Below are 56,866 nucleotides of genomic sequence, written 5' to 3'. Positions count from 1 at the left end.
GTCAACACCAGGCGATTTATTGGCTTTAATAAGGCTATATATTATCATTCTTAAATTGTTTTCATCAAAAAATGGATGAAAGGCTGACTCCGAAACGCTAGAACGCAGAGTGCAAACTCCTGTACTGAAAGGCAAACTACCAGACACTCGTAAAAAGGGGTATTGAATTCATTAGCAATGCTTTCATCATTACTGGAAACATTAGAAGGGAAATGATTACTAGTGCCGCTGCGACTGCTACCTTTTCTAAAGTCATTAATCAAACGCCACGTTTTTCTGCTGTCTGAGCGTGCCTCGTCGATTTTTTTCCGAAAATGAACCCGCTCAGCCGAACGAATCATGACATTTACTCTGTTTCGAGATTCCTTAAACTTGGAACGCAAAAAGGCACTCGAAGGTGCTCGTCTGGACTGCGCCCAGATAATATCTTTCTCCTTTATTTCCGCAAAAATTGCCGAAGTCATCCATTTATTTTCTGAATTCCTCTACTTCTAACTTTGCGCGTAGCTGTCCCCTTAAAGCGATCAAGCACTGTAAGAAGATTATCATAGATTTCAGCTGGTGCCGTATTGACAAGAAATGTATCCCAGTCGTGCTGCGCAATTAAATTATCAAACATTTTGTAGTCAGTGATCGAAACTTCTTTGCTATGGTTTGTCTGCCCCTGCACAATCGGTGGAATAGTCAATGAACAACAAATTAATGGTCAGCGAATGATATAAAGGAGCGTACAAAATGATATGGACAGCTAAAACGCACTGAAACTTTCTCGCACTATACAGAAACAACCCTTCAATAAATCCCGGAATATATTCCTTGGTCTCAACATCTTTCAAATATGTGTGAGACCAATTGATATATCAAATTGGTTTTTGCTGACAAATATACTCGTACGAATCAGAAAAATTACACTGCGAGTTTTGACCACATACTCCGTTTAAAGGGGAGAGGCACTTTTCGATACGATTTCAACCATAACAGAGTAGGAAAAAGACTGAGAGAGATATCAAAACACAGTAAAACTATTCCCCCCGAAGGCTTGACACCTTTGTGACTTCATTTCTATGCTTCTGTAGAAGCTCAATCGTTAAAAAAGTCCTCATATGAGGTAGTAAACAGTCGTAAAGTGTTTTAAATAGTTCGATCTTGTTATCACAGGCTCGTAGGAATATCGACCGGTTTTCGTCGATATTGTTAACCGAACCAGAAAGCTTTTCTACAATACTTTCCACTAACAGTTACCTATTAGAGAGAAAGAGGGTTTGGGGTACATTAAGTGTTTTTACAGTAGCACATATTCTTTGTTGTAATGCTTTGACTGATAGTTGTCTATAAAACCTACTAAAATAAAACGACTCACGCGTACGTGCTCGTTTAGGCACAACAACGCAATTCAGTTCGTTTCAGCGTGGTTCTAATCGAACACTAGTTCCAGCCGCCTCCTAAATAATACGTCACCTGTAGTAGCCCGTGTGTTGACTGTGGGCAGGACATCCTTGCTGCGTACAACTCCATGGGAAACTCATTATTTCAACAAACGAATAACTCATTTGTGTTATATCCCGTGGTGTACTGGCACATCTGGGCATCACCGGTTGCTACAACTAGTACGTAATAAACTACCGGATTAACTTTAGTCTCATGAACCTACTACTCAGACGTGTGGTGCATTGGTGAAATCATGGCAAGACATTTTAAGAGGTGGCATACCTCTGAAAGCTGCTATAACCTTTTTTTAATGACGCAGAGCACACAAAAAATGGAACCCTTATAAAAATTCTACCTCAATTCCTTGCCAAAAACTCTATACCGCTCCTGCCTTACCTTCATCAAATTTTATATTTACTTCATCAATTGTAACAGCTGCTCAAACCATTCCATTAATATATTAAAAAAAACAACTTGTTCACACTTCCTACAATCATGAAGCTGAAACAGGCCGCACCAAAAAAGCCTCGAGCGCATCGGGTTCCTTGCTGCTTCGAAGCAAAGGTTAGGGCAGTGCTCGGAGATGATCTGGCTGCATGCAACGAAATCACAAAGAAGGCATTGACGATGGGGTGAATCAGTACAATATCCGCGGCCTGCATTTCGTTGCAGGTGAGGACTATGCGGCATCAAAGCATTTATCTCATGCCATGTCACATCCTTGAAACCTTACATATAGCTAGAAATTCTCGCTTTTTATTCCAGCCATTGTAATTGATGGATGAGGTAAGCCCGATCGGGCACTCAGCCTCAACCTAGGATACTTTGAGGGCCTGAGGTGAACACACTGTAAAGGGGTACCTGTCAGGTAATTGTGGGCTTTAAAGTATTTTTTCACCTTCCACTGTTCCCAAATGTCCAGGTGCGTTCTGTCAGCCGGCTCTGTTAATATTTTCTGCTTTGTTGACAGACAAAAAATAAACACGAGAAAATCATCCGTGAAAAGTTCGTCGCCCCAAGTCGACAGGTAGTCGCCACCCATGCCTGCCTGGCAGGTTCACCGCGGTGGCATTAGGGAGATCTCAAAGGGGCGGTGGGGGGAGCGAGTATTAGTAGGCACAGAATGGAATATTGTTCACTCAGTTTTAATTTACCTTCTACAGAGCAGGAATCAAACTGTGCCGTCCAAACTACTAACAACCTATACCACTGGTCACATGCTCAATCTTCAACGTGGCTGGTGCTGTCCTTTTCAGGAAGTTCCATGGAATACTGTCAAGCCGGACAATGTTCGCCCTGGCGACACTTCACTAAAACAACGTGGGCAAGGGTTTTCATACAAGGGTGCAACTTTTCCTGCAATGCTCAACTGCCTCTCGCATTCAGCATTCCTGCGGTACTGACCAGTTCAACTTCTACCCATGGCCGACCACGCCAGCTTTGGTGCAATGGGGCCAGACTTGAAGAAAGATTTGGCAAAACACGGGTGCATTTTTAGGAGATTCCGGTTTTTTTGGGATACAGTCCTACAAAACGATGGAAATTCAAGCCTCCCAGAGAATTGCGGAAACCTGGCAGGTATGCGCCGCCGTACCCAATTTTTAACACGTGCAAACCTCGGTATCATTCCACCTTTCCGTAATCACTGAGCTTCACTGGGAGATCAGATTGAGGATGGTCGTGTGTTCAACGCATCAGAACACTGTTGTCAGAGCACCTCACCACCTCTTACACTCCACAAGAAGTGCACAGCAGGCCTGGCTGGCCCAGTAACACCAGCGCATCGTCTCGCATGCCACCGTTAAATTAAAAATTGCTGCAGGCTCGGGCGAGGAAACTTTTGTAACACAAAAAGTAAAAAAATCAGCGGACAGGGATGACACCGAGCTAGCACAAATCAAACCACGTTATTAATATAGTCGGTTCCACCAAACAGGTTGAAACTCCGTGCGGTCGAGTGGCCACTGCGTACAACCCATGGCTAGGCACACACTTCCGATGCTGACTTTGCACAAAGAGGCGCTTTGATCACACTTCACAAGACTTGCAAGACCTGCACTGTTGGCGCAACCACTCTAGAAGTGTCGAATAAGTCGCCTAACTGGGTTGCAAGCGCCACCAAGTGCCACTTGAAACACGAGGGGCCTCGAATTAGGTCACTGCAAGACCTTTGGCTAATTCATGCAATAAAAAATGCAACACAGAACTTATACAGGCCTTGCTTACTTACTTCATAAATGAATCAACATCTATGTAGTCAAAGTTCAGCGTGCACTGAAAGCCATCTGGCTTGCCTTTATAACCCACGTTCTGCTTTAACATATTCAATTCCTACATTATCATCCCACTTGAGGGAGAGCTGACACAAGTGCAATGGACCTGGATGCCTCTCAAGAAGCTTCACTGTTTCGAGCACCAGGTTGTTCTATTTTTTTCACAGGACTGTCGCAGTATTGAAGCCTGCCTACACTTGCATTTTATGCAGTGATCAGCTAGTTAGCACAGACTCCTCGAAAATTAAATTAAAAAAAAAGAAACACAATCTAACTCAGAGATCTATAACCGGTATTTGCATTCGCGACGTCAGCGCTATGTAGCATCAGCTATTCCGTCCACAACCGTACATTTTTACAAATAGCTAGATTAGCCGTTGTAATTGCAATATTTCGCAGTATCTGCACAAATGTTTTGTGGTTCTAATCGAACGTTGCGTATTCCACCGTTATTTTTGCGGAAATTGAGAAAGTTCGCCGACACCTTAAACTCATGCGTCCATTCGCAGCAGTCCGACGTTGACTGCAAGGACGTCGGGCGCATTAACAATTATTTTTGAAAGCGCCATTGAAAGCATCGCTGCGGTATCACTAGTAAGGTCTGCGTAATCGTGACAGGCACGCTGTGGGTATTGATTCAAATACCTTTTGAGTAGTACAGAAAACAGGGGGGCGGGGGGAGGAAGGCGCTGAGAGAGAGTGTAAAACGCTTAATGAAGTTCAGCAGAAAAAACAAACCCCAAAAAGTGACTTGCATTTCCTGAGTACAGAAAGTCGTGCGCTGTTTCCGCGGCTCTCCAGCATGGCTTCATTCAGAGTTTCGAATTTAGGGGGCTGTCGAAATCTCCCTGGGTGTGCTGGGGGGCTGTTGGGGGTGTGTGCATAAATACCTGGGCGGGGTTCTCGTGACTGTGGAATCGTTTTGGGGGTGTTGGGCGTGTGTGTATAAATTTCTGCTGCTCTGGCCCGTGTGGTGAAATGTTCTTGAACTTCAGGCCGCCATCTGGCAAGTTCACACTGCAACTAGAAATGACAAATTTCTTGCGTACACGAACGTAGGTACTTACATTCCTATTCACCACCTACAGATCTGCCAGCTGTAGGTCGTGGTGCGGGACACATAGTAATATATCGCCCGCATTCAAACGCAGTTAAATGTTTCCCTCGGTCAACATTTGGGCGCCAGGAAACAAGAAAAAATAGCTGTTCAGGCCTGCTCGCAATGTTCCCACGGGTCCCAGCGCCGCGCCCCAAGCATTTCGCCGATCATAGCAGTCTATGCACACGAGTAAGTGAACTTTCAGGCGGCAGAGACAAAAGAAAAATTATTTACTCGCGCCAACAGCCACTGCCTTTACCGCCATCGCATGCCGCAAAAGAGTGAACTACTCATTTGGAGGAGAGGAGATAGCCTTTATTACATTAGGAAGACACTAGGTCAAGTGGGGGAAGTGGGAGTAGAGTGTGGGATATTCAAGGCTTGGGACATCTTGAAAATAAACCGTTCAAGTTGAAGCTGGTTGGCTCCTTACGAAGGCGGAAGAGGCCACGTGGGGTGAGGAGAGCAGGCTCACGGCTCTAAACTGCTCGCGCTAGACCGCTTTCTAGAGAGTAGGGCGCAATTAAAGTCAGCGTGGAGGGTTCCAGTGTTCGAGAGTCGATGTATGAGGAGGAGGCATTTGGAGGAGGCTTGAAGTTTCTGTAACGCGTAAATTTTGGACAGTGTCAAATTAGGTGCTGGAGATTGGCGGGTGTGAGGGAGGCGCAGAAGGGACATCGAGGCGGCAGGGATGAGGTGTACCATTTACGGAATGTCTCTGGGGTTAAGCTAGCATTTGCAAAATATTTGTTCATAAAAATTTCGGCTGATCTTGGGAGCGGGGGTAGAGCAGATAAAAAGCCGGTTGGAGTGAGTGTCTTGAGGCGGTCTTTTTTGTCTTTTTTGTACCGTAGAATCTGTATGGCTGGCGGTAATGACTCAGGAGGCGGAGGAGCCAAGTCGGGTAGCAGCGGAGGACTGGAGGTTATACACTCCCGTGCAGCCGAGTGAGCTGCCTGGTTCCCCGGTGAGGACTCCTCGTGTCCAGGCGACCAGTCGATGCGAAGATGGATGCCGCTAGATTTTAGGATGGAGATCTGATGCAGGATTTTGTTGGCAATGGGATTGGTCGATGTGGGACTTTGTAGTGTCTTTAGGGCTTCGAATGAGTCCGTCAGGATGGGTATTTGTGAAGGGACGGAGGAGTGAAAGTCGAACATGAGGAAGTCGATGGCTTGAATGATGGCATGGAGTTCCGCTTCCAGAATGGTAGCACATGGAATATTAAGGGTTCGTTTGCCTTGGATGGAGGGGAGATCAGGTGATGTCCATGCGATGCCAACTAGTGGATTAGCTATGCTTGCGTCGGTGTAAATGTCAATTTCTTAGGGGCGTTTACTGTTCCGGAGGGCGTTGATGCGGGCTGCGCGGACGGGGTGGGCGTTACGCGGGACGGGATGGGTGGCTGTAGAGTCCGTGACAGAAGGGCGGTTCCAGGGAGCCAAAGGCGGTGGGATGTCGTTGGGTTGTAACGGCTTCAGATTGTCCCAGGCGATGATGGAGACACCTTGATAAGTTAATGAGCGTTTATGAAGGGATTGATGTACTTGCTCTTGAATGATATTTTCCAAAGGGGGAAGAGCAACTGCAGCTTGCAGGTTCTCAAGGCGAGTATGTTTGGGTAGTCCACTGATGGTGCGAAGGGTGGCTCTGTGCAGATTTTGAAGTATTCTCATGTGCGTTTTGTTAAGCACGGTGCCACTCGGAATACCCAGTGGAAGTTCGCCAATGGGCATACCTTGTGGTGAATTTCAGTGTCCCTAGTGATAAGAGCGTTCCAAGGGCCACCACCAGAGGTGCTTAACCTAGTTTCAGTGTCTATAGTGTACCGACCAGTGGGTCTCAGCCTAGCGTCGGCGTTTCTAGTGCCTCTACCAGTGCGCTTGAGCCTAGTTCCAGCGTTTCTAGTGCCATTACCAGCGTATCTAGTACCTCCCAGGGCTGAAAAGTCACTGGTTGTTGCGATAGGGTAGCGCCTGAGATAGTGCTAGAGTTTCACAAAAATTGAGTTGTGTTTGAGATGATGATGAACCAAAGAGTGTTCTCACTTTTTTCCGATATTATAAATTTTAAATCGGGAGCAGATTGGCAGTTATGGGGTCAACGTGGACACTAAAAATAAATTCTTCTTTTGCATTCTCAGTTATTGTACCCGTGGAGAAATAATTTCTCTTTATTCGAAATAATACACACTCTACACACATTTGTGGGAAGTCGCTCTCACTAGAGTACACAGTGGGGAGCCGGGAGGTAGGGCTTCTCTCGCGCGTTGTATGCGCTTCAGGAACAAAATTATGCAACATGGTTTTAATGGTAATTGCAAGTGCATATAAAGGCCGACATATTCGGAGAATTTCAGAAAAATAAAAGAGGCGATTTTTTTTTATATTAGCGTCTCAACTTGGGGTTTTAGTTTAATTCTTCAAACTTGTCGCCCATTACATACTTACCAAATGCTATATAATTACAATATTGTTGTGTGTTTTTTTAAAACTGTAAGAAGCACACTTGACTAAAATTCTAAGCTTGAAACTTGAGTACATTTTGTAATATTCAGGCTCAGATTCGAGAAAATTGGGCTTTGAGTTGAATTTCACATATTATTACGAAACATTTATGATTTCGTGAGCGACAAACTTTTTCCACAGAAATGTACACCCGGCGTAAAGTGAGCGAAAAATGACGAATTGCCTGCATGAATAGTTTTGCTGAAGTTGGCCGAGTCGCTGGTTCAGGTAGCGGCGGGAGTCTTCCACGTCGCATTCGAAGACTTTTTTGATAACCGAATTTGAAGAGCAAAGCACTTTAACAAATCGTAAATTTTCGTGTCCGCCGTTAAAAATTTTAAGTAGTTGTCGTTCCTGTTCCTTTGTTTGTGGCACATACCCACTTGGGGGATTGGCCGCGATCGGGAGCTTTGTTACCAACTGGGAAGATTGACCGCGATTTGACAAAAAAAAAAAACTCCCGCGTTCCCCGCTATCGTGCCAACAGTTGCTGGGAACGAGAAACACAGGTCATAGGGTACGCCCCCCCCTCTCCCCCCCCCCCCCCCCCGAGAGCAGACGTCCAAAGAGAAGCCCACACTTAGAGCAACACTGATGGAGTAAAGGTCGTTGGGGTAGCAGCGACGAAGCAAATCGGCTGCAGTTGTGTCGCTTAAACCGTCGTGATAATCGTGAAGGCTGCGTGGAGCTTCACTACCTTCACGTCTTTTGCATTATTGTGAGCTTCATTCATTATTACCCAGGAAAAATACAGGTAAAGGCGCACATTGTGATCTTCAGAGATTGCGATAAAATAAACTTCAAATTAATTGAAAAGGTCGGCCAGCCCCCCGATTTTCTGTCTTAAATGAAAGCACCCTGCTAAGGGGTATTATCTCCTTTGCAGTGCGATTATCTAAAGGCGATCTGCGAAAAGCATCCCTCACTGATGGTGGTGCTCTATAGTGGTAGGGGTACGTACCGATGCCAGAGAGACTCTCGGCTTACTATGGTGCTTCCCGTTCGGACTTATGTATTAGCCTGCACTTAATTACCCCGCAATCTTCCCCTTCTCTACAAGGCCTTAAGCAATCTCACCCAAATAATTCTAATGCCAATACTCTACTAATTTATTTTCCAGTACTGCGGCGTGGCCCCCATATCGATACTGAGAATGCAGTGTTTGTTCTGTGATGTAGCAAAAGATGGCGCCGGGTTATTCAAGGAATGAAGCTCATTGAAAGCGAACTCGTGCCCCTCAATAAACTAGAGAAAGCATAAGCGACGAAAAGGACCCGGCAGAGTGACGTGCGCTGGCGAGATTCGGCGAATCGATTGTCACGGCGTTTCCTCCGTGCGCAATCATCTAAGTTGCTCCGGTTCCAGGAAACAACGATTTCGATCGTGAACATTTCTGATGGAGCAAAAACAGTACAGTACAGGGACCACAACGTTCCATTCAAAACAAGATAGCCAGTGCGGAGGCGGAACACTAACAGATCATAGGTGAACAAATCAAAAAGCCATGTTCGCGGATATATTTTCGCGATTGATACAGGTGGTAAATGTGTGAAGGACTAAAAGGTTGATGCTGGGCACAAGAAATAAATAAATGAAAATGTCCATGCTTCTTTACAGTGCTAGGCCCTACGGCTCAGTCCTGAACATTTCAGTAGTATTTTTTTTGTTCCATTCCGCTATGCATTTAACGCGCTCAAAGTATACTGGCTCGTGTTTAGATTCAGGTCCGGCCAAAATATGAGTTCTATTCCTGTTTGATAGTCTGCTTTCCGTGAATTGATCAGTAAAGTCATACGATGTTAGGAAAATCTGGTCACCACATGTTTGCTATAATCGATTCGATGGGCTTCGATTCGAGACCATCGAATCGAACTTAGACAGCTAACGTGTGATCAACAGCTTTTCGTAACAACTATTGACTTTACTGATCAATTGATGCAAAGCTGAGCTTCAAACTAAAATAGACCTGATATATTGGCCGGACCTGAACATGAAAACTAGCCAGTATATTTGGGCGCATTGAGTTCCATTCCGGTTTGATGCGCTGATTTCCATCGCAAGATCAGTAAACCCATACGATGTTACGAAAAGCTGGTCATCACATGTTCGCTGCCTACGTTCTATTCAATGGTCTCGAATCTAAGCACCATCAAATCGAATATAGCAAACATGTGCTGACCAGCTTTTCGTAACATCGTATGACTTTACTGATCAATTGATGCAAAGCCCCTCATCAAACCAAAACAGACCTGATATTTTGGCCGAACCTGAACGTGAACACGAGCCAGTATACTTTGGGCCGGTTTAATTGTATTCCGGTCGGTCCGCTTATTTTGATTAATTGATAAGTAAAGTCATACGATGTTACGAAAAGCTGGTCAGCACATGTTTGCTGTCTAGGTTGTATGCGTTACATGTACGCGGTACGCCGTACACCTACGCTCTAGTGGGGTTAATGTTTTCGAGAATTTAAAAAATTAGATATAAAGAGACCTAAGCGATAGCACCTATATTACAGCCGTTGCGATAGGACGAAAAGCAATTAACATACTCAGAATACCCAGACGCCAAATTAAGAACAGTGCACATAGAAAGATGACGTTATCTTCCCTTAGCCATGTTTATCCGATGAGTACATGTAAAACTAGCGTTAGTAACCGGCGATGCTCGGGTGGGCCAGTATACTAATTACACGGATGCGTGTGAAACTTGTTAAAGGGGTCCTGAAATGCCTTCCGGCGATGCATGGATGTACATGTAACCAAATAAAGCAATGTATTAGCAATCTCCTCCTGCAAGAATTTTGTTAAAGCGATGAGTATTAGCTGAGAAATCGTAAATCGAAAACCGCGCAATATCGTCGCGCCGTATTTCCTCCTCCTTTCAACTGTTTCTTCCCTGTTGGCCTCCCCTCCCATGATGCTTCGCTCCTCAGCGGTGACGTACTTCCGCTATTGCGCTCCCACAGACTGCCGTCTGCTACGGGCCAGCTCTTTCGGCGTTTTCATCTTTGTTGACACCATGGACACTCCTCTAAATGCTGGAAAAGCGATCGAAAGACCTGGCCGCATGTGTGCGGCCTTGCCTTGCCCTTTCGCGGTGTACGTAGCTGCAGTTGGTATAGGCGGCAAACTCGCAGCCGCGCAGGGAGAATCGTGCGCTCGTTCCCTTTGGTGCACCGCGCACTGTTTATCCAAAAAGCGCGGTCTCAGATGTGGACTCGCTGGTGCGGGGTCTTATTTTGCGGCGGTTGTAATTCCTACTACCAGCGGCATGTGAAAAAAAGACATTTTAAACCGACACAGAACCCGCGCACAAAACGCGCCGGATCGGATTGCTTTATCAGTGGCGATGAACGGGAAGGCGCAGAGCAAATCAACGCCGCACTCGAGAAGCGAGCATCCGTGTTCTGCCAAGCTGCACCCGTGTGTTGCATTCAATACTGATGGGAAAGCGTTGTTTGAACTTGTTTTGATAGTCGTAAAATGTTCAGGCACTCCGGCACTCCGCTAGCAGATCAGCCGCCGAGTCATTTCGGAAAACATTTAACAGATGGCGCCGTATGCATTAGCATGTCGCAACGCAAAACTGATGAGACGTTCTACTAAAACTCCCCTCGCGATGTTTACGTAGCGGGACGCAAAAATTTAGCGTTTAGCGTATGCAAAGGCACAAACGCTGTACTAAAACTCTCTATTAGCAGCAAAATAGCATGCGTACGTGAGGCTGCTTGCGTTTACAAAGCTGCACGCCGAGCGCTTACGTTTCAAACCTAGTGACATCGTTTAAATACACTCGCAAGCACAGTGTAACGTAGTCACATATCAACGGTATCCTCAGGCGACAAGCAAGAGCTTATTTTATGTTGGACGAAGATTGCGCATAAAGGCCCGTTCGCACTTGCGACGAAAGCGAGCGAAAGCGATGGGAATTTCGTCGCTTTGTCGCGCGACGATCGTGTTTGTCGAATTGTCGGGAGAAATTTTCGTCGCGCGGCAGAATTCCCGTCGCTTTCGCTCGCTTTCGTCGCAAGCGGGATTGGAAAGTTCTTCCCCTGCCGTCTGCTACGCAGCGCAGAGGCAACCGCGCGATCTGCTCGGGCCGGACGAACGCGCACACTCCCGCACGGCAGCGCCCCAAGCGGCAGCCGGCCGCGTACATCGCTCCCGGCGCCCGCCTGGGGCCCGCCCTCGGCACACTAGCAACACTAGCCAGTATATTTCAGGCACAATAATGGAGGAAAGATCTTTTGCTTCCGATGAACCAAGTTCTTTGCCCCTGTGTTTTTAAATACGTGAAGTGGTTAGCACGTCGCCCTCACGCAGCTCTGTATCGTCGTAGCATCGCTGACTGTCCGAACGAAGCTTGCCGCTAAGCCAATGCAGCGACCGAAGCTGTGTGTGTGTGTGCATCGCCTCCTGTGTGTAGCGTTCGTTTCGCGATGAAATGCGACGTTGTACTTCTGCGGGTGGATAGTGCTTCCCATGGTCTGGATTATCTTTCTCGAACGACGAACGACTCAACCTCGCATGGGGTATGTGTAGTGTGCCTGGCTAAAAGCCTTCTCGCTTGCGTGCCAGAGTTCAGCGACTTGCTGTTCGTCCCCGCAAATAAGGCGCGAGGTGAGTGCCGAATTTACGACGGGCAGGAGGAAGCAACCGATCGTCTGTCAATCGCGGTTCAGACTTGCAACGCATGTTGTGACGTCGTGTTCATTCGAAACGCATCTCTGGTTTGTTTTGAAGTTGAATAAAATGTATCCGTCAAACCCGGGCATTCGGCTCAGGGCGTTCTCTGCGATTGCACGAAAGAAGTGCCACGGGGCTTCAACGCTTTCATTAGGGAACGTACTCAGGTAAGAGAAATATCCATGTCGTGTTATGGCCGTGTTGCATTCAATACGAACGGTTAAGCGTTTGTTTACACTTGTTTCGTTTGTCGTAAAATGCCCAAGCACTCCACTCCGCTGGCAGATCAGCCGGCGAGCCGACGCTGAGCAGACGACTCATCTCTTTGCCGGAAGTGTGTAAAAAGCCGCCCAATAGCAGGATGTCTAGCTCATGACGAACATATGGGAATCGATGATGTAGACATGTGAAGATGGCGGCGTTCAAAAACACGAAGGGAAGGGTGAAAAAAAAACGACAAACTTTGCAACAAAAGTGTGAGCTTTCCGCTGCGCGTAAAAGAGTAATACTTGGCACAGCTGACGTTGACGACCCAATCTAACGATTGCGCTAGTTCATTTAGTATGCTCAAAATGCCTTTCAGGACCCCTTTAAGTTACTCTTACTTGTCATAATTAGGTATTTTACCATGGAGTTGTACACAATTAGGAACTCCTGCCTGCTTTCAATATATGGGCTCCTCCCGGAGGCCTGTGGCTATAGGAAACGGCGGGAACTCGTGCTTTATTCGAACTATACCTAAACAAAATTTTACCAAGATTGCTTGCACAAAAGACTATATACTTATTGATGGGAGGCATTATTTGGTAACTGTAAAGAATACCCATTAATCTCAGTTTGATAATATGTAACTTGAACTCCTACGGGAGGCGTGTGGTTGAAGAAATTCCAAACAGATGGCGACCGCTAATTTATGCAGGAAAATTGAACTGAATACCACTTCGAGATGATTGTAATTGTTAAAATACCGCTTGCTTGTTTCTACGATGCATTGAAAAATACCCTCAAGTTAGTTTTCGAAAAAATTTATGGGCAGCTTGTATAAGCAAGAACGAGTTGGATATATCAACGGGCTGAACCATCATTGAGAGATCCGTAAAACAGGCAATTTAACAAAAATCTGGATTTTCCCTATTACATGGCTGCTTTGGAAAAATATCGTAAAACAGTTTTTACACATTTGTATTGGTAACCTCTATAAACAAAAACTTGTTCTATATCTCAACAGGCATGCCATAAAAAAAATTTGTGGAACAATCCTTGAGCGCGTCTCACTCTCTAAAGGGTGCAATTTTTGAAAAATTTACCGATATAGCCCTCCTGCACCATAATAGGAATGTCCTTCTAAAGTTTAAAGTTTCTAAAGCCAGCAGTTTGGATTGGCGTTCACCCAAGATCTTAAAAGTTCGCGCTGCGAAGTGGAGAGAGGAAAATGCTAGGCAAGAAGTGTGAGGAAAAGTGATGAGGAAGCAAGTAGCCGACGCGCAGGTGTGGGGACTGAGCGCCTCAAGTAAAACAGAGCTTCCTGTACTCGGAATCGAACCTGAGTCCCTCGGCTATAGAACCGGTGTCTATTCGGTCGAGCTTTCATCGCATTCGAAGCGCTCAGTATTTGCTTTTGGTTCATAGCCCAAGCGCAGACTTTGCACTTCGGCTTCGGACTTTGGCAGTTCAAGATAGAGAACACCATCAGTCCCGCTGTTTCCTCAGTCTCTACATCTGAATTGTGACACTGCGGATTTTTTTTTACTTCAGGTCCTTGTATCTTTTTATTCGCTTGTTCCCATTTTTCGCAAAATTATTGTTATTGTACTGCTCTTCACGCATACCTGCGCGTTCCCCGTGAAAAACACGAAAAACATCATGGGTAGAACTGTGAGATTTCACAGATGCAAGTGGAGAAAGATTTTTGATCGCACGATAATAATTCGCTTCGTTGTTTTTCGGCATACCCACCAGCAATATCGTCGTCGAGAACGTGTTTCCGCTCAGAAAAGGCGTAAAGTCGGGCTATTGATACCGAATGATAAATCCCATGTTGAGCGGGACCCTGCACACACGTTATTGGTTAAAGTGTCTGTTCGCAGGTTTTTCAACCAACCGCGAGGATGCTGCCCTCTTTCAATAAGAAAATCGTGTATGGTTCAGCCAAACTAAAAGCTGACAATTTCATGGAAGAATTAAGATATGGGACTGAATGTTTGTTACGTCATTTCGTCGTGCGTATTAGCTCTTCAACTTACATTTATTATGAATGTTTGTAACAAAGATACGAGACTAAAATACCATGAGGAATTAAAACGCAAGTTAATCACGCACCGGAGTAATAACATTACTCACAAAAACGCTGAACAGAGTGTACGTTACCTAGGAGACTAGCTTGAAAATTGAATAATTTCTTTTGTTCATAGCTACGAATATTTTAGGGATACAAAATATTTAACGTCTATGTCACACACCTATTCATTGTGTTGGTTATCACATGCTAAGCGATATGGCTCGGCTAACCTCGCTTTTACCATTAAATGCATTCTCTCTCTCTCTCTCTCTCTCACATAATTACTACTAAACTATTTTCAGGAGCCTCTGCATTATTGGGTGTCTCATTTGTTTTTGCACTTCATTAAAAGTGTCTCTCCGCGTTTTTTTGGGGGGGAGATTATTTTCCAAAGGTTATTAGCTGGATTGCATTTCACCACCCTGGCCAGGGCTCATACGCCAGTCAAAATTGACAAGCATGCAACTGTATGGAATACGTTGACTTGCTGGATTGTTAGCTACCAATGTTTGGCTGGGATGGCTAAGCGGCTCAGATAACGAACTTAGCTTCCTTATCTGAAACGCGTTGACCGCGTTCGCAGTAGTTGAATTCTGTTCTCTGGTTACTATTCTGATAGCCTAATTAGTTCCACAGAGACTGCTGTCCTTATTTTCATTTACCCATCAGTTACTCTGCCGTTGTTTCGCATATATAAAGCATTTATGGACCAACCGTTTTCATTAAGGACAACCGTTTTGCAGGTTCAAAATTTTTCCCGTCCTATAGCCGCAGTCATGAAAATCCTCGCTTCGATGTCCATTGTTTGCCTTTCTACTTTCTTGATAAACCCCAGCCCTGTTTTTTCCGAGCCAAAAAACGTGTTGCCACGTAACACCACTGATGCCTTTAAGGTAAGCAAGTTGTCTGTTTTTTCTTCAGTATTTTATTCCGTCATCATAAAGTTATTACAATTACAATTCCACTTCTGTAGTATCACTTAGGTGCAGGTTTAACCTTCGGGTTTAAAGGGCCACGTGTGGTGGCACGCTGTAAGTTGCTTGTTCAAATGCAAATCACACAAACGATTTCTCACATAAGGTAAGTGTGAGAATTATGGCGCTCTCTCCATTCGGAATGATCGCAGCAGGTGCTTCAGGGTGAAAGCGAGTTCTGTGTCTCCTTGTGGCAGCCACTTGCCTTATATGAACAGGGCAATACTCCATGGAAAAGAGTAGCTAAAGTTGATTGATTGATTGATTGATTGATTGATTGATTGATTGATTGATTGATTGATTGATTGATTGATTGATTGATTGATTGATTGATTGATTGATTCATTCATTCATTCATTCATTCATTCATTCATTCATTCATTCATTGTGAGGTTGAACGCGCCGACGCAACGCAGGGGATGAGGGGCGCCGTAATGGAGGGCTCCGGGCATGAATTCTGACCACCTGGGGATCTTTAACGTGCCGAAATTTCGGATACAGTGGCTAAAGTTGCACGACCCATCTTCCGTGGTACATGGCAGTGGCAGTTTATTTACCCTCGATCCCTCGAATTTGTATACCTTGAATTTGTAGACTGCACACGTTAGGAAACTCCACCTGCTTAGGGAGTTTTACCATACGCACACCGTGCTTACATTACCGCATACCCTTCCTCCGGTATTCGACTGTGCATGCGCGAGAGCTACCGCGAACGGTAAATTACCGGAGCAGGCTTTACTGTCGTCATCGAGGTCCCTGCGAACCTCGCTTCTTGATTACAGAAAATGCGCTGTTCCCGCCGCTTCATGCTTGGTACCGCCACGAAAACAAATCTTCGTTGAAGTTGTTCTCAGCTCAGCTCTGCTAAAATGGTGCTCAGCAGTACGACAAACAGCAATTTTTCTCAGATAGGCGAGCAACACAACCGCCCCTACTCGTGGAAAGTAAGCAGGCCAAAACGACAAACAGCTTTATGAAGCTATTTAGGCCAAACACTTTTATGATTCCCGCTATCCGTGCTGTTAAGACACATATGTCAAACGTGCGCAAGAAACCGATCACGCAGGAGACTGCCAGGTAACGCTACACCGGCCACACAACTGGGAACGTTTTCTGATTACATGGCACTGCACTTCCTCGATAGCGGCAGTTTGTGGCTCAGTTAAAAAAAGTTAGGTTTGTTTCACGTAGTTCATTGAAATTGAAGTATGTATTCAGGCTCAATAAAAACCGAGTGCAGAGATTATTGTTGTGACGCCGCTAATACAAAGCAAATTAGCAAAAAAATACTTAGGAAGACCGTGTACAACCATACGCTTAGCCACAGAACCGTAAGAGTGTGTGTAATTTTTAAGCTATGCACCGAAACACAGCACGTAAAGGAATACCACGAAAGAAACTTTCAGATTTCTCTTTTTCTTGTCAGTTTGGAAATCTACACTTTGTGCGATCCCTGATTGGTTGATAGAAGGTGACTTGGATGACGAACCAGGAGCAAGGCGAGAGTTCGGTTTCTCTGCATCGCATTGGTCAGAGGCCCCGCAAGTGGAACTACGCCACAATTAATATGGACGCCCAATGGGCAGCTGTAAACCCGAAAGCTAATGATTGTGTGCCAGGAGCGCGAGAGTTCTGGTATATGCTTCAATTGATATGTTTCAATTCGTGGTGCAACTACCTACGTGCCACACCAAGTCTATTCAATGCCTGGATTGCATGCGATGGGCCGACGCAGTTATTTCGATGATGCATATGAAACCTAATTGTTCTGCGTGACTTCACTAGAAAATTGTATACAATAACGGAGAGAGACCCACATCTTTACTGAGCATAGTTCGGCCCCCAGGCCAGTTTGGGAGGTCGTTTAAAGGGGTTAAAGGATGAACGCCGAGATTAGGCGGGTCCTTGAATATAGAAGGTCTGGTTATTCTTGTGGCTTTCCTGGGGCGACATGGATGTATATGGAGATGTATATAGAGATTTTATATGGGGCTGTGAAAAATAACTCGGATCACAAATAAATACAGGCTTCGCAGCTACTGAGGGGCTTCGTATATGCGGAGGTACGTTTGAAGCGTCAGCAAGAGAAATCGAACAGAGTTCAAGAACGCGCGCCTCCAAGTACAAAACTCGGACTGAGACGAACCGGGTGAGGCCAAGGTAAAATCGAAGAATGCGCCCCTTCAACAGGTATAATGGTCGCAGTTTGTAGATAGGGCTACTGCAAGACAAGATGCAACCAAACTCCTTGACTGGCTGGACGTAGGATAAGCACAACAGCAAAACTGTGTCCCCGCGCATTCCGGCTCGTTTCCCACATTCTTTTTTTGCGACCAAATTATCTCTCCGCTTTCATGACTGATGCGTTAATATGTGCATGCCAATCAAGAGCAGATGTGTACGTAATGCCAAGATACTTCAGCGAATCTACCTGCGCAATGTCTTGATTTTTGTAAGAGAGAAATAGAAACTGGTCCTGCAACCGGGAAGACAAGTAGAGCACTATTCGACACATTACTCTTTAAGTGAATTCTGTCAAGCCATGTCTTTAACAGAAATAACTAGGCCTGCAAACAATCATATAACGAACGATTGTCGACATCTGCCACAAAGAACGCTATATCATCCGCATGAACGTAGGTTTTTACATCTGGGAATAGAGGAATGTCACTCGTAAGGATGTTGAAAAGCACAGGCGATAAAACCGATCCTTCAGGCACACCTCTAGTTTGTGAAAACCTTCCTATAAACAGCCTTCCGTTCGTACAAAAGAATGCCCGATCGGCCAAAAACTCCCTAATCCAAGCGAAAAGGTATGCAGGCAGGTTTATGCGGGCGAGTCTGTTAAGTAAGATACTATGCTCGACACTGTCATAAGCTTTAGCTGCATCAAAGGGCACTAATACCGACACCATTTTTCCTTCTTGTGCTAAGCGGATCCTCGCCTTTAAGTCCACATGAGCGTTCCCAATAGAACATCCTCTCCTAAAACCAATCTAAGCAGCACTAAGTACTTGCCTGTCCTGCATGAAAGAAGCCATTCGTTTAAAAACCATTCGATCTATTAATTTTTTCATGTTGGAGGTCAGAGCAATCGGCCTTAAGTTCAAATCGAAACCCTGACCTGGCTTTTTTTGGAGCAAAATTATTTTAGGCAATTTCCAGTTGAGTGGAATCCAACAAAACTTAAGGGTTCAATTCATTACATTCAGCAGAACCAGTTCGAATTTCTCAACCAAAAATTTAATACCACCAACAGTCACGCCGTCAAGCCCTGGCGCCACATATCATGTGATGGACAAGGCCTCCGTGAGATCAAAAGATGAAATTGGCATAAAATCATCCGTTTCCATAGGGCTGATAAGACTGTAGTTACTACAACGAGAGGAAAACCGAACCGTAATTCCTCTAGCAAAGCGTTCAAGAATCCGTGCCTCTTCAGCAGAAGTCAAGACCTCCGGTGACTGTAATTGCTCGACAGAAACCACCCAATTGCTTGCCATGAACTTACAAAGCGCTGCTTCATTTTTGGAATTTGAAAGAAAGTCATTTAGTTGTGTAATGTGATTCATTTTAGCATCATCAACTGTACGTTTGAGCATTGTTGCCATGTACTTATAGTTTATCCCATTTACCGGACAGCGATTGTGCAGAAGAGACCTCAGAGCTGCTTTTGTATGGCAATAATCTCGGCTACAACGAGAGTTCCACCAGTCAAAGACCTTTGTCGGTGCGAAACAATTGACTGTGATCTTAGCACTTTTTGCTGCTGTTTGCAAAGACTCCATCGTTCACTAAGTCTTCCATGAAACAGAGCACTGAGGTGAAACAGAGAGAGCGCCGTTGGTGGTCAGCAATATGGCGACCTAAACCAAACACACGAGCCGCGAGCCAGCGCGCTCCTTCGTCGTCATCTGCTATGCCACATCACATGGCACGTATCCACGCGGGGGGATTAGCATGTCCGTTAGCATGACCACCCTAAAATATAACACCGTCATCCCACATTTGCGCACGCGACAATACGATGACCACTTGAGTGCTGGTAACATAGAGATACGGAGACCACAAATAACCGATTTTGGCGCTCCTTGTATTGAGGTGGTCCTACTCGGTGAAACAAATTGCAATAAAACAATCGTCCAGTACCGCTATTCTTCCTAGTAAAATTACAGCTCACTTTATGCCTTATAAAAGCAAGATAAAAATGGGATTATGGTAGCTAACGCTTGCTATCATGCACCCTATGTTCTTAAACGTCCTTGAAAATGTGTTTTAAACGGGTGGTGGAACGGGGAAAAAAAAGTTTAGTAAGTAGCAATTTTCCTTTATGAATTGCCCAGGGCGCACCCTGCTCAGTCCAATTAAACTATTCCAAGCACGATTGATGCGAAACCTCTCGTTCTGCGGTCATGTGGTCACAAAGTTCAGAAAGCGCGCAAAATTACTTTTTTTTCTCCTCAAAATAAACTTTCTCAGTGTCAGGTCAGTGAAATGATTGCCCCATTATTATTCGGTTAAAAATTTCAGTACCGGCTCTCTTCTTCGCGTGTGCCTTGTGGGGTCCTACAATTTAAAAAAAAACACGACGAAACATTCTTGCAACAATTAAACGTCCCCTTTGTTAGGATAAAGGTGGTGAAAACGCCAAGATTTCTCCCATGAAAACTCAGTCAAGATCTAAAATCCCAACTACTTCGACTACGCCGGAATGGCGCAATGGGAAAGACGTCGACTATATAACACGACGATCACAGGTTCGATTTTACCCACGGGAAGCATTTTGCTTTTTTGAGCCGCTTGATGTGGTTTTAACGTAAAGTGCAATGTTGCCTTTCCTGTAGTGCGTTTTGGGCGACGAAACGCGCCATCGGTGAGGCATAGCGAGCTTCACGGGCCGAAAAGCTGGGCCGAAAAGACATTTACCGCATTTACAACTTTAATAAATGTGTCTTTTGGGAGAGAGAGAGAAAAAACGCATCTTAAAAATCCAACTGCGCGCAAATTAACGAGGACGTGAACACACCGAAGACACCACAAGCGCAGACTCACAACTGGTTTATTGTTACAAAAATCAGAACACTAAATACCCAGGCGCCCCACATACGTCACATTCTCAGCGCTATCGGCTGCACACACAAAAAATAGAAATAAAATAAATAAAAACTCAGAAGCACACGAATGAAAGATAATTCCGCGGCGATAACACCATCACACATGAAATATCCTCCCCCTCTTCACCACGCATGCCCTGAAGAGGCTTCAAATTCATGTTTAGTGCCCATCTATGTAGGCGACTTCGCGACTAAGCAAGACAATAGATGGGTGACTAATACAATCTGAACCAGCTTTTAAAATGTGTCTGGCTTCGACAATTCCTCTTGTCTGCTGATTCTTATGCCTGAATAAAATGGTTGTGCGCTCAAACAAAGGGGTACATTCAGGGGTACATTTAGGAACGCATGCGCGGCAATGGGAAGACATGTGGCTCAGGTCCCGTTTTTCTTTCGAATAGTTATGTTCCTTAAGTCTTGTATTTAAACAACGCCCGGTTTGGCCAATGTATACCTTGCCACATACAAGTGGTATGGAATAAACAACCCCCGTAGCACATTGGACGAACTTCTTTTTGTGATTAATACCACATGCTCCTTGACGTTTTCCTGCCCTTTTGTTCACTTTTGGGCAGATCTTACTTAACTTATTAGGAGCTGAAAACACTATTTTTACGTCATACCGCCCGGCCACTCGTTTTATACCGTGTGACATCTTGTGAACATAGGGCACCAGGGCAAAGTTTTTCGGCTTTTCTTTTGGTGGTATGGCCTCCCTATCCGACTTTACCCACTTTACCAGCTTTTCACTTGCTCTAGAAATAACATGATCAGGGTACCCGGATTTTTTTAGCTTCTCTACCTGCTGTAAGACACTATCGGGCATTGAATGCTCACACGATTTTGAAATGGCCGACTTCAAGCAGGAAAGTGCAATACCCTGCTTCACCACTTTCGAGTGCGCCGACTCAAAGCTTAAAAGGGCTTTTACAGACCTAGGAGCGTACGCGTAGCACATGTGCCCTTCTCCGAAAGTCATCCTTAAATCCAAAAACTGGAGCACTCTATCTCTAGGTAATTCGAAGGTAAATCGAAGACCCTGACCGCACTCTTTGAAAACCTTTATACGTCGGGGCAAATTCTGCAGGAGGGCCTGTCTACCACCACCAGAAAATCACCACCAGAAAATCGTTAATTTGCGCGCAGTTGAATTTTAAGATGCGTCAATACCAACTCGCCCAACTTTCGACCCTTTTAGAGAAAAAACGCTATTCTCTAAACAGCTCTAGTCCGCGCCACCATGCCCTAGGCTCTTCATTAGGAGACGGCTGGTCCGTAGAACTCCCAGCAGTCCTCACTAACACGAAAGCAATGGGATGCCAGGAGTTCTTGTGTCGAATTGATATCCACGCCAGGACCCGGGTTCAACCAGTCCTCCCAGGAAGCGATGCGGAAACGCCGGTGTGATGGTGGGTCTGCCGGATGGCACTCCCAGTAAAGGTGTTGTACTGATGGGTAGGCAGTGCAGTAGGGTGTAGGACAAGTGGGACGCGAGAGAATGCCACGTATGTAGTGGATACGGGGTGGAGGGAGGAGGGGGAACGTTTGTGCTTTCCGGGCGAAAGATGCGGCTTCACGAGAAAGGGTGAGGTTGGGGCCCGGGGAACAATGCCTACTTGCGCGTAGCCGGCAGAGACGTTGGTGGTGAGCCTGATATTGTAAAATCTTTTGAGTGCCAGGGTGGTACACATTTGGCCACAACAACGACTAACCCGGGGAGAGTTCTCGCATAAGCGCGTGTGCTCGAGCATTGCCGTCTAGGTTGGCGCGGCCGCGGACCCATACCAGCGTTTTCTTGTGGAGAGGAAGGGAGCGAACGGGGCATTCTCAGGGCGGAGTCTTGATGTCTGGTCATCAGTGCAAAGGTTTTCTTTCACAGCTGTTCGACCATTTCGACTACGTTGTGGCCATCTTCGACCAGGATGAGGATGGCGATCTTGACTGCGTAACCAACGTACGAACCCAGCTAGACATGGACGTTCCAAGCGTAACCTAGGTTTGGATGCTTAAGGGCCTCAACGGCAAAGAGAGGTAACCTGACGCGCAAAACAAAGAATCGAAATAAAAATTTTACTCTTCACAGGCCAAATCTTCTGCGAGAGTTGCGAGCTGAAGGGGGAGTGGTAAAAAGCGAATGGGACCCATTCGGAATGTTTCACACTGGTAATGTTTATCTTTAAATGTTTAGAACTCGGGATGAATTGGCCTTACCTAGCTTAAAGCACTGGCAAATATTCGAAAACAGTGCTGGCATTAGGCTGTTTTCATAGCTTACAAGTTATATTCCGCCGCCTATTCCGACAGGCAATGTCCTATTTCCAGATAGGTGTAAACCAGGCACTTCCGGTGCGATAGAAAAAGTTAATAAATGTGTTGATATGACGCGCTCCGCCACTAAACCGACCGAAAAGATACCGAATCATTTTTATTTGCGGAAGTAAATATTTACATCTGTTCAAGATAACCTCTAAAGGTAACAAAATACAAGAGTCTTGCAAAAAAAGTTCGCACTCCTGAGGTAGAACCAAGGCATATCGCGCAGAATGCCGTGGTTGCACTCATTGGGTTACTGAAGCCGACAAGCGGCGTTCTTTTACTTTTTCTCAAAACAATACGAGGATTATTCGAAGTGGACCAATAGGCGCAGCCGGGTGCCAACAGGAAGCTGCGGCATCATCGGTTACCGGTCCACATACTTTGTCATCATGGGGAGCCTGCATTGCCTGGAAAAAGCAATGAACACAGGTAGATCAGCACTATTCAAGTGGACGCTAGTTTGTGGGAGGGCTTCCCCCATGGGCTTTTGCCGATTGTACTTCACAAGAAAACCTACAGGGGAGTATGGGTCGAACTGAATATACGCTTATCTAACTTGCCGCATAAGCTTTTATAATGCATTTTTTGCCTCATTGACGACATTTATTACTGCTCTTTCAGGAGGAACGCCACACTACATATGTTTGCTGGACAAGCACAGGACGAATCTCAGTTTACCTGGGACGGTAAGAATGACTACTTCGTTGAACTGCGTCGAAGCGAATACAAAACTATTTCTACCCATAAACATTTTCTCAGCTTCGATATTTCTCTACTTCGATATTTCATCCTCACAGCGAAAAGCCTATTCATTAGGGGAACTTCGCAAAAAATATCGCATCTGCATTCCGCCTCAGAACTTCAAAGTACCTGTAGGAATTGCTCTGTAAAACAAGTATTCTACGCTTTGAAATTTGTTTCAAAAGCTCGAACACGCTTGTGCTGCGAGACCATAATTACTAAGCAGCCCTGCGAAACACGCAGACAATATCTGGTTTACGCTTCAGGCTCACTTGAGTGAGAAATGGGGTACAATGTTAACAAAATTCGGAGTTAACTTTGGGGGTGCAAAAATACCATATACGTGCTCAGGTGGCTCTTAACTCACCCAGAGCTATAATGTAGTTTTAACTTGAGCTGTAAAAAGGATTCCAGCTTGATAGAATCATTACTTACAAATGCACCACCTGACACTACCACGACGTTTTTAGCAGTAGTCTTTTTAATGTTCTGTTTTTGTTCGGTGACGCGTAGTAATAGAACGCATCGGAGGCAATCACAGTGTACCGCCCGCAAGCAAGGGTTTCCGGTTTTGTGAAAATACTTTGCACAGACCATCCAGGTAAACTTTATATGAATCCCTCCACGTGTTCACCCCGCTATGAGTGTGGCACTGTAGTTAAAACTCTCCAAGAGCAGCGTGAATACGAGCAGCGGCAAAGTGAAAAGAAACGGCTATACGTCCATCGGCAGCCTACTGCCAAAATGAACAACTTGGTTCCAAAACGGCTCGTCGCAAGCGCAAACCAGGAAAGCCCTGAATGCTCTTACTAACGAAGCTCACCGCCGGATGCAACGCTAGCACAACACCGTGGCACAACTAATCACAGTGTACAGAGCGACCACAAAGCAGTAATCCTTACCCTCACTGTAAAACTGTAACAGAGGGGATGGTTCAGCTGGTGTTGAATCGGCGAACGTAAGAAAGAAAACCTCGTCGAGTGATGACGTAATCGCGTTCGCCAGCACCGCTCGACCTTCGAGTACACTCTGCCCAAAGTTCTTGGGATGATCTCTCGCGTGCTCTTCTGCTCGCCAGTTTACGTGTGTTCCCACCTGAAGTGGGGATCACAGAAACACTCACCCTACAAACACCGAAATCACCAAGCCGGTTGCCGCCAGTTCTAGTGCGCGCTAATGTGGTCAATTGCGGGACAGATGGAAAAGCCTGCGCACAAAACGATCCGGGCCTGCTAGTCGCCGAAAACTTTCAGCGGCAAAATTGGCAATTCATGTCAGGTGCAACAGCCGGGTCTCTGAGGAAGGGAGAGATGGGACGACAGAAGAAGACCATCACTCCCGAAGAACAAGAACTGCGGCAAGAAAACCGCCGCGCCATCGGTCGAAAAAACTGGAGACGACTGCGGCCCAACCCTGAATATTGCGTCCGTGAAGCGGCGTCAAAACATCGGTGAGTTGCACAAGATCCGGAGTTACGAGCTCGCGTACTATGTACATACTTGAATCACTGAGTATTCGTTGCTCTCTGGAGGGCTAACAAGGACACCACGAGGAAAACTAGGCCCGGTCTCCAAGCATAACTACGCATAAACGTTACTGAACCAGGAATAAGCTAAGTGGGGCCGCCAGCTTCGCTGTTTAATCAGTAGTATTCGTGCCACTAGTGCGAAGCTGCCCCAATTTTCTTAGTCTTAAAACATCTATTACCCGCTCCATCAAACTCGCATCCCTCCAAGAAAACAGGCACCTAGCTTATTACAAGACACACCCAGAAACCCGGTTACGAGCACTCAACCAACTGTTCCCATACTCTTCCATCACTAAGAAAACGCACGCTTCCCCGTGCCCATAACAACCAGCACGTGACATGAGCGGCACGGAGGCCGGCGGCAAGAAAAGTGACGGTTATCATTCTTTGAGAAGTCGCAGGGGTTCAGCAGAGTCCGAATAGGAGAACCTTGTATTCATACAATCCATCGGGGGCAATACAGGCAGTGTTCCTCACGGTCACGTTAATCTAGTTCGATCTGATATCCGCTGCGAAAGTTGATGTATTAGTATTTGGCATGGCGCATGCGATACAATGACTCATTGATATGGTTTAAAGCATAAACCTTTCCCTTGGGGATTTTGTTCAGTCTTCTATAATCCCCGCAAAAGTGGGCAGTTTGATTGGTTTTTCCACCTAGTGCAACGGGTTGTGCCCATGCGCTTGTTGACGGCTGTAGTAAGCCGTCCTGACGCACTTCTTTGACATGCCTCCCAGTCTTTCGAAGAGACCCTCTGTGGATGTTGCCGTAGAGGTCTTTCGTTTTCTTGGATAGCAATGCTGTTTTTGGTGACACTTGTCTGCTTGACCTTGGCCGAGGAAGCAGAACAGTCATCAAACCACCGTGAGGCCAACTTTCGGGGACATCCCGAAAGCTTCGAAAATGTGACACCACGTGGCGTTCCAAGGTGGAGACTTTTTCTTTTTTTTTTTCCTTCCTTCTCCCCTACTCGGGAGGCTCGAAGCCGCTCTTATCAACGCGCCCCAAGGGTCCCCTTCTTTCCGGTGAAGCATGCCGAATTATCAAAAGAAGCAAATAGGAGGGTCGGGACGTGCACAAAAGGCCGTGCTCTTTTGTGCTATTCGGGTCTCCACCATTCCTAAACATACAAGAAAACACGGATGGGCGCTCGCGGGCCGCGCACGAGTGGGTGTCTTCGGTCCCGCGAATGCGGCTTCTTACCTCTAGAGATGTAGCCGTTTTATGCTGCTTGCGTTGTAAAATATTTCAGCAGTGTGCGTGCGAGGGGCTGCAGCTGTACATATGTGTTGGAGGCAAGCGCTAACAGCAATTAACTGCACTTCTCTATGCGTTTTAACCTAGTAAATATTCAGGGAGGGGTCTAGAGTAAAATTATTATTCAAAGGCTTGTGTTAGAATTGTGTTTAGACATCGCTACTGAACATTTTAGGTGAGGCATTGCTGGCGGTTTTTTACTTCGCGGGCAACTTTAGCTGCCAAAAAGGTGCGATGTTTATAGCGTATATTATCTCGGGAAAAATTATGGTGTGACCTGGCAGATCTTTCATCACGGCGAGTTCATTTACTTGTCGTAATTATGTGGGCCACCGTGAAATAGTAAACGTTGATGAATTGTTGTAAACATATGAACGTCTACGGGATGAGAAGGGGTTACAGAAAATGGCTGTAACTCTTGTTTTGCTGAAGAAACCCCGAAGCATATTAATGAAGTCTGACTGCTCAGGAGGCTACATGTTCATGTATAGTTTTATCTTAGGCGATATCACGCGCGGGTGATTACGAGTCACAGTTTTAACACACAGAACATGAAGCCGCTGCCCCTAAGACATCCCATTAGCGTGTCGAAAACACCGTAAAACAGAAAGCCTCATATTTGTCTGCTAGAATAAAACTGCAGGCTTTTCAAATTTGATTACTATATTGAACTAAAAAATAGCTTTAAAGGCAAACAACAATCGTGTCGTGTTCCTTGTGCTCGTTCGGACTACGTCCGGTCAATACCCTCGAAAACAAGATGCAATCGACTCCCGACAATTAAAAGTCGCTTAGTTAGAATTTTCGGTTAACGTGTTCTGGTTCCGGAACTTATACGTGCAATTCGATTAAAAAATTGCCTGAAAATTCGAAGCCAAAACCAATTTTGTCGGTTAATTGGGAGGTATTTTGAATAAAAACATACAGGTAGCAGTCATTTCTCAAGGAAATTTAAATGTTTCGGCGTCAAAGCACCACCGTGCATGTGTTATGTCGGCGCCCTCGCAACTGAGGCCGCGCGCAGCCAGTTCACTTGAAACTCCCGCCAGCGTACGCACGTCTACATTCTTTGTAGTTTCCTGGCTGCACACAAATCCGTGTAAGCATTTGGGTGGTGAAGGTTTCAGGCTTCAACTTTAGCGATAAGTCTTCACACTCAGGACAAACCATGTCATGCGCTTGTATTGGCAAGGAAAGTCGAGGTTGTGACCAACATAAAGAAAGGAGACGTCTAGCGTAGTTATGGCATTGCTCTCATTGTGTTTCTGTTTCATTTATTGATTGATTATGAGGTTAACTCTCCGACGCTACACAGCCGATGAGGCGTGCTGCAGTGAAGAATTAATTTATACAACCTGGAAATCTTTAACGTGTGTCGAAATCGCGAATTCATGGGCGTTTTCACTTCTCGCTTCCATCATCCGCCACGGCTGGTAATCGACACCGCGTCCCTGGGCTCAGCAGCACAACGCCATAGCCACGGCGGGATTCTGTTTGTTTGATAGTTGTGTTAGTTCGAAGCTTTGTACGGTCCACATGGAGTTCGTGTTAGTAGGAGTCAACTGTATTGCGAAATTGATATTCTAAGCGCTTTTGTAACTCATTTCGAAGAATCATTTTCATTAATATCTAACAGCTTCGGTCTGATCAGCTGAGCAGGAGTAATGGTCAGTTTTTATACGAAGATTCCGTATTTTGGTACCAACTGTGCGCATCGCCGTCGAAGTTGTTCATTTTGGCTTTCTGCGTTTTTAAAGCGAAGCTTCAGAAAGGTTCAAATATTCCAGCAAATATTCAACAAATAAACACGTTTTTGGCAAGGCCGCACACCCAACCCCTGGCCTAACCTAACGTAGGATTGCGAACAAGAACATCTGTAATAAATAGGTTCGTATACTAAGTCCGAATCAAAAGGTCCGCTGGCCGCGTCTTTCAGACCCCTGCCTCAGAGGAATAGATCAGGAGCAAGGCGGGCCGGGAACGGCTAGCGGGGCTCCGGCCGTGGTTGGGGTCAAGATGACGACGTAGGCCACGTCTGAAGCAGTATTGTACGGAACGGCGTTCCTTGGAAGGCCGAACGTCTGTGCACCGAAATGTCCGCACCGAAACGTCCTGCACCAAAATGTCCTATACACCGAAATGTCCGGATCCCCGGCGGAGCTTACGCGGCGTTCGATGGAGGAATAGCGCAGCCGCGAGAATGCTTTTCACTTTTCATCGTTTCTCTGGAATGGCCAGGATGCGCGTCTGGCCGATAGAATTGTTCCCTGCCGGGGAAAGGTTGTTGGAAGAAACTGTCTGGCGTGGGGTGCCGACGGGGGAGTTGCGCTCGCTGTGAGGTCATTCGAAGTGCCGATTGATTGATTGTAGGGTTTAACGCAACGCAGGTGATGAGGCGCGCCGTAGTGGAGGGCTCCGGTATAATTTTGACCGCCTGGGGATCTTTAACGTGCGCAAAATCTCGTACGCACGGGCATTTTTGCTTTTCGCCTCCATCAGAAAAGCAGCCGCCGCGGCCGGTGATCGAACCCGCGACGTCGTGCTCAGCAGCGCAACTTCTTAGCCACGGAGCCACCGCGGCGGGTTCATGCGAAGTGTCACCGGCTATGAATAGGGCTGGGCGCGCCGCAGTGTCTCGGTATGCTGTACTGCTCGAAGTTAGAGTACGCATGCAGTTCGTCACGGCGCGGTCTGGGGGTCGACGGGAATGGGTCGAAGGGAGTGCCAGGACCTTTTGTATTGCACGCGTCGTGTTGACAAAGGACAGGAATTTCGTCATTGTTGAGCATACTTTGGTCGCATGCGGTATGGACAATACCTGAGAGAGGCCGCCGGAACGTGGACGGCCAGCGTTCAGACTTACTTTAGTTGGTCAGTTTCAACCTGTGCTTTGATTTTTTTATAGTGTAAATGTTTTTTACGCACGTGATTAGGCTCCGCGTTATTTCCTGTGCGTTTCCCTTATGCGTATTTCTAACCACAGAAACTGATTTGTGCGTCGAGTCAACATATTTGGCTATTTTCGGTTGTTGACTTTATCTACTACCCTGATTGTGTTCGGTATAGTTTGTAATTCTTGCGCGTAGATTTCATGTGTGACTACACTGCTGACTTTTATTTTTTTGTTTTTCTTGACTTAAACTTGTATTGTGAACCTTGCAGCCATTACTTGTTCTGTTATGTCTTGTTACTCGCAAATTTGTGCTGTATGATCTACAAAGCTTACTCAATTACTCTTACAAAGCTTACTCAAAGCTTACTCAAAGCTTACCCTCTTACTCAATTCCCTGCGCAGGTCCTGTAAGGCATTTTAGATAACCTGCAATATTGTAATAACCATTCATTAAACGCCTATGTATTGTTCCTTTCGACACAGTTCTTTATGCAAGAATTTTAACTATGTGCCTGCATGTAACTTTCTATTTGCACATCTCAAGCGCAGTAACCTTACTGCGCATTCGTAATACCGAAGTTGAAAGTGCCATATGTGTTGCATCCATAATAGACGAGCACCAAAATCGCAGTAGGCATGCCTGGAGTTCGTACGGTTCTCCCCGAAAAAATTTGTCCAGGGGCGTTTCTGTGGATCCTTTTTTATTTCAAGATCATCTGCTGCCGGCGTGGTTCCTATTCGTATAATATACGTAGTTTGGTGTGAGTTTTAAACTTCACACTTTATTTCGCCTCGGAATTATCCGACACCACACTTTAATTTAAAAAATGAAATGTAACGTTAATGGAACGACACGTTTCAATGTTCGAAGTGGAGCTGGAACGCGTGCCTTTCGCAATAAAGGAACTTGTAACGGTAACTCGTTTCAAAATTGGGAAGGAACGAGGAACGATCTTTCGTTCCTGTTTTAGAGTAACGTGTACAAGACTGGTGTGAAGTATGCTTGCAGACTTTACTGCACGATCAATAAATATTTTTTTTAGACGATATTAAAAAAAACATAAAATGAATACAACATGATCGAGGAACGATTCTCAATAAAGAATGACAGGAGAAATCGTTTCAAGGAAGTCGAGTGCATTTATATTAGGCTGTGTTTATATGCCGTCCGACAGTATTGTAAGCCCTCCACTGAAGCGCGCCCACCGGCGTTGTTTCGATGAAAAATGCCCCGTCTGGCTGTAGTGCCTAGAATGTACTAGGCACTGTAGTTTGGCACTGCTTCGCCTTCCATTAACGCACCTAAGGTAAACGAATCTAACACAACCTAACCAACAGAAAAAAAAAAATCAAGACACCGAAAACTAACCTCAGCTGCGAAAATTACAATTAAATCTGAAGATGTAAAAAATAATAAGCAGAGAACCGACAAAGACTCCTGGGTTATAAGGTTAAACGGATCTTTTTCTAGTACCGGTCCTCCAAGCGGCCGCCACGGCGAACTGAAATTAGTCGTAAGGCACTTCCCCCCAAAGGCGGGCTTTCGCAGAACCTGTGCACAAGATATCTTCGGCCTGCAGTGCCTCCCGCACCCACGCGTCACCGGCGCTATTCACGTGAATGTCACGGTAGCAGGTGCACGCTCGCGTGACCAATCTGCAGTGGCCGGAGCGCCCCTTTTTCTTAACTTTTTTTTTTAATTTTCGTTGCTCCCTCACTGGTAACCAAGTGATCCCAGGGTGGTCAGCCTCAAACACTTTCGCCCCTTTCTTTTGAACGCCTTTTTTTTTGTGTGTGTGCACGTACGGATTCGCTGGGAACTGTCCGAAAAGAGGAAATAAAAACGTGCAGCCCTAGGATGCATAACCGCTCCCTAAGCAGCAAGCTGAGGGGCGCCCTTTTGTTTATTTCACCTGAGGCTACTGCCGAGAATGGCGTACCGGCAGTCCGCGCATGCGCATATCGCTATTGGTAAAAGGTCAATTAGCCAGTGTTTAAGGTGTGGTAATGTATTTTTATGTAGTTTTCTCTAAGTGATCTTCACAAATATTCGGTTGCCTGAAAAAAATGCAGAAAATCTTATGAAAAGATTTATGTAGGCTAGACTGTCACGAAAAAATGAATTTGCAAGCACTTTTGTCGCTCGCTTTTTCACAGACAAGCCTATAGGATATTGTCGTGGGGGGAAAACGGTCCTTTTTGGAAACAGCTGTTAAAGCTCGTACGGGTTGTGCTCACAAATACCACTCATTCCCGTATTAGGGCTGTCTGTTTGCACGCGTACTTCAATCTCACTTTAATTCTTCGCCCAAGCCTTCACCCATTCCCTCCCCACCCTCGTCTTTTGGTTTCAATCTCCCCCGGATTCCTTTTCCACTCATATTATTTTCGGTTTCCCTTGAAAACCTTACAGGCCTCTGAAGCCTCACTGCATTGATGCAAGAAAAAGCTATACGTTCACCATGAGCTCACACAACCTCAATTACGCAACAAAAAGCCACCCGAACTTGAAGCCGCTAAGGACACAATGTCCAGGTATCGTTGGCGCCTGTCCCCCCCATCGAGAAACAAGCTTGCTGGCTACACCTTTTCGCGCGTGGGATCCTGCCGAATGCGCCTCCCCTCCAGGAATCGCTCTTTCTTCGCCTTCTGTCGCCTCACCCGAAATTACCTCTTCAAGTCGTGCATATCATAGACACCCTAGATAAACATCGCCTTCTTTCATTATAAAAAAGGAAAAAAAATTGAATAGGCTGGTTTGGCAAGAGCTGAGACAGTCGTCTTCATGAGAAAGACAGGTGACACACCCCTCTCTTTACCAAGGGGACTGGTATATGAATAGGAGAAAGCCTGGAAATTACCAATAAATATAGTATTATGAAATGAACTAGAAATGTGCTCGGAATTGCGATTTCATAATACCTTCTTATTGAATGTATTGACTGGGCTCACTCTAAGTGTGTGTGTAAGGAGTAGAACAACCTTTACCACTGTGATGCTAATGGATTGTTTCAGGAGGAGCGGCTTTGTGTTCCTTGTATTAAAACTGTGACTGGCAATTACTCATAATATCGGTTGGGATAAAACTTCCTGCGATTATATAGCTGCTTGATGCGTCAAGCGTCATTCATTCGTTTCAGGGTAATTACGATAAGTAAAGAAACTGGGCGGGGCGTAGTGACATAGCAATCCTGTCGCACCGTGATTTTTTCCCGAGATACAGAACTACAGAAGCTTCGTAGGAATGTTGGCTTCGTCGCAAAGCATATTCAGCTGAACGATCGCGCTTACGGGCCGCGACAAGAGGAAATGAAGTCGGGTGAGCCATATACAGCTTCCCACAAAATAAAGATCACTGCCACCTAATTCTCACATAAAACATTCTAATTTCCATCGTTGATCGACTGATTAATCAATCATTTAAATTATTTGACTAATTAAATTGCTTGATTTTGCTTAAATTGCTTGATTGATTAGTCAAAACGTTCTTATTCGGATATGGGGAAATGCCGTCGGAATTAATAAAATGCCGTCGGGGTCGAAGCCCCTTAGGGGGTCGGGCTGTCAGCGTCCCGCGTCATCGTTGTCGTCGTATCATGTAGTCACGGCACTAAAACACCGGGACACTCGTTTTCCAATTCCTCGCGCTAGAACGTAACGCATAGTAAACGAACGCACCGGGGCACTCGGTATACAACGCTTCGCGCCAGAACGTTTCATCTCCGCCGTCAAAAACTTGTACTAAAAAACACACCGTGACACTCACTTTCCAACGCCTCGCGCTAGGACGCTTCGTGCTTCAAAGACACGAGACTTACAGCAAAGCTTTATATCCTACCCCCAATGGTTTGATCTTCGTGGGCAAAACCGCCAAGCCGCCGAGAATACACATAGAGTCGTACACCCTTCACCCCTCCGCAGGTTTCACGTTAATGAAGATGGCCCGGGATTAGTTTGCTAATCACGCGTAGGTCCAACCTTCGACTCCGCGTCCTTTAAATGTACGTGTACAGAATATAACTTGCAGAAACGGCCTGTACAGAAGGTATTGTACCGAAAAGACTTCGTCCAAACGAATAAATGTTCGATGAAACGGCCGCCGGGAGTTCGATAAAACGGCGTTTGATAAATTGCCGGGAACAATTTCGCAATCCACCCACCTGCTCTCTCCCTTTTTTATTTGTCAGGGATATTTTTCCCGTGAGTGCGCGTTAAGTAGTTTTAAATATTTCCCGAAGGTAATTTGAAAAATCTCCATTTGCAGCCCCAGTATCTCGGCACAAGGAAGAAATCGAGAAGCTCGCTCTGGAAATTCGAAAACTTTAGGGGGGCGAGGAACCAACAATTTATGCTCTGCAGGGCTGAAATTTTACCTGTGAGTGCGCTTTAAGTAGTTTTAGGTATTTCGCGAAGGCCTTTTTAAAAATATTTCTGTGCAGCACTAGTATAACCGCTAGTATTGCGAAACAAATCAGAAATGAAGGGCCCCGGTTGGAAAACTTTAGGTGCGTGAGGAACCGGTATTTAATGCTTTACACTGCTCTAATTTTCGCCGCGAGTGCGCTTTCAGTAATTTTAGGTATTTCAAGAAGGCCTTTTGAAAAACCTGCTTCCGTTCGAGAGCTACGATTTTTTTTCGCTCCCTCCCATTCAGTTACGCTCGCCGTCGACGGCTGCCGCCGAGGAGGGCGCTAGGCGTCTTCGGAGGCGCGTGTCCCCGAAAGTTGGGGATATAAATGATGCTCTGAAGTCGGCGCTTTTCTTCATAAGTTAGGTTTGGGTTCAGTTCAACTTTCATAGCCAGCTGAGAAGCCGACTGAGGAGTTGCGTTGGTTGACGTGGGTTCATCCCTTTCCAGCGAAGAAAATTGTCCTGCCCAGTTACCGACTTCGTCCAGTTGGGCTGTGGCAGTTTTTCTCGCTAGACATTTTCCTGCCTTGTAGGAACACGGGAAAAAGTGAATTGAATCGAAAAAAGGTTGACTTCACGGGACCAGCGGGAGAAGCTAGAATGGAGGGAAAGAAGGTAGGGACTGAGGGGAGAAAAAGTTACATGTATGTTCGGCAGAAGACTTGACTTTGGTGGATTTGTGGCACGAATCAAGCGAAAACGTGTTCAATAGTGACAGTGGCTATGACTTTCAAACTTTCTTAGAGTAACAGACATTTACCAGCGCAGTGTGTCTGATGCAGTCAACCACTGATGATACAATGACTTTTTATGCTTTTTGTGCGCATAAAGTGTAGTTGAAATTGTATACGAGCCAAAAGGTTTGACAAATAATATAAAATCTCGCTAAGCTAAGCCTAAAGGGGACGCCTTCTTCGTTAGAAAACATTGAAACTTCGAGCTAGTAAAAGGTGAGAGGAAGAACAAAACATTGCTATTTTACGTCTGAAAGAGTCTGCTCCTGCACTCTGCATTTCTACTTGAAGGCAACATCCATCACTTTTTGCTCTAGCGTGCTGATGCAGCGGAAGGCGTCTTCTTTGCCTTTTTCAAAACTTAGGAAGAGTCGGGCGGCATTCAATCCTAACATGACTTCCAAGTGGACGGCAGCAACGGTGCTTCGTCCGCCTCCTCCTCCACGACGTCACCAAAAGCGACAGGCCAGGGCCCTTGACCACCCGAGATATAGTATCATCTCTCAGCACATGGCACACTAGTGCCCTTGCGGATACTTCGACGTAGCCCGCAAAGAATACATCTTCCAAATCGTCTGCCTTCGGTGTTTGTGACTGCTTTTACTCGGTTTTACCTTCCCTCTCCGTTGTTCTTTGCGTTCCGAACGCGATGCAGCATGCACGAAAGCGGAAAAGCCCCGTGGGTAGACAGCGGGTGCGTTTTTTTTTTACCATCTACCAGTGACCAAGCCACCCGGCTGGGGGTGTCTAGTTGGAGTACCCCATGGCGGAACTTACTGGCGTTCCTATTAACGGTCATTTTTATAAGTTATGACGCTCGGCCTGACAAAATATTACAGTTCGAACTATCTATAAGCTTGTACTATTAAAGCCTGAATTACAGTTGTTACAGCACTAAAACAACCCTGCCCTTTAACTATTTTTATGATTGTAAAAATTGATACAACACGTGTTTTCGTATTTTCACAGAATTTTTCAAGCTCACTGGAGTCTTCCACATACCCTAATTTCGGCGAGCATGTTTCAGATGAATCCGTGGTAAACGTGGCCCACTTCATTTACACCGACTACAAGGAATGTGTAGTAGTGGATATTCCTTTCAACAACATCCCACGTGAGTGATCAAGCTTTTGGGGGGAGACTAGAAGCTTTGTTATAGCGCAACTTATGCTGACTATTTCTTGACTGAACAAAAATTAAAATGCCTTTTAATTTTTTCGAATGAAACATTCGACCTCTTGTAAACGTAATGAACTGATCAATTACGAAGAGAAATTATAGAGTGTGTAACTATTGGACCAAAAAAATAAACAACGAAAATAGGAGTTGCTCCACCTCACATTTCATGACACAAAAAGTATGTATGCTTTACCTAGTAACGGTATAATACAATAATGGTTATTGTTGTTGGTTGCAGTGCGGTTCACCCGACAGACTGACGGTTTGCAAAGACAGCGAGAGAGAATATAGCAAAAAATGTTCATTTGATTGATTATGAAATTAAACGCGCCGACGCTACACAGGCGATGAGGCGCGCCGTAGTGAAGGGCTCCGGATTAATTTTGATCACCTTGGGATCGTTAACGTGCGCTGAAATCTCGTACACACGGGTGTTTCCGCTTTTCGCCTTCATAAGAAAAACGGCCACCGCCTCCGGGAATCAAACCAACGACCTCGTCTTACCAGCACAACGCCTTAGACACTGAGTCACCGCGGTGTGTTCGCAAATAATATCAACGATCACGCAAACGTAAATTGTGCAACTTTAATGGGGGATGGAAAAGAGTTTAAGGCGGAGCGGCACGGAAATAGCTTTTCAAGATACTAAAGAAATACATGGCGAAGCGTTCTCAGTATTCCCTCAAAATCAATGACCCATGCTTCCTAAATAATGATAGGATTATCTCTTGTTTCATATTGAGAAAGAAAATGTTGAACCCACTATTCACGTGATAACACCAACAAAGATGCTGCTGGTGCTTGACTATTATCGCGTAGGTGTTAACTCGCAGTACTCTAAACAATTAATACTTACCCGCGAAATTTCTGACAGAGAAATGGCAAAAAGTCACACCGGAAATGTTCTTTGAGTAAAATGTGTTCTGTTTTAAAAATGATGTTTGTCGTCTTCTTTTCTGGACATTGGTGCTGCCCGATGTTGTTGCAAAACAAAATTCCTTCACGCGTATCACTTCTTCTGTTTGAGCCAGCCACTCTCATTTTCAGACCGTTTAGTAGGTATTTAAAAAGGTGGTCCCTGTCTGCGCAGAATGCATGCTGTGGGTCACAAACGAGGTGAAGCACAACATACCGCAACACTGTATCGAGCAATACGACGACATTTGCCCCGATCCAATCTGGCAATTCGACCCAGAGGCTTGCGGCGACGAATATTAGCCGTTTTGCCAAAGTTTTTTTTTTTTTTTCAAGTGCATTGTCTATTTCTTTTGAGCTTACCGAATAAACCAGCTGCAAAAATTACTTGGTCTGTTGATATCATTCGCGAGAACATTGTTACTTAAGACACCCCAGCGTCAGTTAACAGTTAGTTACCTCTCAATGATTTTTTGTCGATTGATTGAGCCATCACGCCGACTTTGCAGAGGCACCATTCAGTTTAGTTTGGTTTTATTCCATGACAAGCATTTCTTTCCTGGGGAACCTTTAGTTGCACCATCATACGAAAAATCATTGTTGTTGTTGTGTGGTGCAAAATACCGTCGGTGTTGTAAAGCATAAAATCACGAACATAAATTAGAGTAGATGGAAAGTTCATAAAATGTTTTCTTGGGAGAGTTAGTTCAAGGCTTCAAAAAACAAAGAGTGCAAAGGGCGTGGATCAAGAAACAAAAGTAGATCGCACGAGTGGTCGTCCACTCTACTTGTGTTTTTTATGTCCACGTCCTTGGAGTTCTTTCTATTTGTCGACTCTTTTGACGCCAATAACGTTGTCCCTATTTACAGGGGTTATTATCCAGCTTATGTGTGCAAAAGTGAGGATGGTTGACTGCAATTTACAATGCCGAAACCCCAGGCTCTGCCCAATTCATTAATCCCGGAAACAGCATTGAATTCTTAGTTATGCGCACTAAACAATAGTGTCCTTCTTCTCGTGGAACACAGTGGAGTGGAGTGGGAAAACTTCATTGGGCCTGCGAATAAAGTCCTATTGCTAGGTGTTCATGACTTGGCCGGAGTTGTCACCGCAGATGTAGCAACCCGACTAGGTTCCCCGGCACCCCGTCACCGGGTCGCCGGGGTCCCCTTGCCTGGCCCGCGCCACGATGACTCGCTGGGCAGCCTGGAGTTGTAGATTTTCATCTTCAGTCCACACATCCTCCTCAAAGGCAGGCGGCATCCTTCTTGTGTTTGATTCGTCCGAGTATGCGAGGCAAGCCCAGACGATGTGCTGAAGTCTTCCTGGGGCTTTGTGGCACACCCCACAGGTGGCATGTGTGTATTTCTCCGGGTACATCTTGTGCTTTAGGCCGGGGATCGGGACCGTCTTTGTTTGGAGTTGCCTATAGACGACTGCCTGGTCCCTACTCAGTCCTTTGTAGGGCGACGGGAGCGTGCGTCTGGCAAGTCGATAGGCCTGAGTAATTCATTTGTATGTAGTCATCCGGCCTCGTGTGCTGAGCCACAAATGCTCTCCGACAATTTGCTCGGCGCGGTTAGTCAGTTCGCAAGCACGAGTGTGTGCGGTTTCATTGTGATTCTCAGCACGTTCCCACGCCGTCCCTGCATGTGTGGAAACCACTTGATTGTTGTCTTCCCCATGAGGCTTGGCTGCTTTCGCAGTAGTTTCTCCGTTACGGGGGAAACCCTGCCTCTGGAGAAGTTTTTGACAGCTTGCCTCAAAAAACTCAGGACCGTTATGCAGCCGGGATCTTTGATGTCCAGCGTGATCGCCACCTACTCTGCTTTCTCGGGTCTGCCGCACGTATTTTGTTCGGAGCGCAACGCGCAAGCAAGGACAACGCTGGGCTCTCCTCATAAAACGTGTGCTCATGTTCTCAATAAACAGCGGAAGTAACTATGACTCAAGTTTTTGATGACTGCGCACACATTTGACCAGCAACGAAAGCTTTGCTGTTATAAGCCGTTTAGCTCATTCGGAAATTCATCCCCGCTTCCAGTTGAGAAGCTGCGGGCGTTGCCACGGGGCAAACTCACGGAGGCGCCCTGCGCTGAACAAGAGTTAGCCTTGTCAGTGCAGCGCTGACATCATGGTTGCAATCCAATTCGCTGATAGCTTTGTAGACAGTTCACGAAACTGTCTACTTAGATATCAAAAGAACAAGAATTGGTACGGCGCAGCGGTCACCAACGCGAAAGACAACCTCATAGGAGACAAGTTGGCAAACGCAATTCACAGGCACCGTAAAAATATGAGTGTTATTAATATAATCCAGGGTGTCGAACCGGAACCGAACCGAACCGAAAACCGGAACTGAACTGGTATTTTTGCCGGAACTGAACCAGAACCCGAACCGGAACTGAACCGAAAAAAGAAGTAACTGTTACCGGTTTCATGCCGAAACGGTTCGACCCTCCGTTCTTGATATTGCACAGTCAATGCAATTCAGGTCTTTTTTCTTTCACGTACCATCAACTTCGTAAACGCTCGCGCACATTCCATGCCAGACAGTTGAACGCTATCACGCTCTATAAAACAATGTAGCAATGGTCTGTTGCTGCTAAAACTGCGAGCATAGTGCAAGCTGACCAAACGAAATTTCATTTTCGGCAGCTTGCAGGGGATATAAAACGACTTTTCCCTTCCCTAGCTGCGACTTTATCGGACCAATCAAGCTGCAGTAGTGCTCCACTGCGCAACAGCGAAAGCACAAACCCGATGTGTGCAAACCTTTTGCATTTCATAATTTGTTTAAAAGGTCCGACACCTGCAAATTGTTAATACTTGACAAGTGCGACCGCAGGAGCTGCTCAGTGGCTAAGCCGTTTGCTGCTGACCACAAGAGCCTCGATCTCCCTTCCCCACGACCGTTTTTCTGAAGTAGATGGAAATCGAGAACGTCGGTGTATCGAGATTTTGATCCACGTTTAATATCACCAGCTGGTTAAAATAAGTCTGCTGCTGCAACATAAGCTGCGCCTCGAAACAGAAATGCGCCAGTTTTTTTAATGTGTTTACACGGAAAACAACAAAAAGGAAAAGGAGAATCACGTTGTTTTAAATTTTAAGCAAAAAGTAAGTAAAACCGTAAATGTAAAAAAAAACTCCAAAACGTGGATATTGCTCTATACTTTTCTTTGCTCTGCCTTTCACAACCAAACATGTCATCAATGCGAAGGAAGTGAGTTCCGTGGTCAGTTTTTGGGGACAGTTCAGTGCACAAGTTCCGTTTTTTACAGATACAAATGACAACAGATATGTCAGGAAAAACTGTTAAGGTGCGCACTTAATCCCTTGGCAAAAAACTGCAGCCCTCGACCTTGTCTTGGAAGCAGAAACAGTAACAAAGCAGATTACACGTGCAGAAAGGCAGGCCGGTACCTCACACTGTCCCATTCGCCCAGCGATCATCTTTTCTGCTTGTTCTGTAGTTTTGTCTCTTTCAGATCTGCTTTTTTCGAAGGTGCACTTGTACTGACTGCCCAACTCGCTACATTACTTCTACTGCTACTCGTTCCGGAGGGAAGTACTGCTGTGCGCGAATTAAAGAGCGCCTAACCAAAAAAGTTCCATCTCATACTCCGCGCGTCAAATTTCCCTTTCACTTTGTAACAGCAATGTAGCACACGGAACGATGGCCGGGGTCAGGCGGTACGATGACATACAGATTGTAATGCGGGCATCCGGTATAGCTATCGCAAGAGGAATTGCAGTGGTCAGAGCAATAATGTAGTGACTGAGCGTTAACTAAAGCTTACTTTTAACAAAAGTTGTTTCTAACACATTCGATAAGGTGACAGCTAACAAATTATTCAGGGTGACCAAATAATCTAATTCATTAGTAGTATTTATGTGCCTGTTGTACGATTTTTCTGTCTTGTTAGAAATATAAAAAATGTGCCTCATTGGTATTAAGCACGCACTGGCATTTGAACGAACCAGTACGCAGGCCTAAATTTAAGGCTTCAAGGTTAGCGTGATGGGCGGTTTCATAGTGACGATTGCGATTTCAACAAAAAAGGAAATGGCAGAAAATATATCCCACCGTCACATCTCTTGGCGGTGGCCTTATGAATAGCCGCTAGGACAACATAAAGTCTGAGCGAGAAAGTAGGGGGTGAATCGTCGCCGCTTCATCTTTTAAAGACGATAGTCTTTCTTGGGCTACTTAAACCCAGAAATTTTGGTCTGTCTTTAGGTCTGTCTGTCTGTCCGCCTGTCTGTCTGTGACTCGATTCAGCCACCCGGCAAAAGTGAAATAACGCCTGCGCAATAGTGTTAAATAGTCACAGCTAAATCTACCCGTCTACGTCCGGTGTAATGTTCATACCTGTCAACATTGTTGAAGAAGAACAAGACATTAAGCAAATGTAAGACAACAAATTAATACAGAAGTGATGTCTGCAGTGTTCCTTTATAAAAATCATACATGCTTGACTTTGGCGAAATTGAATGCTTCTTCAACTCCAGAAAAAAAATTCACTTCGCTGTCGCCCGCTGTCGCCCGCGCCACTATAGCTTCTAGCGGCATTTTAAAGAATGAACTGGCAACAGTTACGAAAGGTTCCACTAGATAGGTCCCAGGTTCGGCTTGCAACGCACGTGGAGTAGGGAAACGCGGTTCTATAAACGTTGAAGTAGGGCGCCTCGATTCACGCGCGCCTTCGTCGTACGGCAGCGTTGGCAGCGAGACACCCGGTTTGGAGCAGTGGAACACGGCAAATTTAAAATGATTTAAGCAAACCTTTGGCGTCTTTACCTTGGGAGGAGCGCGACGCAAGAGGAACAGCATGAGAGGTGAGCGGGAAAGCGAAGGGAGGCATTTACTTGGCAAAAGTCGATAAAGACTATCGTCTTTTAACGACATTTGCAACGAAAGAAGCAGATACGCGGCCAATTTTTTTTTTCTAAAATATCGTGATTGTTTAAAGTTTGCTTTGCAATGGACCTCTCCCTGTATGTAAACACCGTGACGTCACGAAGCGCACGTGCGCGACGGGTGGCGCCTGCTGGCGGCCGCGAGGTAAAACGTTGGTTGGCAAAAGGCACCGTGTTCCGCGGCGAGCTGCTGTGGTGTTGTGCGTCGTTCAGCGATGGAGCTTTCCGATTACGCTCAATCGCTGCCTGACGTTACCCGCCAAAGGTATATCGAGAAACTACAGGTCGCAGGCGAACAGTATCCTGACCCGTTCACTGATACAGGAGTGGAAGAATGACCCAAAAATTTGGCCGAACGTGCGGTTCGGCGACATATACGTGTACCTAGTAGGTGAGCCCGGCCCGTTCACCGTCAAAACAATGGAGAACTATCGCTCCTCAAAGCCGTTCTGCCTCGTGATGGAGGGGCACGTGAGGCGAGTGTTGATTGCCCCTCTCGGCCATCGTTTCTGTGTCCTGAAAGCTGAGGTGACCCCGTCGCAGCGCACAAGTAACAAGCCGTACGACGCGTGGGCTCTCGTCAGCGAGGAAGGAAAAGTGCACGCCGAGCACTGCACGTGTATGGCTGGGTGAGTAAACAACGAATTTACGCCGCATGTCATTCCAGCGACTTGCTCTCGGTGAAGTCGCTTAGCAGTGACGTTCAATATATGTTCGAGGACATTTATCTTCGGATAGTATCAAGGAGAAAAGTAAAAATTATGAGAAATAACAGGAGCGTGTGGCCGCACACGTTTATCTGAGCAGGCGGGCCTGGTTTGCCATGTGTTGTGTGGCCGGCTGTGATTTCGCTGCAGCCGGCCGTACTGCACCGGGTAGTACTGCTCGACTCGCGAGCTTACAAAAGTAGCCTCTCATGCTGGGTGAAATACAGTAGCTGCGGGGTGTAGCGGCACCTTCTCAGCTTTGTAACACGTCGGCTGAAAATTCGAATCCGGCGCTGGTGTTCGAGGATTTTTTTTTTCATTTTACCTTTCAAAATGTTTCTCTTGTTTGTCAGTTTAAGTAAGGTTAGTGTGCGCGAAGTTGTACAAGGCTCCCCTATGAAGTCTACTACGTTGCGGTCGGAGTAATAAAATACGGAATGGTGCTTAGTTACATTTAGGACTCATGTGTAAACAATATGAATTAGAGAAATTTTTTCATGGACCACCGGAAATCGTGTTTTTGCCAACCTTGAAATGTTGTTACTCTAGTTTAGGCACTGAGGCAACCAAATTAAAGGGAGTAGCTGCAGTGTGCATACTAATGTCAATATTTGCAGGCTAGGGGAGCTCTGCATATACGTTGGAGCTCTTCTTTTCAAGGTTGAAGTACTGGTTTCGACGGGCCTGGCAGGTTCCACCACGTCCCAGCTATGCGAGTGGAACAATGCATACATGGAAAACGTATGTGAACTCTCCTCTTTTTTTACATTTTGCGTTATGCTCACTTGGTGCGTGTTAACAACCTAGTATTTATGCTAGTTCATTTATGTGAAGGTTTGATGTAGCTTTTCATGCTGGCCTGATTCCACTTTGTTTTTAAAATGTCATACCTTTTTTTCTTGGCCACATACAGTGCACTTGGCTACTTTATTTTGGTTCCTAAAATCGCTTCTCAGTGCGTATTGCTCTTCCTCTTTTTTTAAATTATATTGAAGGTGGAGCCAACAAGACTGCGGGACCTTGTGCTCGTGGAGCACAAGCATGGCAAAGCGTCGCATCCGGTGAAGAGAAAGCGCTCGGAGCCGCCCACGCCCAAAACGAAGTTCCCCGATGCCATTGACGCACTGCATGCGCATGTGCCCAATGCGGCAATCTTCACAGCATTTAGTAGGTATGCGGACGATAGGGACAACACCGCAGACCCCGGCTGTGCAGAAGGGCCGTTAGAGAGCCTGTGTGAATTATACGACAGAGAATGGGAAGCTCACAGTCGAGAAGAAAACGACAGAACGGTAGCTTCTCTCATGGAAAAGACGTTGGCACACGCCAATATTGTAGACATCGAGCAGCGTACCAGGCCCCAACGTGAGTGCCTTGAATGGTACAGGCAGAGGTGTGGACGCATCACGGGGTCCGTATTTGCAAAAGTAGCAAAGTGTAAAAGTGCAGCAAGCGCAGCACGTCTGGCTACAAACATAGCTCAGCCACCACTGGTGCAGTACCAGGCTCGAGGCAGGAAGCCTGCACCAATAAAGCACGGTTTGGAGAATGAGCCGATTGCTCGGCAAGCATACACTGAATACCAGACTCAGCAGCATGAGAATTTTCAATGCTCAAAACTCGGGCTTTGCATTAGTAAGAAGTGGCAGTTTTTTGCTGCGAGCCCTGATGGCCTCGTTGAATGTAGCTGCTGCGGCCGAGGGGTGCTTGAAATAAAGTGTCCATGTAAACACAGGAATGCTCTTGAGCGATATTTCTGACAAAACGTTTTGCTTGGGTGAAAACTTAAATCTGAAGGAAACCCATGAGTACATGTACCAAGTCCAGGCAGAAATGGAACGTGCAGATGTTGACTACTGTGACTTTGTTTGTTAGACGCTGCAGGGTTTTTCTGTCACTCGAATTAAGCGAGATCTTGATTTTTTGGAGCGGCACATGCCAGTGTTGAGGACGTTTGTTCGAGATTCGCTGTTGCCACAGCTTCTTTCCAGGAAGAACAGCATTTAAGTTAATGCGATCAGCCATTTGATTTTACTTAAAATGTGGGGCCATTGCAGTGGGCAAAACTGAGAAATTTAACCTTGAACACCCATGTGGGGCATAGCCTTATCACGGACCGCTAAGGCCATTCTGCGTTGTTGGGTAGGGCCTGACGAGGACCTGTCGCTTGGATCAGCAGCGATTAATCGCATAAATAAATCTGTGACGTCACAGAGAAATTACAAAAAAGTGGCTGGGAATTGCTACTGCTTCATATGTTCTCCTTCGTGTCTCCATTGTTTGTTTGAAGTTTGTGATAAAAGTAGCATCATTCTTATTGGGACAAAACAGTCTTTCTAATGAAGCAAACTTGCATTTCGTCTCTATGACCCCTTTAATGTTGTGCTCACTACCATCGTCAGCTTCCCTCTGTCTTCTGCATGACGAAAGCATCTGCCATGTTCATCCAGTTCCTCCAGTCATGTGGTGACCTAGTCCAATCCCTGCGTACAAATTTTGTGGTTTTATGTACGTCAAGTTACTGGTCTTCTTCTAGTCCTAGACCCTCATCACAGTAGCCTTTCTGTTACCCTGATGGTCCTTCTAGTCGTCAGTCCTCCGTATTACATGCCTGGCCCAAGTGCCCTTGTCGTACTTTCGTGCAATCTGAGGTCAGTGCTTTTAGACGAATGACAGACTGGGTTTCTGTAAGTGCAATTCTTGTGCCGTGATGTTCTGCTGTGAAGCTTGTTTAATTCGATTTTGTTTCCTCAATTTGATTCCAGCAGTTATAGTTTCACTGTAATTGTGCTGTTTTTGTAATCTATCGCTGGAGTGGTTTAAAGGTAGCTGCTCAAATTTTCTTTTCTGTGTTGCATAGTTGAATGTCTTCTGAAGGTGTTGTATTGGTTTGCTGTGCAGTGTCGTTAGTTTTTTAGTTATTGTGTGCATGTTTCCTTATTTACATTTATTTGTGTTTCTTGTACTGTTGTGAGATGTACATAGCAGTTGTTGTGAAGAAGGCATACATAGAAATCGTTGTGAAGAATAAATACCTCATGCTGCATAATCATAGCATGATGAACCAAAAATATTGGCTCCAATCCGCACTATGAGGGTGTTTGGAAAACAAGGCTTTAAATGACACCCACAGCAGTTAACTGTGCGACGTCACTTGAATTCACACACGTGGCTCTACAAAAATTGAAACCAGACATTCGGCCAGCTGTTACCTGGACTTTACGGGGGTGGCATCCCGAACGCAGCAGCAGACGCCGCTGCTGTAGCCTGGCCGCGAGTCGGAGAAAGAAAAGAGAGGAGCGCGTATTTCGAAGGGTGAGACAGTGGAACCTAGCCATCCTGATGTGCTAAGTTGGGGTTACACCATCGCTCGACACAAGCGCAGACACCAAAACAATTCTGCATGTGAGCTTATCGATTCCGATTTAAACTAGTCAGTTTAGTTAGTTTGAGAATTGCGAGAAAGCTGAGGGAACTTTTATAATCGCTATAAGAACATGCTGCTCGGTGCAGATAGCTTGAGCTGCTACCAGTACACTGCGGGCCTGGTAAATTTTACGCCGCACCACATTGTAGGTACATGTATAGCCATATTGCATCAGCAAGAAATTGTATGGGATTACATTTTTTTTTTCAAAGTCGAAGCGCATTTTTTTTAACAAACAGATTAGCGGAAAAGCTGGGGCCACCAATTACTTAGAATGTAGCAAGACCTTCAAACATAGTTGTGTGGTGAGTATTCTTTATATCCCATGCTGTAACGAATGGAATGAAAAAATCTGATTACTTTCAAACTTCATTTTATTGCAAGTTCAGGGTTTTCCACTTTTCCTGTATTTCAGTAAATGTATTCAAAGACATTCAAACATTACTCGCCGAGTGTTGTAACAGCATTACACCAAGGGCAAAACAAGTGCAAATGTGGCATTGAACAGGATCATTCAACAGATGATGTGATCCTATGCTTCAAAATAGATTACAATATCGTGCTGGGCACCTGGATACAGCAGCACTTTTGGGAAACAACTCTCACCAGAGCACCGCTGCGGCATTTATGTTCCTTAGCTGCATATTTATTCAAAGAGGACTGAAAATGCTGGCAGCAGCAACAGTGTGACACGCAAACTCCTCATTACAAAACCTCAAATATGCAGGAAGTCAACAGAAAAAACAGAACAATAAGTATTCATGTGCAGACTGTGGGTGGGCCATACACATTACTCATTAACACCATTTGAATGGAGCATCATCATGACAATGCAACAGATGCAAACACCGCTCTCGGTCATACAGGTTTTAGTTATGTGAGTACTGTCACAATGCAAGAAAGAAGCACTTTTGGGAACTTAAGTCTTGCATAATACCACTTGATCCTTCATCGTTTTTAAGGGATCAACCCTTAATATAAGTATACAATATTTAGCTTAACTTGAAGACACTGGCATTGAATGGTCTTGGTGCCTTTCAGAGAGGACGGAAGCGGTAAGTGTACCTACATCTTTACCCTACCACCCCAATGGTCATTTGTCAAACTCCCAGCGAGCAGATGATTCTGACACGACCGACTAGGAACACGACACTACATCTACCATAGGGTAAACAGACATTATGAACAAGCACAAAAGCATGTATACTGCGACACCGATACGCAAATGAATTGTGTAAAACTCCTGCATGCAGACAATTTCGACATAACCAACTGGCAAAAGTGACACTACGACTTCAATGGGGTAAACAGACCTTTTGGGCAAGCATGGAAGCATGTACACTGCGACACCGATACACAAATCAACGGTGTGAAACTCTTGCATGCAGACGACAACAATTCTGACCCGACAAACTGGCAAAAACGGCACTACAACTTCCATCGGATGAACAGACGTTTTGGACAAACACGAAAGCATGCACACTGCAACACCGGTACGCAACTGCTATCAATTGTGTGACACGCCAGAGTGCAGACGACAAGTCTGTTTGACTAATTCATGGTAGGGTTTAACGCGCCGACGCAACGCAGGCGATGAGGTGCGCCGTAGTGGAGGGCTCCGGATTAATTTTGACCACCTGGGGATCTTTAATGTGTGCTGAAATCTCAAAACGCACGGGCCTTTTTGCTTTTCACCTCCATCAGAAAAGCGGCTACCGTGACCAGGAATCGAACCCATGACAGACAACAATTCCGACACGGCCAACTGTCATAAGCGACACGACACTATAAAACTTAAATGGGGTAAACAGACATTTTGAACAAACACGAAAGCATGTACACTGCGACACCGATACACAAATCAACGGTGACCCACTGCAGTGGCTATGGTGTTGTGCTGCTGAGCCCGAAAATGCGGGTTCGATTACCGGCTGCGGCGGGCACTTTTCTGATGCGGTATTCATCTTTTAGTCGTACCGAGGCATTAAGTTAGTGAGTGCTGCGACTAGAATCACTATGTCGTCTAAGACGTCTTTCATGAAGTATGGCACAATGTTTTTCAGGATGTGGAACCTCTTCATGCGACCGATAACTTGCTCCACCCTGATGCGCCTGCGGGAAATTTCTTTTGAAGCGTTTACTTCAGCGCGCGACAACTGTTTTTTTCCTTTGGTGTACGCAGACACAACCAGTGTAACCCCAAGGGCTGCCAGCTCATGACTGACATTAAACCCACTGTCAGCCATCACTTCATCCCCATAGTCCAGCTTGCTGGTGAAGTCTGTCTTTAGCACAAGCTGTTTGTCACTAATCTTACCTCCCCAGCACTCTGAAACGTAGGAGATAAGGCCATTTGGAGTGATTCCAATGAGTACTGTCACCGTGTTAGAGTTTTTGTACGGTGACCATGTTGCACTCTGTGCAGTGGTGGCACTTGCTTTCTCTAACCGTATCTCGGTACTGTCAATGATGACCCTAACACGGCTGAATTTTGTCCGGAATGCCTCTGGCAGCCATGCGTTAAAAGAAATGTCATCAGGCCACACAATGAGTTTTTACAACTCTGCTACAAGCACAGTTAAAACGGTTTCAAATAGCTTAGAAGCCGAATTCTTGCCAATGTCAAACAAGTCTGCCAGGAAGCACAGGTGTATGTCCAGGCGCAGCCGCATCAACACAAGCAGCACCTGGTCCTCCTGGCTTATGCCTTGGCTGGGCACACATTGTGCGCTGTGGGCAAAGAGGCTTACGACCCATAAAAAAACTTGCTCATTGGGCAAGCCGGTGTAGTAAGATACCTTTTCGGAACTACCTGCTATTTTGTGGTAGCCCCATGCCTTGGCATGGGTACTCTTTTCAAGCAAAACATTTTTGTCGTGAAGCAATTTAACTTCTTGCTCCAGCAAGACAACCTTTCGCTTCATGTCGCTCAGTTGCCGGCACTTCTGAAGATACTTCTGTTGCATATGTGCCTGCAGTTGAACCGAGTCTTGGCTTGCTGTGAAGCTTGGTGTTGTGCTTGACGCTGTGAATTTAAAATAAGGGTAAGCTCAGAGTCTTAAATTATTGCTGATGCCACACACGTGGTAAGCCAAAATTATCAGAAAATTTAATGCAAATGTTCTTGTAAAGCTCCTGATTTTCATTTGGTTAAGGCGGCCAAGGCACTCGAAAATGTACTTGCACGCATACTCTTAAACTCGATGTAACCCGTTTCTTCAATAACACAAATTGCGTGAAGGCCGACAACAGTGACCAAAAATAAATAAACCATTAATAGTCGCAGAGAAGACATGGTTTTTTGGTTGCCCTACACAGGCTGTGGTTCTTATTTCCCACTACTGCACTTGTGCCCGATCACATACGAAGAAATTGCAATGTTAGGTAAGTGCGCAAAAGTTGTCATAATGTTACAAAGGTAAGCATCATGACGCGTGTCACATGCATTAAAATTCATGTATCTGAGTGTCTGCTGATATAAAACGTGACGACAACGAAAATGTGCCTACCAATGTTTTTTCCTCCTCTGGTGCTGAGCTCCATAAGGGCATCCACAGCATCTGCCATTTGGAGAGAGGGCAAGGCAACTTTAAGGCAATGATCTTTTTCTTTTTTTTCACAAAAATGCAAGCGTCATTTTTGTCGGCGTTGACAATAAATTGACACACAAGGCATGCAGGAGTACACTTACCGACTTCTACGGCTGCATCCCCACCAAGAGGCCGGTTGTCACCACTGGTAGTATCAAGGTTAACTGGCAAAAGAAAACTGATGTAGCGTCGAGGTTTAAAGAATGCAGAATCACCAGCAGTGATTCGAGACTAGAGAAAATACAACTGTACTTGCATACCAGTGTTCCATCCTCTGGTGCCCGACCTCAGAAGTCCATTTACGGCATCTGGAGGCAAATGAGAAAGGGGGGGGGGGGGCATAAGCATAAATGAGGCAGTAGATTTTGTTGCAACGATAAATGTACAGGCAGGAGTACACTTACTGGCTTCCAGAGCTGCATCCCTACTGAAAGGCCGGTTGTCACCACTGGTAGTATCAAGGTTAGGTGGCAAAAGAAAAATGATGTAACGTTGAATTTTAAAGGTGCTGCCTAAGAAAGCATTATGCAGAATCCCCAGCAGTGATTCCAGACTAGAGAAAATACAACTGTACTGGCATACCAGTGTTCCATCCTGTAGTGCCTAACCCCAGAAATCCATTCACGGCACCTGGGGGCAAATGAGAAGGGGGGTGGGGGGGTGGCATAAGCATAAATGAGGCAGTGGATTTTGTTGCAACAATAAATACCATTTCACGCTTACCTTCTCGCGGCGTATCAGTGTCGGTGGTGCAGGATGCATCCACAGACATTGCATCACTGCTGCTAGAGTCGAAGTTTGCTAGAAATGGGAAAATAGTTTCGTGCCATGTTAGCTAAGGTGTCACTTTAGAGGTCACACTGAAAATCACCTGCAGCAACTCCAGATGTGCTCGAATCCGGCATGTTGACAGCGTTGTTAGGCGGCGCAGGGCTGCTCCCATTGTCTACAATCAACACAATATTTGTAACAAGGCCAGGCCACTGGTGTGCTGATGAACTTACCGCTGCTGTGATCACTAGCTGGCCTAGCGGTGCTTGGTCCAGCCACAGCCTTTTCTATAAAGATTCAATGTGAAAAAGGCAGTTACAACACTTCCTTGTACCTACATCCCTCGCCGTGCACTTTTTGGTGTAACATTTAGTGCTGCCCCGCCTGAGTTGACAAAGTGTTTGGTTGTAATAACAACCGCAGCGGACGGACAAACAGCGCCCACAAATCTGACCAAAAGCGACAACTTTACCTGAACATTGCTTCCGATTTAGGGCTCGCTGTAGGCGCTCGCATCTGTCTTTGTTCTTTTGGGTGACAGCCTTTGCAAACACAAACACGCTAGGCACCCAATCCGGGTGGGCCGTCATTTTAGACGGTGCACCTGCATTTAGGAAAACATGAAAGTTTGAAAATAGGAACTATGACTACGAAACAACAACATTTTACTTACCAGACACGAAGTGTGCTCCGCAGACGCGGTCGCTGCCTTTTGGGTGCCAGTTCTTTCGGCGGATTGCACGTGTCCACAACACTCGCCGAATTTCATTTTTTGGGAATCGGAAGAATCCGATACCGCTGCCTTTTTTCGCAAGATTTGCGCAGCCGATGGCACAGCAGCTCACCGGCATCGCAAAGCCACCACACGAAGAAAAACCCCACTTCTCAGCGTGTCGAAAACAGCCTCAACGCATGCGCGCCGTACGCCGGCGTGAATGTTTTGCCAACCACTCGCCCGGCGGCCGCAAGCACGTGCGTTTGCCGTGACGCCGCGGCCTCCGTGTGACGTACCCCGGGAGAGGTCCATTGCGCCACTGCCTTTGGGGAACAGCAGCATTTTGAATTTTTGTTTGTGTTTTGATTTGACTGTCGTTTTATACTACTAAGTGATTTTTTTCTAATTTCAGTGATAATTCAACTCATCGAACCGGTTCGCGAACCGGTTCAAGCTCCCGAACCGGTTCGGTACGTGATTTTGTCGAGCCGGAACTGAACCGGAACGAAATTATTTCACCCGAACCCGAACCGTAACCGAACCGGTATTTTTTTCGGTTCGACACCCTAATATGAACTTTGCGCAATTTCAAAAGTAAGCAGAACCATCTTCACCACTAGAAGTTATACAAAATATTTCAATAAATAAACAAGTTGTTTTTCTCACAACATCAATAAGCAGACAGGTGGCGCTGGAGTCACTTTTAGTTTAGACAGGAAGATCATTGCTGACTTAGATGCTGTCTCAGTGAAGCAATCTTTGTTGACTGCCTCGTTAGAATTCGAACGGGGCTTAGCATGGCGTACTGTTCACGTAGAGAGCAACGAAGCCGTCTAAAGGGCAAAGTGGAACGCACCCCATATCGCGACCCAGGTAAACGTCACCGCACGCAAGTGAAACAGGGGCACGCCAGCACCACCGAACTCTGATTCCGGCGAGCCAGTCTGCCTGTCCGAGTATTTCTCGGAAGAGACAACAAACCTAAAGAGAAGAAAGAGACGCAAACAGAGTCTAGCACAGTGCTTTCGCCTACAAAAGACGTGAACGCGAGAATGGCATCGCAATTGTCATCATAGATTCGGCAAGAGGGGAATGGCGCAATCACCGCCCCCGAAATACGGGCTTAACCACGGGCGCTTTACTACAAAGCTCAGTAAATAAAATGCGCATATTGAAGCAACGTTGCCGACACAACCTTCAAAGTCATCCTTCAATCGAGTCACCCGCTGCCGGTAGCGCTCTCCCGGAGGGCGCATGCATTCCCCAATAACACCTTATCTGGATGCAAAAGGACAGGCGAGGCCAAAGCATCGTGGAAGCAGCTAGAGAAGCGAAGAAAACACGTCAGGCAGTATTCCCGCACAGCCTTTCAGCCTCACGCACGACCATTATAAAAACTACTCGGCTATCCTAGGTAGAATATTGAAAAGTGTGGATGGTGGACCTCTCCGATTGGCTTTAAATTTTTTGTGTCATTCTCTGAAGGTTTTAATTATAGTCCAGATTTCCGAACATTATCCCTGGAAAAAAATCCCTAAATGATGAATGATGAAGTTTTGTGCACCTACATATTTTTGCACCACTTATTCTATGTACTATTTCGTTTCAGTTCACTTGTGCGCACAAACTATACAAGAGTAAAAAGCAAAGCTTTTTAATGTTTTACTGCTTACACTCACAATTCGCACAGTAAAAACACGAATATTTCGTTTCAGTTCACTTGTGCACACAAACTATACAAGAGTAAAAAGCAAAGCTTTTTAATGTTTTACTGCTTACACTCACAATTCGCACAGTAAAAACACAAATATTTTACACTTCTAGTTGAGAAACACGTGCGTGTCACATACCCGCATGCTAATAATTAGGTACCAAGCCGGTGCATATACAGTCTCTACGAACCCTTTTACAGTAGTAATGACTGTACACAAGTGCACAGCACTTACCCCGATATAAAGTCGTCCCGTGCGTGGGGCAAGACATGACGGCGTGTCCACACACTGAGGATGTAAAAGAAGCAACTAATAGAAAAGTCATAAGGCACCACAGTTGGACGTTATATTTTCTATTCAGCAGAAATTTTTGTGACAGAAACTTAAGCAAAATTAGAATTTTCAGAATATGGAAGTCACTACAACCTGTTCGGAGAAAATAACACGAAGGTTTTATGCATTCTTCAGTGTAACACACCTGCATTGTTTATGATAAAACAAAATACCAGCAAATAAATGGTACACACAAATATGCCTAGTTCAGAGGCAAAAAGTATTCTTGCAATTATGCAAACCGAATACTATCAGTTGCAAAAGTCTCCGCATTTTTTTGTGAAGCAGCAGATTTCCTGGTGCGTTGCTTCGAAAAGAAGTTGTTTAAAAAGCGAATGTGCCACAACTGCGAATCCTTGCAGAGGTGCGAAAAGGCTGTCTTTCACGGTTCAGTGCAGAATTCTTGCATTCTCATCTAACTGTACAAAATGCCTGTCAGAACACGGTTCACATTAGGATTGAATTGGTGCGGAAGCCTCTGCAACAACACTAGCGCAAAAGGTATCCCCCGACATAGTAGATAACATTACCCTTTACTATATCGTGGCTACCTGGCTGTTCTTCATGAGTAAGCCTATCAGTTGTTGACGCTGCACCACAAGTAGTAGCAAGCGAATGAAGCAGTTCTTACATTTGTGCCAACTCAGTGCTGCGATTCTATCCGCAGCTTCTTTCTGAAAAAAGGGCAACCAGTTGCCAACAGCAATATATTTCAGATCTGATGTGAACTGAAGCCAATATGGGTTGTCACTGCAGTCAAGCTTTAACCTAAGCATCCCGAAAAGATTCTCCAGAGTTCCTGCTGTAACCAGCGAGTCAAGAGAACACGAAAATCAAAATCTTCGAAGCAGTCGTCCCAGAGGACGATAGCCTTTAAGCGGACTTTGCATGCCTCAACTGTGCGTGGTTGTCGAGGCCCGTCAAATTTCTTCCTATTGGTCCGAACACCTAATTGTGTTAGGTGTTCGGACCATTTCGGAATCACACCACAGAACTAGTCACCAGTTTTTGTCGACAGAAGAGCCGTTGAGACAGTCAAATAACTTAAGTTCTCGAGAAAATTAGCCATTGATTTTGCAGATGCCAGCAACATGCCAAGAGCCATGAATACGTCAATGGCCACTGATGCCGATTCGCTAATCACCTGGCTGTCATATTTAACTTTCATGTTATTTAAAGGCTTCCTGTAAATCTGGTTCTCTTCTAGTTTCTTTGCCAATTTGACATTGAGAGGATGCCAGCTTTTGTATAGTTACGTAATGAAAGACCAATCAACAATTTTTTGCTCAATATGGAGCTTGTGAGGTGTGCGGAGAGTATTTTTCTTCTGCATTTGAGTAGGTGTGGCGTGTCACAAGATATAAATCTTGCGGCCTTTAAGCACAAAAACAGCTCTTGAGACGTCACACCAAACCTAATTTTCAAAAGTAATGTTAGTCCCTCTCTGGTCACAAATCACTGCCCTCATAAACAACCGGGCTCCCTGCAGCTGCTTGACTAATGTTAAAATTATATCATGAAGGGTATCTGCGTGCGTTATGGTTCTTGATATTGTGTAAGCAACAGGCTGAATCCACGTTTTCAAAATGTCTACCGCAAGTATCAGGAGCTCTGAATTTGCCACGGCCGTTGTTCTTTTCGTACCATTATCTGAGAATCCCATCCCAATCTTATTCCTTGTATCGTTCTGCAGATTTTCTTCAACGATGCCTCATCAAGCATTCATGTGCCAGCACTATTCATTAAAATCTGATCCCGGGTAGCTTCTTCGAGGGCTTCAATAACGGTTGGAATAACTCCTTCGAGTCATGGGAATATTTGACAACCACTGCTTTAGTGACCTTACAGTTGGCATGTCAAGCAGTCTTGAAGAATGTCTAAACGCTTTGGGACCATGAAAGCACAAGCAACCTATCCTACCAGAGCGTCTGCTGTAGCACGGTGGTTGACTCGAAATAAACCCAGCTCACTTCCGCCTCCTTACCTACGACATTCCCCACGGCGGGAAAAGAGATCGCCATCGCGTTGGCTATGACCCACAGTCCCCATCTTCAAACAACTATTATCAGTGGCTCTAAATCAGCCATCATAAATATCCTTTACGGAAGAGTTTCCCCAGAAACTTTGCAGTCGTTTTGAAGACACAGAACATTCAATCCGCTGTTTCACTCTCGTCTGGGCTCCCTCCTATACCACGCTACCTGGAAACTCAGTGGCCCACGAAGCTGCTCCACATTTGGTCTTCTGAGGGCTCGATGGCGCCGCCAATGATAGTGAGATATTCACTCTACTGGACAGGCTTCATACGGGGGCAACCTCGATCATTACCCCTTGGAGTGTGCCATTTTCCCCCTCCTCACACATCTTTATCCCGATCCTTGGTGGTCATCTCTCGGCAGCTCCGGACCCGCTCCTTCACTATCCCTGCCCATCATGTCTCTGATCTTTCCCGACACCTACGTAGACGCATGTCCATATTGTTCTGTCCCTCACGCATCGCTATCCCCTATCATATGGGCTTGTGATAGCATCCCACTATCCAGGCACCAATCCCAGCCCATTCTCCTTACCATCAGCAGCGGAGAGCGCTGGGAGGCCGCCCTACGTGACCCAAGCCCCCAAGCTCAAGAAGACCTGGCCCGCTTGACCGACGGCACCCGACCCTGCCCAAAAAGAGCCCTGCTGCCGGACAAATGCCAGAGTATACGTCGCCGGCCTAATCCTCGCAGAGTTATTGACGACAGAGTGCTGCAGGACGGCTTTTTCTTTGCGGAGCTGTGGCCAAAAAAACTTGTTCTCTCCGTCTGTCGTGCAGCCCAATACGTCACTTCCGGCGGCGCCAGAACTTCTTTGATTTTGTCGGTTGGGCAACTTCTGGCTCTCCGCAAGCTGCCAGAGCCACCCGGGCGGTTTTGTCTGGCAGCAAGCGGGCACCAGTCGGGAAGGTAGCAGACGGCAAAATGAGAACGGCACGGCCAGCTTCATTTTCGGATTTGATGGTTCGAAGTTGATTTATTTGATGTGAAAAATACCTTTTGTGCACATTTCAGTTTATTTTTATCTTCGCAACGCACGTTTTATTTTTGTACGGGAATTCAGATGACAAATAATTTGCGCCTAAACGGTCATTCGCGGTTCGTCTTCTGACAGATATGGAGGGCCTATTTCAGCTCGTGGGCAAGGTCGGCGTCGCAATTCTAGATGAAGGTATGCCCGTGTTTTATTACTTCATGTTAGGGGTTCCCAGCGAGTACATTGGTTGTCCGCATGTCAGGAATGAAAGTTTTCGTTTATTTCTCCGCAAAGAAAAAGCGTCCAGCAGCACTCTGCCGTCAATAACTCTGCGAGGAAAGCCGGCGAACACGCCAATGAACACCATGTACGCACTGCAGAACCCCTAGAGTACGATGGAGTGAAACGTCTTGCGATCCCAGTAACTCTCTTCGTACTCTGAAGGTCAAAAAATGCGGACATGGCACCTATCAATCACCACGATCACGTGCGGCGGTCCTCCGCTTCCTCGGCGAACGAGAAAGAAAAAGAAAACTTTTATTTGAGCCATGGTTACTGAGGGTTGTTGGTGGCTCGACGGAGGACTGCCGTGATTTCGGTAGCTCTGCTTACCAGAGCTCCGGACTGTCCTGGCTAGAGCTACCCAACGCCTCTCTATAGCTCGTTGCTGGAGATTTGAGGGAAGGGGTCGTAAGAGGAAACCCACATGGAATGTTCCAGGGTGACATGTTGGCCGCATTGGGGACAGTTGGGAGATGGGAATGAAGAGGGGTGGATGTGGTGTACACGAGGTCTGCATGGGAAGGCGTCTGTTTGCAAGAGTCACCAATAGCGGTTTGGTGAGGCGTGAGGGAGGAATGGGCGGGCGAGAAACAACGACGAGAGAGTCGGTAGTGCTCCACGATGTCGTTGAACGTGATGAGACGTTCTTTGGAGAAGTGCGCACCGTGTCCGGGGACGATGCTCACACCATCCCGGAATGTGAGATCGCGGGCAAAGGTATGGGCAAGTTCGTTTCTCTGCAGGCCAGTGTGAACCGGGGCCCGCACCAACTCCAACATCTTTTGAGGCGGGTTACTCTGGATAATGCGGAGGGCTTCAGAAGAGATGGTCCTTCGTACAAAATGCAGAAGAGCCAGCTTGAAGTCCGGGACAATCTAGGGCGGGGCTGGACGTTGTGTGAGGTCCACTGCAATTCCCGCTTCCTCTGCAGTCGTGGGGAGGTATTTAAGATGGTGAGCGTGTAAGCGGAGTTGCGCGTGACCACCAGAGCGTAGGCGTTGTGATGGCGGTATTGCGCCGCATTACTGTACGCCGCTTCCAGCCATTTTGCCAGTTCG

General features: G+C 45.9%; 2 protein-coding genes and 1 long non-coding RNA gene across 3 annotated transcripts; 2 read left to right on the top strand and 1 right to left on the bottom strand.

The window, feature by feature from the left end:
- Window positions 1-23,277: 23,277 nt before the first annotated feature.
- On the top strand, window positions 23,278-36,716 carry LOC144169053 (uncharacterized). The gene is made up of 3 exons (XR_013322349.1): window positions 23,278-23,363; window positions 35,269-35,355; window positions 36,511-36,716. It is a non-coding gene; the product is annotated as an uncharacterized LOC144169053 (long non-coding RNA).
- Window positions 36,717-41,318: 4,602 nt separating this feature from the next.
- On the top strand, window positions 41,319-43,726 carry LOC144168189 (uncharacterized). Its single transcript, XM_077697224.1, has 2 exons — window positions 41,319-41,569; window positions 43,603-43,726. Exons 1-2 carry the CDS (start codon window positions 41,475-41,477, stop codon window positions 43,724-43,726), a joined length of 219 nt encoding a protein of 72 aa, XP_077553350.1. The 5' UTR covers window positions 41,319-41,474.
- Window positions 43,727-45,789: 2,063 nt separating this feature from the next.
- LOC144169051 (uncharacterized) lies at window positions 45,790-56,597 on the bottom strand. Its single transcript, XM_077698051.1, has 9 exons — window positions 50,227-56,597; window positions 49,988-50,041; window positions 49,707-49,929; window positions 49,566-49,613; window positions 49,388-49,431; window positions 49,244-49,291; window positions 49,085-49,147; window positions 48,903-48,953; window positions 45,790-48,418 (listed from the first exon to the last, which is right to left on the bottom strand). Exons 4-9 carry the CDS (start codon window positions 49,574-49,576, stop codon window positions 47,949-47,951), a joined length of 687 nt encoding a protein of 228 aa, XP_077554177.1. The 5' UTR covers window positions 49,577-49,613; window positions 49,707-49,929; window positions 49,988-50,041; window positions 50,227-56,597; the 3' UTR covers window positions 45,790-47,948.
- Between the last annotated feature and the right edge of the window lie 269 nt (window positions 56,598-56,866).

Source organism: Haemaphysalis longicornis, unplaced genomic scaffold, assembly GCF_048455015.1.
Source record: "Haemaphysalis longicornis isolate Haplotype H1 unplaced genomic scaffold, Haemaphysalis longicornis Haplotype H1 scaffold_2, whole genome shotgun sequence".
NCBI classification, from domain to species: domain Eukaryota; kingdom Metazoa; phylum Arthropoda; class Arachnida; order Ixodida; family Ixodidae; genus Haemaphysalis; species Haemaphysalis longicornis.
The sequence above is the reverse complement of the archived record's forward strand: the minus strand, read 5'-3'. Positions and strand labels throughout refer to the sequence as shown.

Coding starts and splice junctions, on each gene's coding strand:
- LOC144168189 (XM_077697224.1), top strand. CDS start 41,475: ATGGAGCTTTCCGATTACGCTCAATCGCTGCCTGACGTTACCCGCCAA. Junction 41,570..43,602: donor GGCGAACAGTATCCTGACCC/GTTCACTGATAC, acceptor GCTTTGCATTAG/TAAGAAGTGGCAGTTTTTTG.
- LOC144169051 (XM_077698051.1), bottom strand. Junction 49,292..49,387: donor GGATGCAGCTCTGGAAGCCA/GTAAGTGTACTC, acceptor ATTTGCCTCCAG/ATGCCGTAAATGGACTTCTG. Junction 48,419..48,902: donor CAGAGGAGGAAAAAACATTG/GTAGGCACATTT, acceptor TTAAATTCACAG/CGTCAAGCACAACACCAAGC.